This window comes from Ursus americanus, chromosome 16, assembly GCF_024610735.1.
Source record: "Ursus americanus isolate L20-20 chromosome 16, mUrsAme1.1.p, whole genome shotgun sequence".
Classification (NCBI taxonomy): domain Eukaryota; kingdom Metazoa; phylum Chordata; class Mammalia; order Carnivora; family Ursidae; genus Ursus; species Ursus americanus.
This window is the reverse complement of record NC_142142.1, coordinates 4,123,754-4,190,957: the sequence shown is the minus strand read 5'-3', so window position 1 is coordinate 4,190,957 and position 67,204 is coordinate 4,123,754. Positions and strand designations below refer to the sequence as shown.

Here is a 67,204-nt window from a genome sequence, read left to right as displayed (position 1 = left end):
ACATTTCTTGTCATTAACAGAGTATTTATTTATTTTTCCTTTTGCATAATTTTAAATCTTGATTGAATATTATCAGTTCTCTTTTACATATATATGAAGAGGGGGTTACTTGCAATGCTGTATGATTTTAGCAAATGTTTTAATTCTTATAAAAGAGGTACTGTCTATACATGGGCTTTTATAGCAGATTTGACAGTGTAGAGGGGAAAAAAGAACTTAACGGTATAGAAATATAAACTATTTAAACTTAAAAAAATGGAAGGAAACAATGCTGAAAACAATGTAGAGTGACCTGACAACTGATGAGATAATATTAGCCAGCCTAGTATTTGTGTACTTGGTAATTGAAGGCATAGATAGAAACAAAGTAGAGGAGCAAAGCAGTGACATTGTACTAGTAACACGTTTATGAAAGATGTAGAAATAAAATGTGTGATAAAAATAGAAGAATAATAAGAAGGGGTGAAATGGAAGTAAACTTTTATGAGCTCTTATTTACATGTGAAGTAGAATAATATTAATAGAAAGTTGACTGTAGCAATAGAAAGATGCATTTTTTAAACACTAGACTACTGACAGAAGAAATTTTCTTTAAAATACCCATATTTTTAAGGACATATAGTCTCTGTTACAACTGCCCTGACATATAGAGTAAAAGTAGCCAAGAGTGGGCATTAATCACATCAACATAGCAAATGTATATGGTTAAATCAGTGGCTCAGGAAGGGGTGGCAATTTTGGCCCCCAGGACACATTTGGCAATGTCTAGAGACATTTTTGCTCATTATAACTGTGGGGATAGAGGTGAGTTAGGGTGTATGGTGCTACTGACAACTAGTGAGGAATGCTATTAAATATCCCACAATAGGGAGGGATGGGGTGGCTGGGTGATGGACATTGGGGAGGATATGTGTTATGGTGAGCACTGTGTATTGTGTAAGACTGATGAATCACAGACCTGTACCCCTGAAACAAATAATATATTATATGTTAATAATAAGAAAAAATCCCACAATATACAGGGCAGACTCACACACACACACACACACACACACACACACACACACACACAGTCTGACCTAACTATCGTTGCAAGCTGAGAAACCCTGGTCTAAATAATCCAAATAAAAAGCACAAATAGACATATGGGATTTGGAAGGAGAGGAAAAAAGCAAGTCTCATCTATATGCTGTTAACATGAAATTCACCTCCAATATAAAAGCACAGGCAAGTCTTCAACAAACGGTGCTGGAATAACTGCACATCCATCCTCAAATAAATAAATAAATTGACACACCTTGCACCCTTCGCAAAAATTAACTCAAAATGGACTACAGTCCTCAACTTAGAATGTCAAACTATAAAAGTCTAGAAGGTAACATAGGAGAAAACCTGGATGACCTTGGATATGGTAATGCCTTTTTAGATACAACACCAAAGACACAATCTATAAGAAAGAATTGATAAGCTGGACTTCATTAAAATTAAAAACTTCTGCTCTGAGAAAATCAATGTCCAGAGAATGATAAGTCATAGGAAAAAAGATAACTCATAGACTAGAAGAAAATATTTGTAAAGAATACACATCTCACCAAAGAAGATACACAGGTGGCAAATAAACATATGAAACAATGTTCCACATCTTATGTCATGAGGGAAATGTAAATGAAACAACAATGAAGTACCATTATACACTTATTATAATGGCCAAAATTGAGAACACTGACAACGGCACACGGAGCAACAGGAACTCTCATTCATTACTAGTAGGACTGCAAAATGCTACAGCCACTTTAGAAGATGATTTGGTGGTTTTTTACAAAACAAAACATACTCTTAGCATTTGATCCAGCAAGGACACTCCTTAGTTTTTACACAAAGAAGTTGAAAATGGATTACACAAAAACCCACACAAGGATGTATACAGCAACTTTATTCATAATTGCCAAAATGTGCAAGCAACCAAGGTGTCCTTCAGTAGGGGAATTGATACATAAACTGAGGTACATCCAATGGAATATTATTCAGGCCTAAAAAGAAATGAGCTATCAAACCATGAAAAGACACGGAGGAAGCTTAAATGCATGTTACTGAGTGTAAGAAGCCAGTGTGAAAAGGCTACATACTATATGATTCCATCTATATGACCTTCTGGGGAAGGCAGCACTAGGGAGATAATAAAAACAGAGGTTGCTGGGTGAGGGAGGGGGAGTAGTGGAGAGTAGAGTAGGCAGAGAACAGAAGAGTTTTAGAACAATGAAAATACTATGTACAATATTATATTGATGGCTATATTGATGGATATCATCTCCAGATCCATAGAATATATAACAGCAAAAGTGGACCCTAAGGTAAACCAATGGTGATTATAATGTGTCATTGTAGGTTCATCCTTGGTAAAAATGTATGATGTTGATAATGGGGAAAGCTATGCATATGCACAGAGCAGGGCGTATATGGGAAATCTCTGTACCTCCCTCTTTATTTTGTTGTAAACCTAAAATTGGTCTAAAAAAATTAAGTTTAAAAAAGCACAGAGTAATAAAAACTAAAAAAAAAAATGGAGAAATATACACAAAGCAAATAGTCATAAGAAAGTTGGAATGATTATACTAATATCAGACACGGAGTGTCTGGGTGTCTCAGTGGTTAAGTGTCTGACTTCTGGGATGCCTGGGTGGCTCAGTCAGTTAAGCAGCTGCCTTCAGCTCAGGTCATGATCCCAGGGTCTTGGGATTGAGCCCCACATCTGGCTCCTTGCTCCCATGAGGAGCCTGCTTCTCCCTCTGCCTGCAGCTTCACCTGCTTGTACTCTCTTTCTCTCTCTCTCTGACAAATAAATAAAATCTTTAAAAAAAAAAAAAAAGCATCTGACCCTTCATTTTAGCTCAGGTCATGATCTCAGGGTTGTGAGATCGAGTCCCGCATCAGGCTCCACACTCGGGGTCGAGCCTGCTTATGATTCTCTCTCTCCCTCTCCTTCTCCTGATACCCCACCCCACTCACACATACACATGCACTCTCTCTAAAGATTAAAAAATACTAATATCACACAAATTTCCATCTCCGGTATGGTCAGGTAAACTCCTAGCAGGCCTGCTAACCTTACAGATAACCTCTATAAACCTCAGGAGAGGAGGGGGTGAAGGCACTGAAGGGAAGGAAAACATGAAGACACTGGATGGGAGCTGAAGCCGGAAGGAAGGAAATGGTGTGGGCAATTTATCATCTCAGTTGACTTTAGCCTGAACGAATAACAAAGTCAGTACAAAATACGGAGTAGTTAAAACCAGCAGTCTTCTTATCTGTCCTGAAAAACTAGAGGAAAGTTTTGGGCAACAGCCACTGGAATAGGAAACAAGATTCAAGGAAAGGGAGGGGTGCCTGGGTGGCTCAGTCAGTTAAGCATCTGCCTTCAGCTCAGGTCTTGATCTCGGGGTCTTGGGGGTCCTGCTATCAAGTCCCGCATCAGGCTCCTTGCTCAGCAGGGAGCCTGCATCTTCCTCTCCCCTGCTAGCTCACTCTCTCTCTCTCTGTGTCAAATAAATAAAATCTTAAAAAAAAAAATCAAGGAAAGAAGAGTGCCAGAGTGTGGAAAACCTCAATGCTACATATGAACTCTCCCAAGTCTCTGGCTAACTCCTGAAACAAGCATGCATACAGCAAATGCAAAGCAGTTCAGATAAACAGCTGAAGTAGTATTTGAGTTGTTTTCCCATAGAAGTTTCTATTTTGGGGTCAAACCATGTTAACTGTCTGCTTAAACAAAAGCTTCAACACTCTTTGAAAGACTGTAAGAGACTCCAGAGCCTCTTAAGATGATATCCACCATACTCAGCATAATAGAGATAAGACTGAAAATTAATGAGACAGTAAAAAGACAAAAAAAAATTGAGAAAAATCAATCAAACCAGAAACTAGTATTAATAGAAATAGAAATTAATATATGACTAAACAAGCTGATCAAGAAAAAAAAGGAAGGGTTCCAGTACAAGATGGTGACCCCAAACTCCTCCATGGACACCCCAAATCTACAGCTCTTTATAGAGCAAACCCTCCTGAAGAACTGAGGGCTAAGTGAACAGCTTCTACACAGCAAAAGACACAGAGGACTACAGGAGAGATGGAGACAGTAATGCAGAGAACCTCTATCCCATACTGAGAACTGCAGTGGGAGAGAGGGACTGGGGGCAGATTCATCTGCCCTGGGGCACAGGAAAATAACCTCAGGTCTAAAAACAGAACGAGTTTATGAAAGATCCAGCCCTAGAAAGCTGCCAAATGCTGTGAGAGCTGCTGGGACAAAGTCGCAGTGGAAGGGACTGGTGAGCGCCACAGTTTACACTCCCTCTTCACCTTGAAAGGGCAGACTGGGGCAGGGTCTGGAAGCCATAGCCAGCCTGCTACCACACCAGCCCCAGACACACCGGGGCACACAAAAAAAGCTGCACTTTAGAAGAGCAACTAGCATATAAAGAAGCCAGCCCTAAAACTCCACCAAATGGTGGGGGAGCTGCTGGAACTCTCTCCAGTTTGGAGGGGCTGGCAAGAGCCTCAGCTTACATTCCCCCTCCACCATGATATCCTGAATGGGAGCAGGGTCCAGACACCCTAACCAACCTGCCCAGTGAGCTCAGGGCCCTTAGCCCACAAAAGCCCCCGCCATTCCACCTAGGTAGCCCCAACGTGGTGCATACCAGGGCACAGCCCCAGCCTTCATGCCAAGGTTACATGTGCACAAAGTACCCTGGAACACTCTAGGCCTACGCTGCTTCAGCTCAGATGGTTTGCTAGGGCATCCCCTTGGCAGAGTGCTCCAGAACCTCCTGGCTGATGCCTGATTTGGCCCCAGTCACCTTGCCAGGGCATTCTCATGAGGGACACCTCTATTCACACCAGCCTCAGACCAGCCACCCCACCAGGGCACCACTGTGCTCAGCACCCTAGGAAATCCCAGCTTGCATCTACTTCAGCTTCAGCTGTCCTACCAGAGGGACGTCAGTGTTGAGAGCCCCAGGACACCTGTGCTTGTACCCACTGCACCTTCAGCTGTTCTGCCAGGGCGCCCTGCGCACAGAGAAACCAGACTACACCAGCCTATGTCCGCTTCAGCTACAACTGTCCTGCCGGGCCATCCAATGCATAGAACACCCAAGGACACCCCAGCCCACACCCCTCCTTGATGCCAGCCATCCTGCCCAGGGTACTCTCTGAGCAGAGAGTCCTGGAAAATTCCAGTTTACATCCATTTAGGCTTTAGCCATTCTGCCAAGGAGCCCTCTCTACATTCTGCCCAAGGACCACTCCCAGCTTTCACCCACTTTAGCTTCAGATATTCTGCCAGGGCATCCTCTGCACACAGTCTAGGGGACATCCCAGCCTCTACCCATGTCAGCTTCATCTATCCTGCCAGGGAACCTTCTGCACGGAAAGCCTTAGGACCACCCCAGTCCATGCCCACTTCATCTATATATCCAGAAAAGTGTTGCAACAACCAATGTCAGAGAGATTACTGCCTATGTTCTCTTCTAGGATTTTTATGGTTTCAGATCTCACATTTAGATCTTTAATCCATTTTGGGTTTGTTTGTTTATTTATTATTTATTTATTTATTTATTATGTTCAGTTAGCCACTGTATAGTACATCATTAGTTTTTGATGTAGTGTTCAATGATTCATTAGTTGCGTATAACAGTCAGTGCTCATTAATCCATTTTTAATTTATTTTTGTGTATGGTGAAAGACAGTGATCCAGTTTCATTCTTTTGGATGTAGTTGTCCACTTTTCCCAAAACTCTTTGTTGAAGAGACTGTTTCCCACTGGATATTCTTTCCTACTTTGTCAAAGAGTAATTGACCATATAGTTATGGATTTATTTCTGGGTTTTCTATTCTGTTCCATTGATCTGTGTGTCTGTTTTTGTGCCAGGACCATACTGTTTGGATGACTACGGCTTTGAAATATAACTTGAAGTCTGGAATTGTGATGCCTCCAGCTTTGCTTTCCTGATTTCACTCATATGTGGAATTTAAGAAACAAAGAAACAAAACAAAGAAAACACAAGCAAAGGAAAGAAAAAAAGACAGAGAGAGGAAAACCAGGAAATAGACTCTTGAGAACAAACTAATGGTTACCTGAGGGGATGCGGTTGGGGGGTGATTAAAATAGACAATGCAGATTAAGAAATGCATTTGTCATGATGCACATTGGGTGCCGTATGGAACTTCTGAGTTTGTACACCTGAGACTAGTATAACACTGTATGTTAACTATACTGGCATTTAAAATAAAAGTTTTAAAAAATAAAGTTTTTATTTTAATCGAAAAATAAATAAATAAATAAATAAATAAATAAATGTGAACTATATAGCAATAGAGGGCTACCTCAAGAAACAAGAAAAAGTTCAAATAAATAATCTAACCTTACACCTAAAGTAACTGGAAAAAGAACAAGAAATCCCAAGGTCAGTAGGGAAAAGGAAATAATAAAGAAAGGAAATAATAAAAATGACACTGAAACTAAAATAACAATAGGAAAACAAGAGCTCAGTCTTTGAAAAGATAAATAAAATTAATAAATCTTTAGCCAGATTCATCAAGAAAATAAAAAGAAAGGACCTAAATAAATAAAATCACAAATGAAAGAGAAGTGACAACTGACACCACAGAAATACAAAAGATTATAAGAAAATACTATAAAAAATGATATGCCAACAAATGGGACAACCTAGAAGAAATGGATAAGTTACCAGAAACATACAATCTTCTAAAACTGAATCAAGAAGATATAGAAAATCTTAACAGACAAGTTGCTAGGAACAAATTGACCAAATTGAATTGGTAATCAAAAGACTACCAAAAAAATGAAAATCAGGACCAGATGGACTCACAGGTGAATCCTACTAAACATTTAAAAAAGAGTTAATACATACTCTCCTCAAACTATTCCTAATTATAGAAGAGGAAGGGAAGTGTCTATGTATATCCTACAAGGCCAGGATTACCCTGATACCAAAACTAGACAACACCATAAACAAAGAAAATTATAGGCCAATATCCCTGATAAACACAGATGCAACAATTCTCTACAAAATATTAGCAAACTAAATCCAACAATATATTAAAAGGATCATTCACCACAGTAAAGTGGGATTTATTCTGAGGATGCAAAAACAGTTCAACATTCACGAATTAATTTGGTATACCACATTAACAAAATGAAAGATAAAAATCATATGACCATCTCAATCGATGCAGAAAAAGCATTTGACAAAATTCAACATTTGTTCTTTCAACAAAGTGGGTTTAGAGGGAACATACCTCAACATAATAAAGGCCATATGTGAAAAATCCGCAGCTAACATACTCAATGGGAAAAAGCTGAGAGATTTTCCTCTAAGATCAGGAATAAGAGGAGGGTGTTCATCTTGCCACTCTTATTCAACATAGTACTGGAAGTCTTGTCAGACAAGAAAAAAATTAAAAGCATCTATATTGGTAAGGAAGAAGTTAAACTGTCACTATTTGCAGATGACACAATACTATACACAGAAAATCCTAAAGACTCCACCATAAAGCTATTAGAAGTAACAAATGAATTCAATAAAGTCACAGAATACAAAATTAATACCCAGAAATTGGTAGCATTTCTATACAGTAATAACAAAGTAGGAGAAGGGGAATTTTTAAAACAACACCATTTATAATTGCACCAGAAAGAATTAAATACCTAGGAATAAACTTAACCAAGGAGGTGAAAGACATATATTCTAAAAACTGTGAAACACTGATGAAAGAAATTGAAGACAACACACACAAATGGGAAGATATTCCATACACAGGGACTGGAAGAATTAATATTGCTTAAATGTACATACAACCCAAAGCAGTCTACAGATTCAATGCAATCCCTATTAAAATACCCACAGTATTTTTCACAGAGCTAGAACAAATAATCCTAAAATTTGTATGGAACCACAAAAGATCCCAAATAGTCAAATCAATCGTAAGAAAGAAAAACAAACCCAGAGATATCATAATTCCAAATTTCAAGATATACTACAGAGCTGAGTAATCAAAATAGTATGGTGTTTGTACAAAAACAGACATATAAATCAATGTGACAAAATAGAGCCCAGAAATAAACCCATGCTTATATGGTCAATTAATCTACAACAAAGGAGGCAAGAACATACAATGAGGAAAAGACAGTTTCTTCAATAAATGGTGCTGAGAAAAGTGGACAGCTACATGCAAAAGAACGAAACCAGACAACTTTCTAACACCATACACAAAAATAAACTCAAAAGGGATTAAAGACCTAAATGTGAGACCTGAAACCATAAAAATTCTAGACATTGGTTGTAGCAATCTTTTTCTAGACATGTCACCTGGGCAAGGGAAACAAAGGCAAAAATAAACTATGGAGACTACATCAAAATAAAAAGTTTCTTCACAGTGAAAGAAAACATCACCAAACCAAAAAGTAACCAACTGAATGAGAAAAGACATTTGCAAATAATTCAATAAGGGGTTAATTTCCAAAATATATAAAGAACTTACACAACTCAATACCAAAAAAACGCAAATAATCTGATTAAAAATTAGCAGAGGACCTGAACAGACATTTTTCCAAAGAAGGCATACAGATGGCCAACAGACACGTGAAGATGCTCAATATCACTCATCATAAGGAAATGCATATCAAAACTAGTGAAAGATCACCTTGCACCCATCAGAATGGCTCTAATGAAAAAGAGAAAAAATAACAAGTGTTGGTAAGGATGTGGAGAAAAAGGAACCCTCATGCTCTGCTGGCGGGAATGTAATCTGGTAGAGCCACTAGTAAAAACAGGTGGACATTCCTCAAAAAATTAAAAATAGAAATATATGATCCAATAGATCCAATAATTCCACTACTGGGTATTTACTCAAAGAAAAATGAAACACTAATTGAAAATGATATATGCACCCCTATGTTTACTGCAGCAATATTTACAACAGCCAAGCTATGGAAGCAGCCCAAATGTCTATTGACAAATGAATGGATAAAGAAGATGTGATTAGATAGATAGATAGATAGATAGATAGATAGATAGATAGATAGATATAACCGAATATTGTTCATCCACGAAAAGAATGAGATCTTGCCATTTGTGGGAACATGAATGGACCCAGAAGGTATTATGCTAAATGAAATAAGTCAGACAGACATAGACAAACACCATATGATCTCAATTACATGTGAAATCTAAAATAACAAAACAAATGAATTATCAAATAAAAAGCAGAATCACACCTATAAATACAGGGAATAAACTGATGGTTGCCAGAAAGGCGAGGGGTGGGAGGGGTGAGCAAAATGAGTGAAGGGGAGTGGGAGATACAGGCTTCCAGTTATGGAATGAATAAATCATGGGAATAAAAGGTAGAGCCCAGGAAATATAGTCAATGATACTGTAATAGCATTGCATGGTAAAGATGGTAGCTACACTTGTGGTGAGCATAGTATAACATACAGAGGTGTTGAATCACTATGTTGTACACCTGAAATTAATATAACATTGTCTGTCAACCATACTCAAAAAAAAAAAAAAAGACAATCCACGGAATAAGAAAATATTTGCAAATTATATATCTGATAAGAGAATTGTATCTAGAAAATATAAAGATTTTTTCCAACTCAACACAAAAAGAGAACCCAATTAATAAATGGGTTTAAATAAATGGAAAAATAAATAAATAAATAAATAAATAAATAAATAAATAAATAATGGGAAAATACACATTTTTCCAAAGATGATATACAAATGGCCAATAAACATGAAAAGATGCTTAATATCATTAGACATCAGGAAAATGAAAATCAAAACCATAATGACATACCATTTTATTCTCTCTAGGATTGCTATAATCACAAAGACAGATTAATGAGGGTGTAAGGAAATAGTGAATCCTCATACACTGCTGGTGGGAGTATAAAATGGTGCAGTCACTGTGGAATACAGTCAGGCAATTTCTCGAAAGGTTTTACAGATTTACCATATGACCCAGCAATTCTATTCCTAGATAAACACCCCCAAATAAATAAATAGACATGTATATAGACATATATATTTACACAAAAATGCTACACAAATGCTCATAGCAACATTATGCATAACAGATAAAAATGGAGTCGACCCAAATGCCCATTAATTGATGAATGAATGGATCAATAAAATGTGGTATATCCATACAATAGGATATTATTCAGCAATAAAAGTAAATGAAGTACTGATATACAATACAACATGGAAGAACCTTGAAAATATTATGCTAAGTGAAAGAAGTCAGTGTCAGAAGACCACATATTTCATGATGCCATTTACATAATATGTCCATAATAAGAAAATCTTTAGAAACAGAGAGTAGATTAGTAGTCGCCTAGGAGCTGGGTAGGATGGGGGGCTTGGAAAAAATAGAGAATGACTGGTAATGGGTGTGGGGTTTCTTTGGGGGGTGATAAAATGTTCCAAAATTAATGATGATGATTGCACAACTCTGAGTATATTAAAAACCATTGACAACAGATCTTAGTAAGGATGCGGAGAAAGGGGAACCCTCTTACCATGTTGGTGGGAATGCAAACTGGTGCAGCCACTATGGAAAACAGTATGGAGTTCCTCAAAAATTTAAAAATAGAACTACCCTACAACCCAGCAATTGCACTACTAGTTATTTATCCAAAGGATACAAACAAAGTGATCCAAAGGGGCACCTGCACCCCAATGTTTACAGGAGCAATGTCCACAATTGCCAAACAATGGAAAGAGCCCAGATGTCCATTGACTGATGAATGGATAAAGAAGATGTGGTGCATATACACACACACACATGCACACACACACACACACACACACATACACACACACAAATTGGTCACATATGACTTCCATAGTGAATTCTAGTAAACATTTAAGGAAAAAATAGTACTCGTCTTTCAAAAATTCAGAAAAATAGAATAAAGTTTAAAAAAAATTCCTAAGTCGTTTTATGAGACCAGAATTACCCTGATATCAAAACCAGAAAAAAATATTATAATAACTTTTCAGACTAATTTCATTCATGAATAAATACACAAAATCTTAGCAAATCATATGTATATTTAAAGGGTAATACAGTATTCCAAGCAAAGTTTATCCCAGAAATGCAAGGTTGGTTTAACACTCAAAAATCATTTAGTCTAGGGGCACCTGGGTGGCTCAGTCCATTGAGCATCCAACTCGATTTCAGCACAGGTCATGATCTCAGGGTAGAGAGATCCCATGTCCTGCTCTGCAGTCAGCAGGGAGTCTGCCTCTCTCTCCCTCTCTTCCTCTCTCCCTCTGCCCCTCCCCCTGCTCTCTCTAATATAAATAAATAAATCTTTAAAAAATCATTTATTCTAATTCTTCACATTAACTAAAACAATTTAGGAAACAGAATAAAGCCCAATTCACCCTACCTGATATTATTCATTTCACAAAGCTATTGTAACAAAAACATTGTAGAACTGATTCAAAAATGGTCAAATACACCAACTTCAATAATGATATGAACAATAGATTCTTGTATATGAGAATGTAGCAAACGTCATAGTTGACCACACAAATCAGTGTTGTCAAATATCTATTACTAATCAGTACTAAATATCCATTATTTAGTAAATTGTGTTGATAAAATGGGTTCCCCATTTGCAAAAAGCAAAGTTGATTGCATACTTTAGAATATCCACAGAGGTAATATTCAAAATATTTAATAACTAGTATAACATGGACACTAACTGATCAGAGTGAATCAGATCACGACACATCATGAAAGGCCATCAGTTTGCCAAATATTTAACCCTGAATTGCTTGATCCTAAATAAATAACAGACACCAGGGCAGTGCTGGGAATAGATGCCCAGAGGTACCAGAACAGTAGCTTTTATCAACTAATTATTTTAATGACCAAAATAACTATACCAGAGCAACCAACTGAATATCAGCCTCAAGACAGGCAACATGAACCATAAATGAAGACATGAAAATAAAAGTTTGTGACCTTGAGATGGGGAAAGAGTTTCTAAACAAGAGCCTAACATTAGAAACTATCAGAAGAGATCTAGACAGGGTGGCCTATGTCAAAACTAAAAGATTTCTACTTAACAAAAGATATCATGTTCAAAAATAGGCAAATTTGTGAGGGACTAGGAGAGGATATTAGCAAAATCTAAAACTAGAATTAAATGTTCTAAAACTTAAATTTTTTAATAAAAAATTCTGTAAGTCATCAAGAAAAAAGAAGAGCAAGAATGAGTAAAAAGCATAAATAGCTAATTCAGAGAAAGGAAAATCAGAATAACGAAAAAGTTTATTTTAAAAAACACTAAGAAAAAATACTAAATTGAAAAATAAAAAATGCTAAACAATCAGAAAAATTAAATAAAAATAATTCAGACTACCTTCAACCATCATATCTGGAAAGAAGAAATTGGATAATATCTAATACTGCTATGGCTATAAGAAATCAAGACACTTAATCTAATTCTGGTTGGATTGCATAAGTATCCTAGAGGGAAATCTGGTATAGTTAGAGAAAAGCATGTTTGAACGCCCTTAGTAATCCTATTCTTAGGTATACACCATAGGGAAACTTTCACACGTCCATTAAGAAAATGGTAAATGACAATATTCTTCCTAATGTATTAATAGCAAGGTCTCAGCCTAAATGTTGCCTATAACAGGGCACCTGGGTGGCTCAGTCAGTTAAGCGTCTGCCTTTGGCTCAGGTCATGATCCAGGGTCCTGGGATCAAGCCCCACATCAGGCTCCCTGCTTAGTGGGGAGTCTGCTTCTCCCTCTCACACTCCCCTTTCTTGTGTTCCCTCTCTTGCTGTCTCTCTCTGTCAAGTAAATAAATAAATAATCTTTAAAAATAAGTAATTAAATAAATAAAATGTTGCCTGTATTAAGAAAAAGCTATATACAGACAATAGAATACTACTCAAAGTTAAAAGAAATGAACTATAGTTGCAATGTTGTACCTTGGATCGGTTTTTTTTTAGAGACTACTGAGTGAAAAATTAAGAACCAGGGGCGCCTGGGTGGCACAGCGGTTAAGCATCTGCCTTCGGCTCAGGGCGTGATCCCGGCGTTATGGGATCGAGCCCCACATCAGGCTCCTCCGCTATGAGCCTGCTTCTTCCTCTCCCACTCCCCCTGCTTGTGTTCCCTCTCTCGCTGGCTGTCTCTATCTCTGTCAAATAAATAAATAAAATCTTTAAAAAAAAAAAAAAAGAAAAATTAAGAACCAAGATGAGATTTATAATACAATACAATATATAAAAATTAAACACTCATCAACACTGAGAAAAACACTTTCTTATGGGTAACCCATCAATAAATAAACATATTAAAAGTGAATTAGAAAGGATATATATTAAATAAATAAGGTTTGTGCCTTTTGGAGGGGGCAGAGATTCAGATGGAGGTTGTGATGAAGTAAAATTAAATAAGATTTTATTATTACTATTAATAAAAACATTAGCATAAAGCTAAATTAAGGTCATAATACCAGTATAGAGTAATGTGAAGAGTGTGGGCACCTCAGTTTGGGGCACCAGAGGTCCCAAAGGAAAATAATGGAAGACTTCATGTTCCGTAACAATTATTAAGTTAAAATCAAATTACATTTTCATTGTAACAAAAATACTTTTATGTGGGTATCCTCTCTGGTATCCTTTCTCAACAGGTAAAATTTTTGTTTCATTTCCCTTTCATCATTATAATATAGTCATGGTTAAAGTCACCATAAGTGATTATTCTTTCAACATGGACAGACAATACCGGTCCTTCACTGACCATGTGCCTAAACTCCACAAGAACGTGTAGCTGAACTTAGCACATCCTTGGAGGGAGGTGACAGCATACACGTACACAAATGAATGCACAGGTGTAAATGTAAGTCTTTGACATCCAGATAAATGATCTGCTGCAGGTCATATAGACAACATAGCACCCTGAGGGCTGGGCTCCAAAAGGCTCTTTTTCTCAAGTAGAGACAACCGTGTTCTTCCTTAACTACATGCCTATCCATCCTAGTAGGGCCTTGTGAGATTGCTATTCTTGATTTCCATATCCCTCTAAAGGAAATAGGGATGGACAGGTTCCCCCAGGGCAGGGTCCCAAAGGCCACTGAGGTCATTAGAGTCTCAGCTTTACTGGTCAGAGCTCCAGCATCAGCGGAGCCAGAACCCATGCTGTAGCATCCTCTGAAAGTAAGTCTGTGAAGGAAAGCCTGGAGGGGCACCTGCACTGCACGGAAACCAAGATTTGCTAGAGGACAGGGCCCTATCTCTTCAATCCGGATGCATATCCCTGTCCTTTCCTGAGTCAACGGTGCCTGAGTAGTCTCAACAGAGGTAATAGAGATTGTGTCCTGAGTGACAAAAGGACCCTTCTTAACTGCCTTGACCACATCTGGGGCTTCATGTCCCGGGGATATACTTAAGCTGGAGCTTGTCCATGGAATATTAACCAACGTCTTGGGATAGCGGAAACGTAGGACCCAGTAAAACGAACTGGTGGCTTTAGTCTGAAGTCTGTAAATCTAGAAGCCATACAAGAGGAAACTGCGTATATATACTCGTTTCATGAGGGGGAGGAATAAACTTACTCATGTCATGACAAAGGTCAGAAAACAAAGATGTGTATAAGAGCGAGGAGAGAAAGAATAATTTATCTTAGTTCAAGATAAGGAATTTCTAAAAGCTAGAATCCTAATACTAGAAAAAGCTGCCAGGAAAAAAATAATCATTTTCTTTCTGTCTCTGGATCCAGTCCATGATTTGAAGGATAGACTGGTAGGAATATTTCACAAGTTTATCCAAATACCTTGAGGCTAGGAGAGCTTTTCATCCCCTCCAAATTTCAAAGTCTGTGTTTCCAGGGTGCCGTAACACAGTTCCATCCTGGAGCCTTGGGAAAGGGCTTAAGTTAATTTCCTGCGTTGGTCTCCAACTTCAGGTGGCTTCCTCAGCCTGTTCCTCATGGGGGGCAAGAAATAATTAGCTTTGGGGCCGCAGTCCTACTCACCATAGATGGTCTCTGATTCCAGAGGAAGATTGAAAAAGAAAACAAAAAATATATATGTATATCCAAGTACTCTAGCCTAGAGTCGAGTTGATACTCATTGCTTGTTGAATCATTGGTTACAGAAAAAGAGACAGGAGAGGGGAAAAACATACAAAAAAGAATAGAAAATAAGATGGAAAATTCTTCCTTTAAGTTCTCCAGAAATTCTATCCTAGTGCTGGAAATAATCTTTCCAAGACTACTCAGAAAATAAAAAAAAAAAAATCTGCTTCTTCTAGGTTTCCTTATGGATCCGCTTTTCCTGCAGCAGGGGTGCTTCCATGTGGCTGGATCCTCTAGAAATCAGGCAGGGATCCTCCATCCAGCATAACTAAGGTGAGATCTGAGGCTGTGCTAAGAATGAAAGTGCTTTAATGTTACTGTATAAGGTGTGAGCAGAGGAGAAGCTGGAATAAAAAATGAAGTGCAAAAGACAATCCTGATAGCAGGAAGTCGTGTCAGAATTTAACACTGAAATTGTCACATGTGCTGTGATAAAATTAGCTGGTGTAACAGCAAATCTGCCTGTGTGCTGTGTGTCATTGGCAGAAATGAGACCACTTTAAAACCACTCTGAAATTTACAGAGGCATCCCTAACATATGCTGTCCTTAATAACAGGAAAAGAAGTGGGAGGTAAGGTAAACTCTCCATGTGTCTTGAAATTCCTTTTGCCTCCAGAGAGAGACACACGGTTCCTGGCAGACACTAATGGGACAGCACTCCCTTGATTTAAAGCAGAACATCAGAAGGAATGAAAAGAGGAGGTGGGGAAGAGGAGGGTAATTCCCACTATCTTTCCCTGACCCAGCAGTTGCCGGGGCCATTGGTAAGAAGGTCCAGGTCTAAGAAAAAACAAAGTGATCACGACTGGAAGTGTAGGAGCAAGGACATACACAGATGGAAATAAGTGTGTCATTTTAACAGCTACATCAAATAGATTATGATGACTGAAAACTATTTTCAGCACTCCGTTCATATTTCTTTTTTTGGTGAGTAACATAATATAATAAAAAAATAATAATTTTTTATTATGTTAGTCACCATACAGTACATCCCAAGGTTTTGATGTAAAGTTCCATGATTCATTACTTGCGTATAAGACCCAGTGCACCATGCAATACGTGCCCTCCTTACTACCCATCCATTCATATTTCTGTTAAAAATCCTTTCATAACTTCTCAGCCCCCATTCCAAAACTACCTCTCTATTGACTACTATTGTAATCAATTTTCAAAAATCAAAATTGTTGCTACCCTAGGGGTATATATATCTTACTTTTATAGCTAGAGATTGAGAACCAAACACAATATCATGGCATTATAAGGCTTAGAAACATTATTTTTAAAGATTTTATTTATTTATTTGAGAGAGAGAGAGAGCACATGAGAGCACAAGCAGGGGGAGCAGCAGGCAGAGGGAGATGCAGGCTCCCTGCCAAGCAAGGAGCCCAATACAGGATTCAATCCCAGGACCGTGGGATTATGACCTGGGCCAAAGGCAGATGCTTAACCAACTGAGCCATGCAGGCGTCCCAGGGTTCAGAGCAATTCTGAGAATCTACGCAGCCAGTGTTCCTTTGCTGATTAGATGAAGTACAGTTTAGGTGACTAAAAATTGGGTTTAAAATGAAATAGAATTTTGCATCTAGATGGAAAGTTTTACTGTGATCTTGGAATTTTCTCAACCTTTCTTCACCTCATTTTCGTCATTTGTAAAATCATATTAAGACATCCCTCACGTAGTTGTTTTAATAGTAAAGTGAGATCATGTTCTTAATGTATAACACAGTGCCTGGTAAGTATTGAAAATCCATTCAATACACTGCAGACATTTTTATTTTCCTGCTAGCTAAACAAATGCAGAACGGTGAAGTTTAAATACTGATGAAGCAGGATAATTTCCTGTCGTGGGATGACACCGGAGCAGAACATCAGTACAGATGGACAAATCTAGGGACTCCACACAGCGTGATTTTAAACACTCCAGACATACTGATGTCAAACATTTTGCAGGCATCTCACTGCAACAGGTAGCTTTTTATCAGAGTCTTCTTTGGACTTGCCTTTAAAATTCAGCAGGAGGGGAGTCCTGAGAACACTTTACTTCCATGTGAATGAAGTTAATCTTCACCTATACTCTCAAAATATTCTGCACACTGCTCTGTCATTATTATTATTATTATTGTCTTTATATTTATCTATCCTTATCACCCCCGGTGGATTGTCACTTCCTTGAGAACTAGATAATCCTTAATCTCTGTGTCTCCTGTATATAAAGGGTCAATAAAAGGCACATAGGAAGAAAGCAGTGACAACACTGAACAGTACTTGCTGTGGAAGCTGGGGACGTTATCTGAGCAACTGGGTAAACGGGTTCAGAGGGAATTACTGAAGACCAATCTCACCACCTTCACACTACTGAAATCAGAGAGCCTATTTTTTCAAAAATAAGGACACTGCCTCACAGCTAACTGAAATTACTAATTCTATTTCTTAAGATTGCTTCATTAAGAAATTAGAAATATTCCAGAAATGAGAAGAAACAATTTGCTGAAGACTGAAATTAATTTCTCTTTCTGTATGTAACATGCAAAATCTCCACTTAAAGCAAATAACCTGCTAGAGCCCTAAGTTGATTCCAATGAAGCTGAATTTTTCCTCCATTTTAACCACAGTTCAGAGGCTAATGCTAATCCTAATTTTTTAGGTCATCAAAGAAAATCTGTAGAAACAAAATCCACAGGATGACACCTCTCAGAAATGGCTCCACTGGGGTTTCAGAGTTCCTCCTGAATTGTTTTGTTAGGTCCCCCAGCTGGCAGCACTGGCTGTCCCTGCCCCTCAGCCTCCTCTTCGTCTTGGCCATGGGGGCCAACGCTATTCTCCTGATCACCATCCGGCTGGAGGTCTCTCTACACCAGCCCATGTACTACCTGCTCAGCCTGCTCTCTCTACTGGATATGGTGCTCTGTCTCACTGTCATTCCCAAGGTCCTGGCCATCTTTTGGTTTGACCTCAAGTCCATCGGCTTCTATGCCTGCTTCCTCCAGATGTACATCATGAACTGCTTCCTTGCCATGGAGTCCTGCACATTCATGGTCATGGCCTATGACCGCTATGTGGCCATTTGCCACCCACTGAGGTACCCATCCATCATCACTGACCAATTTGTAGCCAAGGCCGCCATTTTTATTTTGGCCAGGAATGCACTTATTACTGTGTCCGTTCCCATCCTCTCTGCCCGGCTCCAATACTGTGGGAGAAATGTCATTGAGAACTGCATCTGTGCCAATATGTCTGTCTCTAGGCTCTCCTGTGATGATGTTACCATCAATCGCCTCCTCCAATTTGCTGGAGGCTGGACACTGCTAGGATCTGATCTCATCCTCATCTTCCTCTCCTACAGCCTCATCCTTCGGGCTGTGCTGAGACTCAAGGCAGAGGGTGCCATGGCCAAGGCCCTGAGCACATGTGGCTCCCACTTCATCCTTATCCTCTTCTTCAGCACCATCCTTCTCGTCTTTGTGCTCACCCATGTGGCTAAGAAGAAGGTTTCCCCTGATGTGCCAATCTTGCTCAATGTCCTCCACCATGTCATCCCTGCAGCCCTCAACCCCATTGTCTATGGAGTGCGAACCCAGGAGATCAAGCAAGGAATCCAGAGATTACTGAACAAAGGGTGGTAATAAGAACAATTGCCCTCAGCAGGGGTCTGTTTGAGATTCTCTCTCTCCCTCTCCCTCTGCCCCTCTCCCCTGCACTTGTGCTCTCTCTCTCTCCAAAATAAATAAATAAATCTTTAAAAAATAAATATATAACTGTGGACATTAATGTACTGGCTTATAACATAATTATTAATTTATTATTGTTTTTAACCTAGTTGCATAATGCAGTTGAAAAAGACCACAGTATTTAACTGACAGGTCTGGAGTGCTGGGTGGCTCAGATGGTTAAAAATCTGCCTTCGGCTCAGGTCATGATCCCAGGGTCCTGGGATCAAGCCCCACATTGGGTACCCTGCTCATCAGGGAGCCTGCTTCTCCCACTTCCTCTACTGCTCCCTCTGCTTGTGCTCTCCTGCTCTCTTTGCCAAATAAATAAATAAAATCTTAAAGAAAAAAAATATCAGCTCTGAATGATGAAAAACAGCTAGAGTTCATATGTAAATCTCTTTCAGTTACCTCCAAACAAGCCAATAACTTTCTTCTTTTCCTATCCCTGTTCAAGCAAAAATTGTATCTTTCTGGTGCAACCCTCAAAAGGGTAGAGCTCTTGCAAGAATTGCTCACATGTGGAGAAATGGGATTTACCGGGTTTCAGAGAAGTTATCACACAAAGCCTCTTCTTCGGCATCTTCTTGTCTGTGCTTGAAGCTTCATCTTCAGGATTCAAAGATTCACTTTGCGATATGTATATGGTACTCTGCTTTGGTGTACTATTATGTCACAGCATCAGAAGATGTTCCAGTAATAAAACTTGAAAAAACTAAGACAACTATTAATTGAACAAAGATTTTCTAGGCAACTGCTCTGGTATAGGAACTTTGTTAGTGTTCGAGGGCACAAAGATGCACAGAACAAATGTATAGTCATTGAGGAACACATACGCTGTTTAGAATATAAAGCAATCTAGACCCTATAAAATTGAAGGAATATTTTCTTCTACATAGAAGGGGGTGGAAAGAAATGAGGTATAATTCATTGATCTCTGCTCTAATTTTGATCAACTGCTTTCTCGTGCATGGGTTAGGCCTGTTCTTCTGTTCCAGCTCCAGCTTCTTGAGGTGAGAATATAAAACTACATTTTAGATTTTTCTATTTTTTTGAATGAGGCTTGGATGGCTACGTATTTTCCCCTTAGGACCGCCTTTGTAGTGTCCCATAGGTTTTGGACCATTGTGTTTTCATTCTCCTTGGTCTCCATAAATTGTTTAAATTGATTTTTAATTTCCTGGTTTACCCAATCGTTCTTGAGCAGGATGGTTCTTAGTTTCCAAGTGTTTGAGTTTCTTCCAAATTTTTCCTTCTGATTGAGTTCCAATTTCAAAGCATTGTGGTCTGAGAATATGCAGGGAATAATTTCAGTCTTTTGGTATCGGTTGAGAACTGTTTTGTGACCCAGTATATGGTCTATTCTGGAGAAAGTTCCACGTGCGTTCAAAAAGAATGAGCATTCTGGGGCGCCTGGGTGGCACAGCGGTTAAAGCGTCTGCCTTCGGCTCAGGGCGTGATCCTGGCGTTCCGGGATCGAGCCCCACATCAGGCTCCTCCGCTGTGAGCCTGCTTCTTCCTCTCCCACTCCCCCTGCTTGTGTTCCCTCTCTCGCTGGCTGTCTCTCTCTCTGTCAAATAAATAAATAAAATCTTTAAAAAAAAAAAAAAGAATGAGCATTCTCTTGTTCTGGGGTGGAGTGTTCTGTATATATCTATGAGGTCCATCTGATCTAGTGTATCATTCAAAGCTCTTGTTTCTTTGTTGAATTTCTGCTTAGGTGATCTGTCTATTGCTGATGGTGGAGTGTTGAGGTCCCCTACTAATAATGTGTTTTTATCTATATGTCTCTTTATTCTGGTTAAGAGTTGGCTTGTGTATCTAGCTGCTCCCCTGTTAGGGGCATAGATATTTATAATTGTCATATCCACTTGTTGGATACATCCTTTAAGAAGAATATAGTGTCCTTCTGTATCTCTAACTACAGTCTTTAGTTTAAAATCCAATCTGTCTGATATGAGAATTGCTACCTCAGCTTTCTTTTGAGGTCCATTGGCATGAAAAATGGTTTTCCATCCCTTCACTTTCAGTCTGGATGTATCTTTAGGTTCAAGATGAGTCTCTTGTAGAAAGCATACAGCAAATTTGTGTGGAACCAGAAAAGGCCCCAAATCGCCAAGGAATTGTTGAAAAGGAAAAACAAAGCTAGGGGCATCACGTTGCCGGGTTTCAAGCTATACTACAAAGCTGTGATCACCAAGACAGCATGGTACTGGCACAAAAACAGACACATAGACCAATGGAACAGAATAGAGAACCCAAAAATGGACCCTCGGCTCTTTGGGCAACTAATCTTTGACAAAACAGGAAAAAACATCCACTGGAAAAAAGACAGTCTCTTCAATAAATGGTGCTGGGAATATTGGCCAGCTTCATGCAAAAGAATGAAAATTGACCACTCTCTCACACCATACACAAAGATAAACTCAAATGGATGAAAGACCTCAATGTGTGATAGGAATCCATCAAAATCCTAGAGAAGAACATAGGCTTCAACCTCTTTGACATTGGCCACAGCAACTTTTTTCATGACACATCTCCAAAGGCAAGAGAAACAAAAGAAAAAGTTTAAAAAAAAAGAGTAAAAAAAAACACAAAACAAACAAACAAAAAAAAACAAATACCATATGATTTCAATATGTGGAATTTAAGAAATAAAACAAAAAGCATAAGGGAAAAAAAGAGAAAGAGAAATCAAGAAACACTCTTAATTATGGAGAACAATCTGATGGTTACCAGAGGGGAGGGGTGAGGGGATGGGTTAGATTGGTGATGGGGATTAAGGAGTGCACTTGTCTTGATGAGTGCTGCATGCTGTATGAAATTATTGAATCACTGTACCGTACATCTGAAATTGATACAACACTGTATGTTAACTATACTAGAATAAAATTTTTTAATTTTTTTAATTAAAAAAAAAGAAAAGAAAAAATGAACTTGTGGTACTTCATCAAGATAAAAAGCTTCTGCACAGCCAAGGAAACCGTCAAAAAAACTAAGACACAGCCCACGGAATGGGAGAAGATATTTGCAAATGACACTACAGATAAAAGATTAGTATCCAAGATCTACAAAGAACTTCTCAAACTCAATACATGTGAAAGAAATAATCAAATCAAAAAATGGGCAGAAGATATGAACAGACACTTTTCCAATGAAGACATACAAATGGCTAACAGACACATGAAAAAATGTTCAAAATCATTAGCCATCAGGGAAATTCAAATCAAAACCACACTAAGATACCACCTTACGCCAGTTAGAATGGCAAAATTTGACAAGGCAGGAAACAACAAATGTTGGAGAGGATGTGGAAAAAGGGGATCCCTCTTACATTGTTGGTGGGAATGCAAGTTGATACAGCCACTTTGGAAAACAGTGTGGAGGTCCCTTAAAAAGTTTAAAATTGAGCTACCCTATGATCCAGCAATTGCACTACTGGGTATTTACCCCAAAGATACAGACATAGTGAAGAGAAGGGCCATATGCACCCCAGTGTTCATAGCAGCATTGTCCACAATAGCCAAATTGTGGAAGGAGCCGAGATGCCCTTCAACAGATGACTGGATTAAGAAGATGTGGTCGATATATACAATGGAATATTACTCAGCCATCAAAAAGAACAATTTCACAACATTTGCAGCAACATGGATGGGACTGGAGGAGATAATGCTAAGCGAAATAAGTCAAGCAGAGAAAGACAATTATCATATGGTTTCACTCATTTCTGGAATATAAGAAGTGGGAAAATCGGTAGGAGAAGAAAGGGAAGAAGAAAGGGGGGGTAAACAGAAGGGGGAATGAACCACAAGAGACTATGGACTCTGGGAAACAAATTGAGGGCTTTAGAGGGGAGGAGGGTGGGGGATCGGGATAGACTGGTGATGGGTAGTAAGGAGGGCACATATTGCACAGTGCATTGGGTGTTGTACGCAAGTAATGAATCATGGAACTTTACATCAAAAACCTGGGATGTACTGTATGGTGACTAACATAATATAATAAAAAAAATATAAAAAAAATAAAGTATGCTGAATAACCAGTAAAAAAAAAAAAAAAAGAAGAAGAAAGAAATGAGGTATAAATAAGTACAGTAAGCAACTTGAAAAAGAGAAAAATCCTGAGATGGTGAGTTAGAAGTTCTGCACTACAATACTTGCACAACCACATAAAAGATTTGACTGGGAACAAATTAGTAGCCTCACTGAGATTCAGCATCTTCATCTATGACATGAAAACAATGAACTAGGTTTTTTTTTTTAATTTCTCATTCTAAAAGTCTATGAAACCATGTTCTGCCTTAAGATAGGCATCACTCATGCTGTTGAGTCTTGTTTCCATACTTCTTGCCTTTAAGAATGGGCATGAACACTTCTCCCATTCCCTCATGACAGTCAAAACTAACTGGATAATTTAAACACTGTATCAAGGATAACTTCCAAATAGTACAATTTATGATATTATTCACAGGTGCAATTCAAGCCTTCCTGAAAGATCATTTATATGTGCATATCATTTACAGGTCCCAGCCTGCATTCCCCTGCCCAAAGGAAGTCTATGGTCATTCCTAATGGGAGGGCTCCATGTATGTTTACTTCTTGGTCCAATAGCCATTAGGCCCCCAAAGACAAAGCATACTGAAAAAGTTGTCATACTATTTGAGTCTTCATCTTGTCTTTCGGATTCACATGTTCCCAGAATTACTGATGGGGGAAATATAAACTCAGGGAAGTCCTACTATATGCAAAATTATGGGTTCCTGCCTTCTGACCCAAAGATGAAAATGTCTCAAAGTCCACTATCAGTTCCTACAGACTAAGTCCTTTGTCTTGAAATAAACTATTTGACAAATCACTGACCTACTTAAGGTTTGGTCTTCCACCCATTGTCTGTTTCTTTAATCTTCCATTCAGTAATGAAAATAATCTTTCTTCTAATGGTCTCTGGTTTCACTATTGTTGGACTCCTATTAGCATCTGCTTGAAAATGAAAATACGTGTACATCATTCTAATAATAAACAGTAATTGCAGGGAATATTAGATCTAAATTCCATTCACACGATACATCTTTATTATATAGACCAGAAATTCAACTAAAATTTCAATGTTGAAATATTACTGTTTCAGAGGAAGACCGTAATTAAACATATTTACAACTAAATACCAATGAGGATTCTCAAAATAAAAATAGGATTTACTTCTAAAAGCAAATTTAATCAACTACTATTATGAAATAGATAATGCTTACAATCTGTATATATTTTCCAACATCTGTCCATCAATCATCTGAAAGTCATTTCTTTTCTTCTTTTTCTTGTTTTTAATTTGACAGAGAGAGACAGCGAGAGAGGGAACACAAGCAGGGGGAGTGGGAGAGGGAGAAGCAGGCTTCCTGCAGAGCAGGGAGCCTGATGCAGGGCTCACCCCCAGGACCCTGAGATCATGACCTGAGCCGAAGGCAGACACTTAACGACTGAGCCACCCAGGCGCCCCTGAAAGTCATTTCTAATTGTGACTCAACATCAACTTACTTCAAAGTAAACCCAGATTTTTCTTTTAAAAAAAAAGATTTTATTTATTTATTTGAGAGAGAGAGCGCACGAGCTGTGGGCAGGGGAGGGGCAGAGAGAGAGGGAGAAGCAGACTCCTTGATGAGTAGGCAGCCTGACATGGGGCTCGATCCCAGGACCCTGGAATTATGACCTGATCTAAAGGCAGACGCTTAACTGACTGAGCCACACAGGAGCCCCAGAAACCCAGAATTTTCAATACACTGTCAGAATAAAACTGATTAAATGGTTCCCCAGAACTGAGGAACTTATCATAAGCTATTGTTACTTGAAACATATCTTTGAAATTTCTTGTATTATTAAAAACACTATTTTTGTCTACTTAATAATTTTTTAAATGTGGAAAGAGAAATTCTGGCTTTCTTAAAAAAAAAATTTGCCCAAGTTGTATGTGAAAAACAGATGTAGAGAACAACAGTGGCTGTATCCTCTTCAAGGTATGTGATATGAACCAGGTTTTTCTCTAGCCACTGATGTAAAATTCAGGCAAATTGATAGGAAAAGCCCTAATCGGACAAAAAAAATTACTCTAAAAAATGGCCATAGTATTAAATGAAATGTCTCTCATTCATTTATGCTTTACCAAAGAGAAAAGGAGGCCAGGGAATTAGGGTAAATGATGACTTCTTTGGGTAAAATAATGAGAGAGCACATAAAATATCAGAATGCAGGGTAAAAGATTAAAATGGTGGAAGGCTTATTTATTAGCTGTATGCATGTCAAACAGCCCCAAAATCCTGCAACGACAGGACTAAGGCTGAAAATGAGCCATAAACAAATCCAGGAAAATGTTATTCCTAACTAGTTTAATTAGTGAATAATAAGGAATATTAGGCTTAGAATAAGCAATGTTGCTCATGATAAGAGTTCATTAGAAAGGAAATAATTACATCATATTTCTTTATCTAAGCTTAACTCTTGCCTTGAACAGATTTTCACAATTTTATACAATCAGTATTTAAAATTGACTAGTTTTGGAGCGCCTGGGTGGCTCAGTCGGTTAAGCATTGACTGTGGCTCAGGTCATGATCCCAGGGTACTCAGATCGAGCCCCGCATCAGGCTCCCTGCTCAGAGGGGAGACTGCTCCACCTTCTGCCTCTGCCCCCGACTTGTTCTTGCTCTCTGGTGCTCTCTCTCTGTCAAATAAAAAAAATAAAACCTTAAAAAAATTAAATAAAATTGACAAGTTTTAATTTTTTTAAGATTTTTAGAGGAGACATTAGATACAGAAAGCTTTATAATCTAACATTCAAAATGAAACACAAACAGGAAATCTAGCCATCTGAACCATGGAGCAACTATCTAGATAATGATAAATGAAGGATTTGTTGATAACTTTAACATTACTAGGAATCACAGGCTCTTCCCCCATCACTGGTAGGTACATCAGACAAATATCTCAGAGGACATTCTAGCTGATGCTGGAGATTGATCTAAGAATATATTTCAGAATGTTCATAGGCTATGACAGTGGCCCTGCATGACAAATTTGGGGAGGAGTTATTCCTTTACCTAATAGGTATTCAACACCTGATATATGCCAGACATACCAGGATCTAGGATTCTAAACAAATAAATCATTCCAGAAAGCAATAAGTGCTATAAAGAAAAAAAGATATGGTATGATGTTTTAGAGTGACCTGAAATAGGATAAGGAGGCCACTTTGGATGTAATTATTAAGGAGGTACTCTCTGTGTAGGTCATTTTTTTTTACGAGTTTTATTTTTTTTTTAAGATTTTATTATTTATTTGAGAGAGAGAGAGAGAGACAGCCAATGAGAGAGGGAACACAAGCAGGGGGAGTGGGAGAGGAAGAAGCAGGCTCCCAGCAGAGGAGCCCGATGCGGGGCTCGATCCCAGGACTCCAGGATCACGCCCTGAGCTGAAGGCAGACACTTAACGACTGAGCCACCCAGGCGCCCCTCTGTGTAGGTCATTTTTGAACTGAAATTATGAATGTTGATAAATTAATCATCTGAACCTATAAGACTGTTCCAATCAGATGGAACAGTAAGCAAAGAGGCTGAAGCTGAGAACAAGTAGAAGTGCATGAGGTAGTGGATATCCTAGCAGGTAGGTGGGATGCAGCCATACGGAGGCTAAGGCAGAAGCCCAAGGCAGTGGCCGATGGGGAGATCTGCAAGTAGCGGGACCTGTGACAAAGAACAAATGGCTATTAAAAGGTGACTATCTGTTAATACCTGGCAAAGGACTAGAGGTCGGTGGGAACTCATATCAGAACCAAAGCAGGGACCCTATCCTACAAACCAGAGACATATAAGAGAAAAGGCTAGAGTTCAAAGACTAGACCCTATTATTACAATAGTACTACAGATGGGATGCTACAACAGAGAACATTATATCTTGGGCAAGTTTACTTGGAACGGTGCTCAACATTAGTATCTTCTTCAAATACTGATTGATTGCATAATTGCATCCTCATTACTCCTAGACTGCATGCCACTGGAGGCAGATCTGAGCTGAAGAGTAGATTATTAAATCTTACTGGGGTAAATAAAGGAGACCTAAAACAATCACCTTTCCCCATACACTTTACCAGGAATCCGGGATCTCAGTTGGAGTGGCAGGGGACAGGAGCACATTCAGCCTGCCCAGTGAGAGGTTTCAAGTTTTCTCTCTACTGACTACATGTTCAATAACATCCTGCTGTATGAATGTATTAATTTAATTTATATTTTTATTGAGGTATAATTGACATAACATTATATTAATTTCAGGTGTACAACATAATGATTTGGTATTTGTATATATTGTGAAATGATTACTACAGCAAGGCTACTTAACATCTGTCACCATACGTAGAAGACGTTTTTACTATGAGAATTTTTAAGATCTACACTCTTAGCAGCTTTCAAGTGTGCAAAGTACAGTTTTATTAACTATAGATTCCCATGACTTATTTGTTATAAAACTGAAAGTTTATACCTTAGTAAGATCATACAGTATTTGTCTTTCTCTATCTGATTTATTTCACTTAGCATAATGCTCTCAAAGTCCATCCATGTTGTCACAGATGGCAAGATTTCATTCCCTTTTTTTGGCTGACTAATACCCCATTGTGTGTATGTGTATCACATATTCTTTATCTATTCATCCGTCAGTGGACATTTAGATTGTTTCCATATCTTGGCTATTATAAACAATGCTGCAGGGGTGCTTGGCTGGCTCAATAAATAGAGCATGCAACTCTTGATCTCAGGGTCGTGAGTTCAAGCGCCATGTTGGGTGTGGAGCCCAACCTATTTATCTGAATAATAAATAAATAAGTAAATAAATAGATAAAGTGCAATGAACATGGTAGTGCATGTATCTTCTCAAGTTAGTGTTTTCATTTTCCTCCAGTAAATGCCCAGACGTGGAACTGCTGGGTCATTGGGTAGTTCTATTTTTAATTTGTTGAGATACCTCCATATTGTTTTCCACAGGAACTGCACCAATGTACATTTCCACCAACAATGCACAAGTGTTCCTTTTTTTCCACATCCTTGCTAAGACTTGTTATTTCTTTTTTTTTATTTTTTTATTATAGTCACCATACAGTACACCCCTGATTTCTGATGTAAAGTTCGATGATTCATTAGTTGCGTATAACACCAGTGCACCATGCAATACGTGCCCCCCTTACTACCCATCACAAGACTTGTTATTTCTTATCTTTTTGATAATATCCATTCTAATAGGTGTGATGTAATATCTCATTGTGGTTTGATTTGCATTTCCCTGATGATGAGTGATGTTGAGCACCTTTTCATGCACCTGTTGGCCATCTGTACGTCTTCTTTGGAAAAATGTCTATTAGATCTTCTGTCCATTATTTAATCAGATGATCTCCTCCTCCTCCTCCTCTTCCTCCTCCTCCTCCTCCTCCTCCTCCTCCTTCTTCTCCTTCGTTTTGCTTTTGAGTTGTATGAGTTCATTATATATTTTGAATATTAGCCCCTTATCAGATACATGATTTGCAAATATTTTGTCCCATTTAATAATTTGCCTTTTCATTTTGTTGATGATTTCCTTTGTCATGCAGAAGCTTTTTAGTTTGATGTATTCTCAAAAGTTTATTTTTGCTTTTGTTACCTTTGCTTTTGGTATCATCCAAAAAATCACTGCCAAGACTTATGTCAAGGAGCTTACTGTTTATGTTTTTGCAGCTCTTTAAATATTACTTTAAAATTCTAGCCTCTATTTTGAATATAAGAAGCCCATTACCCTGCTAAATTATGTTAATGAATGCCTTTCTTCCTATAAAAATGGTATAACTTTTAATGTTTGCTAAAACCAGCATATGAAATTTCATCAAGCCTCCATAATCCAGATCCACATAGTGAGACCAAAAGTTTTGAGAGTCAAAATTATTTATTAATTGAAAAAGTGCCTACGATGTGCTAGATACAAAGATAGAAATAAGTGGATAATTCATTGATATAATTCATATTAGACATCTAAGTGGGATTAAATACTACCTATATACTCTGATGACTCAGATTTCTGTCTCTAGCTTAGATCTGGTCCCTGAACAGTGTCATGTGTCCAGTTGCTTACTTTTACTTCTCCATTTGGATATTTAACAGTAATTTTAAAAGTATAGTCATCTGTAGGAGTTTGATATGGAAATAGAGTTAGGTGTCCAAAGCCAAACTTCTAATATCATATATAAAACTGGCTCCTCGGTTAATGGCAATTCTGACTTTTCAACTACTCTTGCAAAAAGCATTGAAGAAATAGACTCTTAACTATAGAGAACAAACTGATGGTTACCAGAATGGAGGTGGGTGGGAGGATGGGTTAAATAGGTAATGGAGATTAAGGAGTATATTTGTTGTCATGAGCACCAGGTGTTATGTGAAAGTGCTGAATCAGTATATTGTACACCTGAAACTAATATTACACTGCATGTTAACTAACTGGAATTTAAATTAAAACTTTTAAGAAATATGGAAAGAACCCAGATGTCCATCAGCAGATGAATGGATAAAGAAGATGTGGTATAGGGGTTCCTAGGTGGCTCAGTTGGTTAAGCATCTACCTTAGGTTCAGGTCATGATCCCAGGGTCCTGGGATCGAGCCTCATGTCAGGCTCTCTGCTCAGTGGGAAGTCTGCTTCTCCCCCTCTGCCTCTGTCCCCCCCCCCAATTCTCTCTCTCTCTTTGTGTCTCTCAAATAAATAAAAATCTTTTTTGAAAACAAGATGTGGTATAGATATACAATGGAATATTACTCAACCATCAAAAAGAATGAAATCTTGCCATTTGCAGTGATGTGGATGGAACTAGAGGGTATTATGCTAAGTGACATAAGTCAATCAGAGAAAGACAATTATCATATGATTTCACTCATATGTGGAATTTAAGAAACAAAACAGATGAACATAGGGGAAGGGTATGAAAAATAAAATAGGATAAAAACAGAGAGGGAGGCAAACCATAAGAGACTCAACTATAGGAAACAAACTGAGGGTTGCTGGAGGGGAGGTGGGTGGGCGGATGGGGTAATTGGGTGATGGGCACTAAGGAGGCACTTCATGTAATGAGCATGGGTGTTATATGCAATTGATGAATCAATAAATTCTACCTCTAAAACTAACAGACTCTAAGTTACCTAAATTGAATTTAAATTTAAAAAAACTTTTTTAACTTTTTGAAAAAAGCCCTGGCGTCATCCTTTACTCTTTTCCATCTTTTGTACCCTACGTATGGACTCTTAGCAAATCTTGTGACCCATAACTTTAATTTTTACTCACCACCTTAAACCAAGCTATTACTACTTTTCACCTAGATTATTTAAATTACATCCTCACTGGTTCCCCTGATCCTACCCATATCTCCTATGTTCTATTTAAAGTGTTGTCTCATCCTTGCCCTATGAATTAAATGTGACAGGCACTCAGAATGTAAAGACTGAAAAGTATGTGGGAGGCATTAAATAATCATTTAATGAGTGAGTAATTGAAGGATCATGATGACAAGGGGTTAGAATAAAAAGGCAATGGATGCCCAAACGTGTGTTCAATGAGGATTTGAGGAGTTAGTGAGGGTAAATATTGTGATAGTGGCTGGAGAAGGTTTAAGTTCAAGATGAGTTTAGCATCATGGATGTCAAATGTGTTCCTTGTGACATTCAGATGAACCAACCCTAAAACTTCCATAACCCCTGGTCTTTGACTCATCTCTCTCAGAACTGGTACTTGAGTATTTTGATAATCCCTTGCTTGATTTCCTGTGTTCGTACTCCATAAACAATGGGGTTCAGGGCTGGTGGAATGAGGTGGTGTAAGACATTGAGAAGAATGGGTACCTCTGAGGGCACCTTCTTTCTTGCCTTGTTTGTGAAGATGAAAACTAGCAGCAATGTATAGAAGAAAAGTATAAGAATGAGATGGGAACCACAAGTACTCAAGGCTTTGGTGGCCGCACCTCCTGACTGCAGACGCATAACAGCTCTCAAGATGAAGCAGTAGGATAGCAAGATGAGCACCAAGTCAGAACCCAATAGACACCAAACACTCACAAACTGGTAGAGCTTATTTAGGTGAATATCACCACAGGAGAGCTTTGCTACAGAAATGTTGGCACAGATACAGTTCTCCACCACATTGCTGGCACAGTAGTTGAGCCTGGCAGCCAGAACTGGTGTAGGCAGTGTGGCCAACAAATTGCGGAAGACAATGAAAATGGCTGCATAAATGACAAATTTTTCAGTGATGATAGATGGGTAGCGTAGAGGATAGCAAATGGCCACATAGCGGTCATACGCCATAACCAGGAAGGTGGAAGACTCCATGGGAAGGAATGTATTCATGATGAACATCTGCAGAAAGCAGCCTGCAAAGCTGATGGTCTTCATGTTGAACCAGAAGATGAGCAGGACCTGCCAGAATCATTATTCTCAAAAACTGCGTCCATTCCCACCCTCGGTTACCTAACCTTGGGGAAACCCCCAATGGGTTCAACCACCTGTATCTCCAAACCACAGCCCCATAATCCCAGCTGGTACAGTATTCTAATTTCAAGTACCATCTATGTGCATCCCAATTAGAGAACCAGATTTATACCCTTTTCTCTCCATCTATAGACCATGCCTTGTGTTTAAACCTGTTCAGCCTGTCTTCTCTTGGTCAACCTCAGAGCTCCTACCCAAATTCCATCTGAACACATCTGCCCACCTAAATGCATCACAAGAACATCAGAACTCAGTAAGTCTAATACTTATATTTGGGTACCCTCCAATCTCTCTAAAGACATAAGGAAGCTCTTCCAATTATGATTCCTATGTCATCATATGATGTAAACATACATCCAGTTACATTTTGGAAAGTAAATTCTAGAATTCTTGGATGTAAAGGTGGGGTCACTCTGAGTCAAGAAGAATCTCTCCCTAGAAGTAAAAGGAAGGTCAAAACTTGGCATATCACCGACTCAGACATTGAGAGAGGGCCTGTCAGTTGGGAAAGGATGAAACCTTAAAAAAAAAAAAAAAAGAGACACTGGGAATGAGAGGGGACATGTGTGGGAGCTGTGATAACCCAGTGTGATGGCGTGGACAACTAGCTGAGGATTTTCCTTCAGGGATAGGAGGATTTACAGCAGCAAAACAGTACTATTCAGAGAACGAGGACAGTGCCTAGAAGTGAATCTGGGGGTGGGGTCTGACCTTAGGGATGACAGTGAGGCAGAGGATGATATCCAGCATGGAGAGGATGGCAAGCAGGTAGTACATGGGTTCATGCAGAGATGTCTCCTGCTGGATGGTGAGTAACAACACAAAGTTAGCCCCAAGGGCCAAAATCAGGAGGGGCGCCAGGACGACAGATAGCCAGTGCTGTGTGTCCTGCATTCCTGGGAAGCAGATCATCAGGAATTCAGTCACCTGGGTGGCTGTGTTGTTGAGAAGTAGTACCATGACTGGCAGGTGGGCCTGAAACTGGCTGAAAGAAAAGACATGAATCCAGGTTTTGACTGTTTCATTAGTAACCTCGTAACTGATGTACCGGCCTCTGGTATAGGCTGTCAAGTTTCTCCACGGTTCTGGTGACATAAAATACATCTACAATTTAAATTGTACAAGTTATTTTTTGTTAAAACAATGTCCTTAGCATTCATAACTTTATGAATAAAGAATAACTCCCTTCACAAGTCTATTCCAACTCCACACATAGACCCAGCCACTGACAGAACATGCTTTACACTTCATCTCACCGCCATGTTTTTACATGTCGTATCCTCTTAGAATCAACTCTCTTGCCCTCAAATAACTAACTTCTGCTTGTCCCATTCTATCTGGACCAAGAATTATAGCTCTTAGGAATTTTTTTTTCTTGTTACTCTTTCTGCATCCATAGTTAGACACCTCCCCTTTCCATTGTTTCTCTATGATCCTTAAATATCCTGAGCATGCTGCTATTAAAACATTAATAAACTTCTCCTATACAAATGATATTTCCTATTTGTCTACCAAAAAGTCAGTGCTCCATCTGTCAGCAATGGAATCTTGTCTTTTTATCATAGCACAGAGAACAGCACCTCATGCATCTGCTGACATCACAGGCACTCAGTAAGTACAAGTCAGATATATGAAATGACAGATTGTTGAAAGCATCATAATACCCTTGACTCTTTTAACCTAGCATCTCCATATCTTGCTGTACTGTGAACCACCAGCAGCCTTGCTTAGCACTCAGTAAAAAGCTGAACAAAGCAGGATGGGAAAAACATTAGTGGTAAAACCTAGGGGTGAAAATAATAAACACAAAAGATACCTGTGCAGTATCTAACTTGCATCTATATTTGGTAAGTAACTTAAAATAATAAAATAAAACCTCTACATTTCCTGGGCAGAGAAAAAAATAATGAAATGAGGCATCTAGAAGAAGAGAAAAACTAAAAGAATACTGAAATATGCCCCCAGGACAGAATACTGCACAGACTGGAGCTTCAGTTCTCTTCAAGTATCTTCCTAACCATCGCGGATCCTGATAGGAAGAAGTGGCCAGGTTCTGCTTATTCTCCTCTGAGGCAGGAGAAAAACCATCTCTCACAGATGGATTTTGGGGCATGTTGTTGGGGTTTACACACACACACACACACACACACACACACACACACACACACAATCTCCCAATCAAGGTTTAGACCTGTTTTTTTTTTTTTTCTTGAATATACAGTGTGGGCTTCTCATCAGGATTTCCCTTTATCTAGACCAGTGGATCTCAAATGAAAATCACCTGGAGAGCTGGTTGAAACACAGATTTCTGATACCAAGCTCCAGAATTACCAATTTAATAGTTTTTTGGGGAGAAAGCCAAGAATTTACCTTTCTAACAAGTTCCCAGGTAATGCCAATACTGCTTTTCCAGGGACGATACTTGGAAAATTACAAAGCTACACCCACCTGTCCTAACTGACCTAACCACTGATTTAGACAGACTGCCACCTCAGTTCAGCCAGCCCTGGTGTCAGCTCTGCTCAGCTTCAACATCACATTGGCTGCTTTTCCCATTATCTTTACTTATTTGAGCACAATTCCGGCTAATCTCGTCTCCTAACTTGAAAGTTATCTTCCTCCCACAGACGCTCTGGGAATTCTATAGGTTCCTTTTTCATGGTTTTATCTCTCTGACTGGATGTATAGTTCTTAGCCACCCTTCCTAGGAGGACCAAAGCGCATTAAGGTCAAAAACAAGGTATACATCATTTTTCTTTGTGGCAGTTGGCACAAATCCAGACGCTTAAAATATGTCTCTACTAATCAGAGACAGAGCTGAACTGACCCACACCCTGCTGTGCTCATGCTCTTCTGACACGGCTGATCTTAGGGTCTTCACATACTAACATCTGAGGGCACAAGGAACAGTGAATTAAGTTGAAGACCAAACTTAAATTATCACTTATGCTTGGCTTTCCACTGTACTGTTCTCAAAAATACTTACAGAGAAAGTCTGCTCCAAATGGCAGTTGGACCATCCAGCCGCTGTCAGGTAATGTGTGACCTCTCCAACTCTGACTAGCCCTCTCCTTATGGCTTTGGTGGAATGGGAAAGAGAAACCAGATCTGAAGAGAAACCAGAGTATTGTGACTTTGGCCCCTGGACAACTTTATGAAGATGTTGTCCCTATAACAGCCACCACTCTCCTGTGGCTGGAAATATGAAGAGTTGGTTGGGGCATCCTGCTCTCATGGGTTCCTGCCTCCCTGTAGACGTGCACACATTTCTAATGTGAAGAAAGAAAAAAGAAAGAAAGAAAGAAAGAAAGAAAGAAAGAAAGAAAGAAAGAAAGAAAGAAAGAAAGAAAGAAAGAAAGAAAAAATTCTGCATTTATACTCAGAGGAAGCGAAAGAGCAGTGATTAGCTCCTAGTTTCTTTTGAGGTGTCTGAGTTACATAGCTGAGATGTATTACTTGTAATGGAAAGGAATATCACTCAGGGACTTGGAAGATATAACTAAAAGATCCTTTAGGAAGATAAATGTTAACAGACTTATGAAATGACTTCATCTTATATATTAGCTGTATTCTAGAAAAACTTTTTAAAATGAGTACTTCATGATGACTTATTTCATCATTAATTTATATTAAGTTTTATAAATACCTTCACACAGGGAAAATATGTCACTTGAAGGAAAGCAACTAGATGGAATCCTGAACACTCCAAACAGTGTATTTAAATAGACTGTAGTAAGTCAAGAATATCAGTTTTTATTCTGGGATTACCACTAAAATAACACTAAAAAAGACTGCATAAAAATTTCATTAATCCAAAATAAGACAAGAAAGTAGGAGAAGGAAATTAAAATGTGTGAGGTAATATACGAACAATAATATGGTAGCTATAAAGCAACCAGCAATTCCGTTTATGTAAATAGACCAAGTATTCCAAGTAAAAGACTAAGACTATCAGATTGAATATATTCATGTTGCTTACAAAAGACACATTTTAAATATAAACACCCAGAATGATTAAAAACAAAAGAATGGAAAAACTATATCATGAACATACTAACCAGGAGAATGTCAGTAGCTACACTAATCTGATTAATGCAAACATAAAGGCTGGAAGCATTACCAGAGATAATAAAGGATATCTTACAATGATGAAGTTTTTATGATGATGAATTAGAAAATATAACAATATCGTAACTCCGATTAAAATAATGCAAAAAAATCAGCACAAAAGGAGAAATAAATCCACAAAGTGAGATTTCAACATGCCCCTCCTAAAACATGATAGAACAGCTGATAAAAAGGAGACCCATACAGATAGGAAACATTAGAACAATGTAATTAACCAACCTTGCCCAAATGACATGTACATAACATTGTACCCAATCACAACAGTATGAATATTCCTTTCATATATAAAACATTATCAAAACCAACTAAATGCTGAAACATAAAAAAAAAGTCTCAACGAATTTCAAACTATTGAAATTATTCAGAATATGTTCTCTGACCACAGTGTAATTAAGCCATGAAGCAATAATAATAATGTATCTGAAAATCCCACACCTCACACAAATTAAATAATATATATCTAAATAAATATAAGTAACAGAAAAAATCAAAATGTAAATTGGAAAATATTTTGAACTGATGATAATATAAAGCATAAGCAACTCTACAGAATAGTAAAAGTACATAAAAAGAAATCTATAGTCAAATATATATACATATATGTATATTATATATTAAATTTATCATATTTTAATGTAGTACATGTAATAAAAATAGAATATGTTTTATATGAATGAAAAGAAGAAAGAATAAAAGTCAATGTTTAAGTATGACATCTGAAAAAAAGAACTAATCAAAAAAGTAGAAGCAATAATTAAGATAAGATTAGAAGGATTGCCCAAACACAAGAAACCTGAAGAAAACTATATGAAGGCATATCATGATCAAATTGCTCAGAATCAATGATAAAAAGAAAATCTTAAAAGCAGACATAGGAAAAAGACAAATCATACACAAAAGAAAAAATTTAAGAATAACAGCAGATTTTTTTGTCAGAAGCCATTGAGTGAGAATACAGTGAAGCAACATCTTTAAACTACCAAAAAAATTTTGTTACCTTAGAATTCTATTTTTTGGGAGAATATCTCTCCAAAATAAAGGGAAAAAAATCCTTCTTCGGACATACGAAAGCTGAAATTATTCATCACCAGGAGCCCTGAACTGCAAAAAGTATTAGAGGAATTCTTTTTTCAGCACAAAGAAAATGATACCAGATTAAAATCTGGATCCAGACTAAGAAATAAACAGTTCCAGAAATGATAATTACGTAGGTAAATAAATAAGCAAACTATTATAAGACTGTTCTACTATGTATGAATGGTATATCACTTTAAGGCACTCTGTCATAACTTAATGATGTATATTGTAAACCTTAAAGCAACAACTAAAATAAAAAAACAAAAAGTTATAACTACTAACCAAAAGAGGAGAAGAAACAGTGAAAAGAAATAATCGAATATGAAGCATAAAAACAGGAAAACATGGAACAAAGAACAGGTAAATTGTATAGAAAACAAATAGCAAGATGGTAGATTTAAACCAACCATATCAGTGATAAAATTAAATGCAAATAAATTAAACAACCCAATTAGAAGGCAAAAATTATGAGTGTGAATAAAAAAGCAAGGTCAATTATATGTTACCGATGAAAGCCCCACTTCAAATACACAGGCACAAATAGATTAAAAATAAAAGAAGGAGGGAAGAAATACCATTACAAGAAAAGAAAAGAAAAAAGAAAAGAAATCAATCCCTCTCAGGAACATGGATATAAAAGTTCTTCAGAGGGCACGTGGGTGGCTTAGTCCGTTAAGCAGCCAACTCTTGATTTTGGCTCATGTCATGATTGCAGGGTCCTGTGATTGAGCCCCTCACTGGGCTCCTTTCTCAGTGGGGAGTCTGCTTGAGGATTCTCTCTCTCCCTCTCCCTCTTTTCCTCCCCCCTCACTTTCTGTCTCTCTAAAGTAAATAAATCTTTTTTAAAAAAGTTCTTAACAAATCATCAGCAAATCAAATGCAATGATATGAAAATATTAAGTGATCACAAACAAGGGTAATATAATATTTGAAAACTAATGTGACTTGCTGCATTTGCAGAATAACAAATGGAACGATGTGATCATCTCAAAATAAGCAGATAAAGCATTTGACCAAAGTAAATACCCATTTTAAGATCTTAGCAAACTAAAAACAGAGGGAATTTCCTTGATCTGATAAAACATATTTCCAAAAGACCTACAGCAGACATGGTAATCAATGGTTAAATAATAAAGACTCTTCCTTTAATAAAAGACAAAATAAAAGGCAAAAATTTCTACTACCACCACTTCTTTTCAACATGGCACAGGAGGCTCGATTCAATAACAGTAAATCTGGAAGAAACTAATAGCAAGCAGAACAATTGCAAAGGAAGAAATAAGACTGTCATTTTGCAAAGCATAATGAGTATTTAGAAAAGCCAAAAGTGAAAAGCTAGAATTAATACATGAATTTAGCATTATCACCCAAAACATAGTCAATACACAAATTAGCTATGTATGACAACAAACAGAAAACAAAATAAAAAGAACACATCCACAATAGCATCAGAAAAGAATAATATCTAGGAATAAGTCTAAATAAAGATTACATATCTTTACACTGAAAGATACAAAATTGGAAACTAAATAAAATACAGAAATGTAGTTATTGATTGTAAAATATAACACTGTAAGGATGTCAACACCCCCCAAAGTTAATCTCTAGATTCAAAGCAATCCCAGTCAAATTCCCAGCAGTTTCTTCCTCTCTTTTTTTTACGAAGTCGTTTGTAAAGCTTCGTATGGGAACTGAATAAAGCAGTCCTAAAGATGAACTGGATGACTTATATTGACTGTCAGGTTTCAAACATATTACAGAGCTGTTGGAATTAAGACAGTATGCTATTGGCACAAAGATAGACAAACCAACTAATTGAACAGTTAGAGAGCCCAGAAATAGACCCAGATATATATGGCCACCTATATATATCAAAGGTGGGACAATAATTTTCCTCTCTCAGCTTCTCCATTCAGCATCCCTTCTAGATCCAGACCTGAGCTACACTTTACATGTTTTGTGCTAACTCACAGACGTTTCATCAAAACTATGTCTAGAATAATGTATCTGGCGGAATAATGTATGTCTGGTGGGTAATAATCTCTGTATCTCTGGATCCTCAAACACCAATATGTAAGGGGTACAATTCTTATTCTCTTACATACAGGGTGGAATGAAAACCCTAACACAAAGTATTTCTTCTCCTAAGACTTTTTTTTAATTGAATAAATTTGACACATAACATTGCATAAATTTAAGGTATACAAAAGGTATTACTTTGCTACATTTATATATTGCAATATAATTGCTGTTGGAGCAGTATTTATCATGTCACATAATTATAGTACAGTATTATTATCTATAGTCATTATACTGTGCCCTAGACCTCTAGTTATTTACTACTCATTACAAGTTTATACCCTTAAAAGCTATCAATCTTATCCCCCCACCCTTCATTTCCTGGTAGCTACCATTCTACTTTTTGTTTTTTACAGGTTTGATTTTTTTTTCTTTTAGATTCCACATATAAGTGATACATACAGTGCTTGTCTTTCTCTGACTGACCTACCTTGTTCTAAGCCTTTAAACGGATAGGTACTGTGTAAAGTTAAGTGGATATCTTATTCAGTTAGTAGTCTGCTGCCAGTATGTAACTCTTCAACTTCTTGTTGCCTTATGCTCTTGGCTGGGCTCCATAAAATTGATAAAGTCATAATGTTGCCTCTCTTGTAGGTCAAAATATAATAGAGATGCTTTGCGTTTCCTGTCCTCGTGGTCACCATTCCCTGAAGTATTACATCCTACACAAACATACCTACCTACCTAAGCCTACAGACACACTTACACAGACCTACATACTTCCAGAGATGGAGGAAAGATGTATGCATTTAAATACAAAAAGAAGGAGAAAATAGAGGTTTATAGCACTTCACTCAGAGCACCTTAAAGTCCCATGCATTGGACTATTGTCTGTAAGAGATACCAGACATTTAGGACCACATTCCTAAATATAAAATTTATCTGCCACATTCTATTTTATTGTACGTTTCATTCCACATATCATTTCATTCTCCCATTTTACTGCATTCCACGTTTTATTAATCTATCACATATGCATTTGCTAAACATCCCTCTGACACCCTCAGTTTGTTTCCAAGGGGACTCTAGATTCGATGACTTTAAAATCCCTGTAGATACAAAATTCTAAGTATCCAGAGATTTAAGAGAAAAAAAAAAAAAAAAAGATGGCCAATGTGGACAATCCACCAAATACTTTTGTGTGCCTCAAGAGGTAAATTATAGAAAATTTAATTTTTTCTATTAATGTATATGTCATTTTTGAATGAAATTTAAAATTTTTAAATGAAATAGTAACATGGAATTAAAATTAAATTTTATTTAATTCAATAAAATTTTTAAATGAATAACATGAAAAATTGTAGAAATACAATTTATAAATTAAAGAAATGAAATAGTAACATGAAAAATTATAGGAATACATGTAGTGAATCTGTGAGCACATGTTCCTCACTGGCTCATTTGCGATCCCTCCAGTCTTTCATTGTGAAGAGAGGTGGTTTTAGTCTGGATGCATTCCAACCAGACCCTTAGGCAACTGCCAACATCTGAAATGAGGCAACAGGACCAAGATTTTAAAAGATAACTTAGAACAAGGAATGACAGAGGGTACCATGGTGCAACATCATGAGCTTTGAATAAGGAAAGGATTTTATAAGTTAGTGATGCACAATAATCAAGAAATTGCACTGGGGAATAGAAATGACACACAGGGCAGAGCAGAGCATCGCTGAAATACATCTTGTGTATAAGATAATGAAGAGCATCTTCTTTTGAAGACATGAGAGAAATCAATGTTTATAGGAAAATAATGAAATGGGTTCCCATCTATAAGTTATTAGCATGTTTTAGTCTCTGGTTGAAAACTTCCCATAGAGTAGGACACCCAAAAATCAGATAAATTACATAATAAAAGGCTCATTATCACCCTTCTTAAATGAGAAAATGAGAGCTCAGATCAGTGAGTCAAAAATTACACATCTAGTCAGTGGCCAATTGGTATACCTGGGATTCAAATAAATAAAGATTCGTTCTTATCTCATCCAAGAGAAGCAGTCTTAGGTGCTATGTTATATAAAATCACCTTGAACTGTAAGTTATGTAAGGTTTTTTGTAAAGTGCTTTGGAGAATACATTATATTAACAACTTGATCCTTCCCTTAATTTTCAGAGGAAATAAGAAACAAGATTTGCATGTATGAATTATTCACTTTAGTTCAACAAAAATAACTAAAATATGTAAATAATTGTGCTACCAGTCCTAAGTATATAAAGCTAAGAAGATGACTAAAACTCTCAACAGACTCAGGAATTCATAAACTAGTGCCAGAGGGAGATATACATGTTGCTTCAGATAGATTACCTTCACTGGGGTGAAAAAAGGGAAGGACTGTAAAATAGATGGAGTTTAAATTGAGACTTGCAGTTTGTCAAATGAAGACACTGTACTGGTTTCCTATGTGCAAGAAGATTCTTGAGAATAGATTTTAAGAAAAAATATCAATGGGTATAATCTGAAAATAATGACCTAGGAGCAACTGGAATGATGGGTAAATAGGACAATGTTCAGTTAGGATCAGTCTTTGGAGCTGCGGAAGGGAGAAGAGAGAGTGGATCAAAGCTATTATTTTGGTGAGAGACGATACTGTAGGAATGATAAATTAGTTTATAAATCCCCCAAGAATGACCACCTTCATCATAGTTCAGCTATGTTAGAAGACATTCTCAAGTGGCTCTTATATGTGAGGCTCTCAGTATCCAAAAGGGGATTCTGTCGCCAATGTAAATTAACCCCAGGAAATATTGTCCAATACCTGAGTCTCCACCATTTTCAGGGCATGATCAGGAAGGGAACTGCAAAGAATTAAACACACCAGGCCTTGTTCAAGTAACCCACTAATATGGATGCCTGGACCCCATAGGATGCTATGCTGGCACCAGCACAGGATATGAGGGTTGACACAACAGAGCTGAAAGTAGAATGAATAAGTCAATTTAACTGTACATCAGTGATAGGCAGGAAAAAATGGGGTTGTAGAGAGCACCTGAAATCTGATGGAAAAGGTGAGATAGGAGAGGATGAAGACACAAGTTAGTAAAGCCCATCTGAAAACAGGACACACACTTTCACTTAAAACGAAGTGTACACACACACAAATGAGTCATCTTAATATTTTTTAATTTGTTAAAAATAAGTAAAGAACTCCAGGAAATTCATACTCCAGAGAAGTGGCTTTAGATAAATATATTAACAATATCTGGCAGGGCTTAGAGGAGGCAGTGTCATTCCCTCACTGTAAGAATCAATGTTCTAGAGCCAACTGCTGGATCTCCACAGGAGCCCCATTCATGACACAAAACCAGTATGAACTGTGTCAGGTAGAACCAAGTGCTCTAATGTATATCTAAGTATGAAACAACTGAGGAAACTGAGAGGCACTGAAAGTGACCAGAATACCATTTCTTCTTTATTTGAAAAACAGTTTCACTCTAATTAAGTTCCTGTAATTATGACTTGACAAGTCTCTCTCACACAGATGAGGCCAAAGGAAACTTCCAGATAACTCCAGAATGCAAAAAACTAAGGTCCTAGTCAATGCAGAGAAAACAGGAGTCAGGATATGAATATCCCCATAATCAACTGAAAATTTGGAGAGTGCAAAATCCAAACTTATCCCTGCAATAACTATTTAAAGTTCCTATGCACCATGAAAAATATTCCCTATTATCAATTTCAATTCCCCAGGTTAGTTCTCACCCATTTTACCTCTTACAACGTTCTCAGCAGCTTCTGGATTCCCTGCTTGATCTCCTTGGTTCTCACACCATAAACAATGGGGTTCAGAGCTGGGGGGATGAGGTGGTGCAGGATGTTGAGCAGGATGGGGACATCTGGGGGAATCTTCTTCCTGGCCAGGTTAGTGATGACCAGAACCAGCAGGACCGTGCTGAAGAAGAGGATGAGGATGAAGTGGGAACCACACGTGCCTAGAGCTTTGGCCATAGCGCCCTCAGCCTTGATCCTTAGCACAGCTTTCAGGATGAAGGCGTAGGAGAGAACAATTAGGATGAGATCAGAGCCCAGTAGAGTCCAGCCTGCCACAAACTGGTAGAGCTGATTGAAGGTGATGTCATCACAGGAGAGTTTGGACACAGACAGGTTAGTGCAGATACAGTTCTTGATGATGTTCTCTGCACAGTATCTGAGCCGGGAAGAAAGTATGGGGATAGGCATAGTAAGAAGGCCATTCCGGGCCACAACAAATATGGCAGCCCTAACCACAAATTGGTGAGTGATGATGGATGGGTATCGTAGTGGGTGGCAGATGGCCACATAGCGGTCATAGGCCATGACCATGAATGTGCAGGACTCCATGGGGAGGAAACTGTTCATGATGAACATCTGGAGGAAGCAGGCTGAGAAGCTGATGGACCTGAGGTCAAACCAGAAGATGGCCAGGACCTTGGGGATGACGGTCAGGCAGAGCACCATGTCCAGCAGGGAGAGGAGGCTGAGCAGGTAGTACATGGGCTCGTGAAGAGAGGCCTCCAGCCTGATGGTGATCAGCAGGGTGGCGTTGGCCCCCATGGCCAGGAGGAAGAGCAGGCTGAGGGGCAGGGACAGCCAGTGCTGCCAACTCTGGTAGTTAAGGAAGCAGATGAGGAGGAATTCGGAGACTGGAGCAGTGGAGTAGTTGCTGGGTGCTGCCATGTAAAGTGTCCTAATCACTACTGACACTTTGGAAAACCTTGAAGGGTAAGACAAGAATATAATGCTAAGTGAAATAAGTCAAGCAGAGAAAGACAAATATCATATGATTTCTCTCATCTGTGGAACATAAGAAATAGGATGATCGGTAGGGGAAGAAAGGGATAAAGAAAGGGGGGATAATCAGAAGGGGGAATGAAACATGAGAGACTATGGACTCTGAGAAACAAACTGAGGGCTTCAGAGGGGAGGGGGGTGGGGGAATGGGATAGGCTGGTGATGGGTAGTAAGGAGGGCACGTATTTCATGGTGCACTGGGTGTTATAATAAAAAATATAATAAATATAAATATATAATATAAATATATATAATTTATTATATATAATAAATATATAATAAAAAATCATTAAAAAAAAGAATAAATCCATCCAAACAATATGAACACCCATGGAGAAGTAACTTATTTTTCATAGAACTACTTAAAAATAATAGTAGTTAAGTGTCTGGTACTATATTTTCTTTTTATGTTCCGTTAGCCAGCATATAGTACATCGTTAGTTTTTGATGTGTAGTGTTCAATGATTCATTAGTTTCGTAGAATACCCAGTGCTCATCACAATACACATCCTCCTTAATACCCATCACCCAGTTACCCCATCCCCCACGCCCCTCCCTTCTGTAACCCTCAGTTTGTTTCCTGGGGTCCAGAGTCTCTCATGGTTTGTCTCCCTCTCTGATTTCTTCCCATTCAGTTTTCCCTCCCTTCCCCTATGGTCCACCATACTATTCCTTATGTTCCGCATATGAGTGAAACCATATGATAATTGTCTTTCTCTGCTTGTCTTATCTCACTTAGCATAATCTCCTCCTAGGTACTTTATAAATATAAACTCTTCCATCCTGTTAAAAATCCTGTAAGTAGGATGATAATAGAATGACAATATTTCCTGTTTGCCTGGGATAATTCCCATTTAAGCCCTTACACACTCTTAATAGTTTCCCAACTTGGTTGACAAATTACATGATCATCCTCCTTATAATAAAACACCATTGTTAGTCCACTTTTACAGATGAGGAAACAAAGGCAAAAGTAAGTAGTTAGGTCATTTTATTAAAATCACAGAGGTGAAGCCATGCCTTGAAATTGTGAAGTCTGAATCTACAGCTAGCTACTATACTACTACTACCTACGACACCGAGACACCCACGCAGGCTCTGCTGCTAGAGCAGATCAACCATAGGCCCTACACAAATGCGTGCCCCTGTCCTTCCTCCAAGAGATGACATCATAGGCAAAGGAGAAATCAGGACTACATGCATCACCATAAAATACCTAAAGACTTCAATAGAGTCATTACTACCATTTATATAGGAAATAGCATCTTAGAGAAGTTTAAAAAAGAATACACTTTGAGACAAAAAGGTATGAAAAAGTCTCCTAATGTCTTGGGCAGGCAGTTGGGATAAGAACAAGAAATTGTAGGAGCCGGCAATTTTGGTCCAACACTACTACCCAACAGTGAGGGACAGTAGTAATTGCTGTCTTCATCTGATTCCATGTGGATTCTCTGTCAGTCACAAACCCAGACTGAGCAGATTCACATGGACCCCTGGTCTGGTACACCCGAATCAGTTATGAGCTTTTAAGACACTTCTGAAATAACTTTTATATGGCTGCCATGCTAAAGTTTATCTCAGAACATTGAGTGACATGTTCAGTGGCACTTCGCTTTCCACTCTCTGAGGATGCCCAAAATAAGCCAATTTTTTAATAATAATTTTTATTATGTTTTATTTTTTATTTATTACATATTTTATTAGGTTTCCTTAGTTTTTGATGCATTGGAGGGCAAAATAAACCAATTTTTATCAACAATGGCAGTGGTCCTAATGAGTGTTTGACCCTCCTAGAGTCAGCTTCCCCGTCTTTCCTAAGATGTAAGAAGATAAGGTAAGTGTAAATATTTGAAGGCATATTTTGAAATTGGAATAAATAAATTTTTTCCTCTATTTTGCCTAATACGTTATCAGTTTCCGTATTTGCTATATAATCTATAGCAGCAATTCCAAGAGAAATACATTGTGAGTTATACATAATTTTGCATTTCTAGTAGCTACCTTTAAATAACTCAAAGGAAACACGTGAAATTAACTTTAATAATGTTATTTTTCTCAATATATCCCGTGTTATCACTTCAACATGTATCAATATGAAAAACTATTAAAGAGCTATTTTACATTCTTTGTTTTTGTTTTCGCATGAAGTCTTCAAAATCAGGTACATTTTATATGTGAAGCACATCCTAATTCTGACTAGCCACATTTCAAGCACCCATAGCCACACGTGGCCTGGATGTGTAGTGTATTAGACAGCTCAGGTCTAGAGTTCTGGAAAACTAAACACTCCTCTTTCTATTTTGCTTAAAATGAGTTCACTTTTTGCATTGGCAAATGGCATCTATAACCTGAGTTATTTGTGGAAATTCCATTCATTTGGCTCTGGGTCAGCTCAAATTTACAGTTTTTATTTTCTTTTTCAATACTCCCCATCAAATTTCCTTTAGAGATTCTTAAGTAAATTGATCTTTCAAACTTCAGGATGGGAATGGTTAAGAACAGAAATAATCAACACGTCCAGAGAGCCCAGATTAGTTAACACAGATGCTTCTATCAGAGACAAGGACTTTCCAGCAACCCCTACCTCCCTGACTCAGGTTAGACTATGACTCTTGCCCTGACCTGTAACTTAAACCAATGCGGTGATTTAATTTTTTGGAGTCAGTTGTCACAAGTCGGCAAAGAACCCCAGAATATCTAGATATCTCCAAATGTGGTTTATAGGAACACCATTCTTCCACATAAGATATATTTGGGGCCTGGAACTAGGTTTTGTTAACAAAGGGTGATAAAAGAGTAGAAGTTCAGAGGGTAGAATCAGAGTTAGGTAACAGCTACAGCTTCAAACATAAATCCAGACCAAACCAATTTATCCTGTTAGTCAGACCATACAAACTTACCTATGGCCAGATTCCAGTTAACTTAAAGAAATAAATCTATTCCTATAAACTCATCCACTTCATTTCCAACTGGTCATTATGTTCTTTTTCCTGGATCAACAAACCAAAAATAAGGAATTGACTCTACATCCAGTCTTCTGGAGAGCATGGAAACATGAAGAGTAGGAAAACTATTCTGTCCCAGAGAGAGAAGCAGGAAAGAGCACTGGGAGACAAGCCAGGATGCGAAGGTATGGCCAAGGGGGAGTAATCAAGGCAACTGGGATTACTGGTCCTATCCCATCTGGTGCTTCTACAGCAATCTTCTGTAGGGGGTCAGAATTGCAGTTGAGGAAATCAATTTTGGGTTTCTAGCTGCCATAAGCAATAATGAAGATATAGATTTAATTCCAAGAACACTCACCCTGATCTCAGCTTTTTTAAATGGAAAAGGTATAGCTTATACTAGAAAAACTTTGCTCCTACATGAAAGCAGTAATACAGGGCACCTGGGTGGCTCAGTCGGTTAAGGGTCCAACTCTTGATCTCAGCTCAGGTCTTGATCTCAGGGTCATGAGTTCAAGCCCCATGGTTCAAAGCAGTGATATACCAGATTTGGAGAAATTGATAGATTTCTTGTAGCACCAGGCCTGCTACAGTCCTACCAGGAGAATTCCTTCTCCCTGTTTATATTGAATATGGAATACATGCTTCATCCTTCCCATCTTCATGATTCTCCTGCCTCCAAACCAGGCCTACCAGCTTGTGGAGGCTGTACTCTACTACTGCTATTTATGACTATTTGCTGCACCACCTATCCAAGCCCTTCAGAGGCTCCAGAGGCTATTTTTAAGGCCCTATGGTCCATGCTGTCTCTTCCCTCCCCACAGCCCACAGAGGCTAAGACTGTTTTAGCCATCTGAACCTAGAGCCTAAGGCATGTATTCTCAGGAGGGGAGGTGGAGAAGAAAGCAAAGAAAACAGAAGACAAAATCTAATACGGGAGTAGCAGTAACAAGGAGAGAGTTGAGGAAAATCTTTGGGAGAAGGGTGCTTCTAAATAAGGAACATATATGTTTGAAAAACAAATATTTCTAGACTTAGAAGAGAGAGAAATCTATTTCAGGTCTTAAGTGTACTCTTAGAAAAATTATTAAATGAGAGTTTAATATTACCATTAAACTAGGGTCATCTCATTACGGTCATTGTACAAAAATGGGCCAAGCAGTTAGCATGTTATGGACATATCATTTCCTCTATTACCCACAGTGCAGTGGCTTAATTGGAAATAGGAATGGACACTTCAGACATTTATTATTAATGACAGGGCATGATAAGAACATGAAAATCTAACTTACTCACTGGATGAGTATAGGCTTCATCTGAGTATATGCAGCAGTAAAGAGGAAATGCTGTGGAAAGCTTCTAGGAACCAGAAATAGGAGTGAGGGAGCTGGAGAAGATTCTGGACACAGTTCTCTCTTTCTCACCTCACAAGGTCTGAGTCCCAGCACTGGGGTTGCCATCATGTTTCAGATGTTGGGAAATAGCTGGGCAAGACACTACCTCTTTTGCTTTGGACTTAGCTCTATGTCTTCCAAAGGGAACCTTGGGTTACATAACAGCCTCACCTCACTGGCCATGCTAGCAATGCCCCTTAGTATTGCCTAGGACTGAGATAATCCTTCTCTACTTTATTCTTCTAACGCTGCCACCTCTTCCTGAACAGAAGGGAATATCCCAGGGAGGCTCCTGCTACCATCTGGTTCATGTAGCATCCATGTGCCAGAACCAGAAGCCCTCACTCAGGAAGAGTCTAAATTAGGAAATACAATACATAAAGATGAAATTGTGATAGAAAAGAGAAAGGCAGACAAAGGTGATGACACCAAAGAATGATATCATCGCTCTTTTCTACTGAGAACAATTCTAAAGCAGAGATTCATAGCTTCGCAGCTTTTCTCAGATGAAGTGTCAAGTCACAGCTGGTTCTGAGAGAAACTGCAGGAGCCTTGTACCCTAAAAAAGGAAAATTGGACTAAAGTAAGGACTCCATGGGATCTGTAGAAAATAGGTGGTACAGCATTCTAGGCTCTGTTTATTTCCTTGGTTATTTTACAGGTAAACTGGGAGTGATATTCCTTTCTAAAGCCCTGGGGAGGGGCTGCAAAACAATCGATCATCTGCATACCATGTGGCCACAAGTCAGTAAGATAAATTACTACAACAGCTGTCGGGGTGTGGTGAAAGCAGACTGTGTTTCATGACTGCAGTGTCAGAGCCTGTCTTTCTCCCTTCACTATCCCAGAGGGAAATGTGGAGTCAACTTTGGGGGACAGGTGACATTGGAAGCCAGAGAACCTCAAAGGAGGTGAGCACTGGATGGTATCATAGCCACATATCACCCATGGCTGTCCTTTGCCTTTCCAGAAGGTATGCCTGTAGGTAGCCTCATGGCATACCCAGATTGAAATAGATACCAATAGAATGCCCAACTGACAGATTTATGGAGGACCAAATAGTTTGGAGTTTAAAAAGTAACCCTCACATAGGTAAAAGATTTCTCAAGGAAATGTAATAGTAATAAAATGACTATAGGGCTAGAGGAGGACAACATGACGTGGATACCTTCTCCTCAAGGTAAATGAGGTGTGAGACAATAATCTGCCTCATATCCAGAGGGCAGCAGGGAAAGCAGTGTGCTTAGGAAAATAATAATAATAATAATTCATTTAATATCTATGTAATTAAGGTGTGCACATTCAAGGTACTGAACAAAAATTTTCATACTTAGTGTATTTACTCTTCCAAACAATGGTAAGAGATAAGGATCATTATCACCATTTTCAAGGTAAGGAAAAAGTTTAGCCAAAGTTCATAAAACCTGAGTTAGCAAATTTGGCCAAATTGGTCTATCTGAGAATCAAATCCCAATTGCTCTGATTATTCCAACCTTAGGGGGATATAAATTTCATTTAAATAAATTCATATAAATTTCATTTAGTGTTGGCTAAAAATAGTCTCTGTATTAGGTACTATAAAAACACATATTACTATAAGACCTGATCATTGTTCCCAAGTAGTTTTCAAAGGACGGGAGGGACAAGATATGCACTGATAAAATGTTTGACCTGATTCGACATATCTTTATTCTAAATTCCTCTACGTAAGGAAGAGCAAAAGTAACCATGTAGAATAAAAAGATGAATAAAATACTCTCTTAACCTAAAAGAAACTCATGACACCATCAGAGAAAGACATACAGATATTCAAGATGCTAGAGTAGCGATTCCAGGTAAGAGTCATGAAAAGAAGTCTCCCTGTGCAAAGTGCTGTTTGACTTCAGTCTGGTGGGAAATATGGGGTTCAGCAATGATGATACTAGTAAATGAAGGTTGGTGTAGAAAGGGTCAACTGATCAAGACAGACAACAAACACAAGGAGGGAATGTTCAGGGAAAAGTGAGCAGTTTGCTTTAGCTACAGTAGGGGAAACAAAGAAAGCTTGAAATAAGTCTGAAAGTCTGTTAGAGCCAAACCACAGAGGTCTCTAAGAGAAGAAAAGAGGATCACTGCTGCAAAATATATAACTTTTTTAAATAGTACAGAAACATTAAATTTAAATATAATTCATTCATCAGAGAAAAGGTTTTTGTTTTGTTTTTTAAGATTTTATTTATTTATTTGACAGAGAGAGAAAAAAAGAGAGCACAAGCAGGGGGAGTGGCAGGCATAGGAAGAGGGAGAAGCAGGCTCCCCTCTGAGCAGGGAGCCCGACGTGGGGCTTGAGCTCGATCCCGGGACCCTGGGATCATGACCTGAGCCAAAGGCAGATGCTTAACCAACTGAGCCACCCAGGCGCCCCAAGAAAAGTTTTGATACAGAAGAAAGTAGGACAGTCCAACGGGAATGTTCTTTAAATGATGCTTGGAAAACTAATGGACTGCAAACTCTTAATTTTCATCCACAAAAGAGACAGGTGGCTACTATAAAATATTCCTTGGAAACATTGGACTAACATGTGGCATCATTAAGGGAGGGATTGCAAAATAATGGAACACACTTATTTGTGAAAATCAAACCCTAGAGCTTCTACATCATGGAAAAGCTCAACAGCTATATCAGCCCAGGCTGAAGGCTGAAGCAAACAGGGCAATAGAAGGAATGAACTGGACAGCTGAGTTGTGCCTAGGATGTGCAGGTCAGAGTCAGGGAGGGATGGTGCCTGAGATGTGATGTAACGTTCTAAGTTCCTTATAGGAGGTTATAAGGGATGAAGTGAGGATTATAGAGTCATGAACATAATGAGGTAAAAAACATATAACACTTCAAACGATATCAGTCTGCCCCCCCCATAAAAAAACCCTAAAAGATTTTCTATCTCCTTTACAAATAAAAATCTTAGAAGAAAGAAAGAAAGAAAGAAAGAAAGAAAGAAAGAAAGAAAGAAAGAGGAAGGAAGAAAGAAAAGAAAGAGGAAGGAAGGAAGGAAGGAAGGAAGGAAGGAAGGAAGGAAGGAAGGAAGGAAGGAGGAAGGAAGGAAGGAAGGGGAGGGAAGAAAGGAGGGAAGGAGAAAGAAGGGAAAGGAGGAAAGAAGGCAGGGAGGGAGGGAGGGAGGGAGGGAAGGAGTGTAGGAGAAGATGCTCCCAGAGCAGTTTCACAAACAGAAAATCTTAATAGCATCTGGCAGGATCTGAGGAGCCAGGAGATGACACATCTGCCACAGGTGCCAAAAAAGAGAGCGGTGTTCACAGTAAAGCACTAGACCCCAAAAACCAAAATTCTGGGTGAATGTCCTTACTTCAGCCCAGTCAATCCCTCACAACACAAAAGCCATGTCTGAAACAGGAGGCAGGAGAGTCATCTATGTTCTTTGCAAATCAGGAAACAGGAAGATTTCTCTAAGTATCAAGTTTGTTTCTTTAGGTCCAAACACTCCCACTCTAACCCAGCTCCACTTGGCTAAGGTTTGGCAAGGCCCGCAGATAAGGAGTCAGTCAGGCAAATTCCCAAGTGACCACAGAATCCAGGAAATGGAGGTTTCCTTTGAAGCAGGAGGAAATAAGGATTCACAGAAGAATGTTTTCATTGTTGTCTGAGATAAAAAGAATCAGAGCTCATTCTGGGATTAAAAAGTAAAATTTCCTTTCCAACATAAAAATAATCCCTGACTTTTACTAACAATTCCAAGGTGTCTCTGATCTGTTTTACCTCTTACAACCTTCTCAGCAGCTTCTGGATTCCCTGCTTGATCTCCTTGGTTCTCACACCATAAACAATGGGGTTCAGAGCTGGGGGGATGAGGTGGTGCAGGATGTTGAGCAGGATGGGGACATCTGGGGGAATCTTCTTCCTGGCCAGGTTAGTGATGACCAGAACCAGCAGGACCGTGCTGAAGAAGAGGATGAGGATGAAGTGGGAACCACACGTGCTCAGGGCCTTGGCTGCAGCGCCCTCAGCCTTGATCCTGAGCACAGCTTTCAGGATGAAGGCGTAGGAGAGAACAATTAGGATGAGATCAGAGCCCAGTAGGGTCCAGCCTGCCACAAACTGGTAGAGCCGGTTGAAGGTGATGTCATCACAGGAGAGTTTGGACACAGACAGGTTAGTGCAGATACAGTTCTTGATGATGTTCTCTGCACAGTATCTGAGCCGGGAAGAAAGTACTGGAACAGGAAGAAAAAAGAGGCCATTCCGGGCCACAACAAATATGGCAGCCCTAACCACAAATTGGTCAGTGATTATGGATGGGTATCGTAGTGGGTGGCAGATGGCCACATAGCGGTCATAGGCCATGACCATGAATGTGCAGGACTCCATGGCAAGGAAGCAGTTCATGATGAACATCTGGAGGAAGCAGGCTGAGAAGCTGATGGACCTGAGGTCAAACCAGAAGATGGCCAGGACCTTGGGGATGACGGTCAGGCAGAGCACCATGTCCAGCAGGGAGAGGAGGCTGAGCAGGTAGTACATGGGCTCATGCAGAGAGGCCTCCAGCCTGATGGTGATCAGCAGGGTGGCGTTGGCCCCCATGGCCAGGAGGAAGAGCAGGCTGAGGGGCAGGGACAGCCAGTGCTGCCAACTCTGGTAGTTAGGGAAGCAGATGAGGAGGAATTCGGAGACTGGAGCAGTGGAGTAGTTGCTGGGTGAAGCCATATAAAGTATCTTGAACAAGGTAAAAATCCAGAGTCCCTTAAAAAGCAGAACAAAATACGTCGACATAGAAAGTATGTGTTCTATTTTTTTTCTCTTTTTTTTCTCATTATGTTCAGTTAGCCAACATATAGTACACCATTAGTTTTCGAGGTAGTGTTCAACAATTCATTAGTTGCGTGTAACACCCAGTGCTCATCACGTATGTGTTCTGGATGTAGTAAAACTCAGGTTTTCATTAGGGCTTTTAACCTGTTTCAAGTTTTCACATCATCATCATCATCCCATCTCAATCATCGCTGACCTTTAACTGAGCAGCTATCATGTGCTACACATTATGCTGAATGTTTATATTACCACGTTTCCTTTAGAAAGAAAAACACTTAAGAGTAAATAATATTATTATCCTAATTTTCCAGGTAGTTAAAAGGAACAGGCAAAGAGAGGAAAGTAGTTTGATCAAAATTAGACAGCCAGTAAGTGGTGAAGCCAGGACTATGACAAAAGAGTCTGACTAAAGTCTCTGCTTTCAACCACTATACATTATTTAGCCTTGACAAGCACAATTACTTAACTAAGCCCCACCTTCCTTTGGAATTTAGAAGGAATAGCTTATGGAGAGTTCTGTTTAGCAGAATACATGAAGGTCCCAGAAAAGCCAGCCCCCTACTCAGTATTGACTCAGACAGGGCCTGACTTCAGGATTTCTAATTTTCATTTCTTAAGAATATTGGATTAAAGGCAGAGCATCCCTTGACCCCACCCAAGAGCAGTAATATCTTCTAGTCCCAAACAGGGTTTCACTTTTTAAAGCATAGTGTTTATCACTCTTACTGGGTTATTTGTTATGTTTTCTCTGTGTGACTTTCTAGAGTGTTTCTTTGGTTTGGATTCTTTAGAAGAGCTTATAAATTTCATATTCTGGTGACAGAAACAGTCAGTACTGAGGGGTACACCAAGGATAGATTAGGAGGTAGCTAATAAGTATGTTTCCGGTATATAAACCTATATAGGATCCATTTATCTGGTAAGCAACATTATCTGTGATTCCTTGTGGTCAAAATCCAATTATTCTATTCATGTGAAATCTATGCTGTATGAATCCATCTGCTTTATTTAGTTATTTCTTTTGTTGGGTCCCATCTTATTTCCCTCACTACTAAACAAAGAACAGAGTGGCCAAGTATGAAGAAGAGTGACAGTAAGGGCTGTCCCAGCCAAAGAACCAGAAAAGAGCTAGGGAGTCAGGGCAGACTAAGAGAGGGAGCCCTGGCAGCAACTAATCGGTATAGGTGGGCTTACTGATCCTGCTCACCTGTCCTATCTGACAAATCTCTTCAAAAAGAGTAAATTGTATAAAAGAAGGTATCAGACTAGCTGCCAGAGAAGATAAGATCCAATAGATTGGGTAAGATTTTCATTTTGAATATCTGAATATCCCAGACTTCCCAAATATAGATTATACAACACACACACACACACACACACACACACACACACACACACTTCACACACTTTCTACTCATTATAGGGCTTCAAAACAAACCAAAGATTCAAGGGCTAAAGTAAAGTAGAGACAAATATGTATCAGCTCTGTCTTGTATTTTCATATTGGATTAGGAAATGACCTCAATGTGAATCAGAAACATAAAAAGGATAAAAAACATAACCACCTTTTCAGAAAAGTCTTGTCCTTTCCATAAACCTCAAGTTCTGTATCCTCGGCATGACCTGATCTGTTTGAATAAGCAAGAATATAGTCAGGCCTTCCCTGCAGTTGGTCTTAATGTTGGGCATACAAACATATGGTGTGCATTAAGTAAAACGTTGTATCTTCATTGATACAGGAAAGTTGACTCACAAACACTTATAAGACAGCATAGTTGTGGTAATAAAGATGATCTTATGAACAGTGGGAAAAAGAAAATACACAGATGAATGGAGCAATGTGATATGGTTGAAAAGTTGGCTTCAGACAGAAAAGAAGCCTGACTCTTACGCCCATTAGATAACCCTGAGAGCTATTTAAACTCTATGATACATATGTTCCTCATTTATGAAATCAATAAGTGATATTTAACTTCAGATATTGTTTTGGGGAGAAAAAGGGCTACGATTTCCTGAGGTCCTGTTAGGCCAAGAGACACCATGAGCTGAGAGCATCAGAGAAGGATACAAAAATGAGGCCACATTTAACTGGGAGAGGAGGACTCTCTTTGCAGACAGTGGTAAGAGAAGAAACATCTGTGTGGATGTTCAGCATGATTGGTAAACAGGTGCGCGGGGCTGGTAGATCCTAAGTTCTTCGGGGGAGCAGGCAGGAGAGCGTGTCAGGAGACACGGGTACGGTGTGCGCGAGCAGCCGGCGAGGTCCGCCTGAGAGCAGGCGTGAGCGTGTACGCTGTGAGTGAGCACAGAGGATCTGAGACAGGGAAGTGACGTGCTGTAGGTGGGACACAGGGAATCACACAGAAGGGCTGGAGGCTTCTGGAGGCTCCTGAGGAGTCCAAGGGAAAAGTGACGAAGACCTGAAGGAAGGCCACGCAGGCAGAGAAGCAGGCTGTAGCAGAGGGGTGAGGAGACCCAAAGGATTTAGTGTGAGAGAGGATGAGCGGGCAGAGAGACTGGAGTCCAGACTGTCACCAAGGACCTGTTAACTGATACAGACCTCCTAGAACACTCATATTTTCTCCCAGGTGGTAAGAGACCGTCCTCCCTGTTTTAGTAAATTCCTAAGAGCTGGGACCATTCTTACTCTCTGTATTCTCTTCAGTGAAACTGAGGCCTTCTATTGTGAGAAATGAGGACTCGTTGGCCATCTGGGGCATGGCTCTGATATTCAATATCCAGTTCCATTCGTTTGTACTGGCAGACTGACATTTACAGAGGGGTGACCCTTGTTCTAAGTGCTATTGAACAAACCTGGTCTCTGGCAATGATATATTGACAGTCTGGAAAGATCAGACAAGCCTTGAATAAACAAAATTACAACAGAAGACCCAAGCCCAGATCAGAAAATGGATGGATTACCTTGGCTCATAGGTGAATTTAGACTAGCACAGAAAGGAAGATTCTGACACAGCCAGGCACAGGGCCTTGGTCTCCCAGCCATGATGTGGGTGGGGTCTTTGAGTCTATGGAAGTTTGCAAACCCTGGACAGATGCAAAATGACTCAGCCTCATCTCTGATGAAATCACAGCATTAGGTCAGTTCCTGACACTTAGCCTTCTACCAGGTCTAAGCATCTTGGCAGGGTCAGCACGTACACCAGGCCCTACTGAAAGAGCTCCTTTTCCTTTACATACTAGGCTCCTGGACTCCCCTCCTCTCCTCATTATCTCCTTCCTCACAGTCGTCCTGCTTGGTCCAGCTTGAGACTCACCAGCTTCAGAAGGCTGCCCTCCTGCTCTTTCTGGCTGCTGGAGAAAGCACTAAACTGGTCCCTCCAAGGGCTCTGGAGGCTGGTTTTATGAACTCTGCCTCCACTACGGCCCCTCTCCCCATTGTTCACAGGAGTTGGTGCCCTTGTTAAGCCCTAGGGCCCTGAGGCCCCATGGTCTATCTCCCAAGAGAATATACTGCAAAAGGCTTGATTTGGCATTGTCAATAAAGTAAGGGCAGGAGGGGTTAAAGGCTCTTGGAGGTCTAAATAAGGAAACCCTGGGAAAAGAAGGGTAAGGCAACTGTGATGAGAATCTTCTCCAGGAAAATTTATGCGGATGCACCTGTGGGGAAGAACTGACTAAACGCTCCTCAGCCCTGTAACTCTGTGGAGGAGGTGACAGAGGGACACCACCAGCCATCAAAGGAGCATGGACCTTTGGCAACCAAAAGACCAGGAAGCACTTTCCCTGTGAGCCCCTCTCCTGCAGTGGGAGCATCAGTGGTCTGGACCCAAGCAAATCCCTGGAAGGGGCCCTATTTACACACATGTGGTTCATGTCCAAGATTTTACCTTCACAGCTGTTCTTGGTCTAAACTCTGTCACCTAAGTGTGGTTGCAGAAAGTTCAGCTGTTAACAATCTTCACCTTCCACACAGCAACACTTGGCATTGTTTCCTTGGGAACCAGTGGGACTGCCACCAGTGCAGCCACCACTCTGAATGATGCACAGTAGGACTTAGAAGATCGCTGCCCCTGTAGACCTTCTCAGATGTGTCTTACGATAGGGATTCTCAGGCTAAATGTAGGATCTTTTGGGCTTTGTGCACAGGAATTTGGAAAGAGGAGAGCAAGTGGAGTCTGGTTCTGGCTCTTACACTTTCCTACCCACAAGTGCTGGAGGAGATATCAGGGCAGGAATGTAGATAGAATATTATCTTGTTCCCTGCATGCACTAACTGCTGTCCTGCCCCCACCTCTGCCTTGCTACCTGGAGGTCCTGGGCAAAGTGCCAAGGTCCCTGTCAGCATCAAACAGAGTTGATAGATATGCCAAATGAAGAAAAGTATTTCATGAGTGAATCATCATTCAATGAAAGAATGCTGCTAGAGCATACAGTTTACTCTGAGCAAAAAACCCTTGTCCCCATGTTTCTTGTAAATGAGTAATCCCTCTTCACTGTCAGATCATAGGGCTATTGGGAAGAGATAATTGGAGGCTTATATTTGAACCCTTGTTCTACTACTTTCTCATTGCTTTTCCTTGAAAAACATTCATCAGTTCTCAGAACCACAATTTTCTCATCTGAAATATGGGCATAACAAACTTTCCAACACAGATCTGTTGCAAGGATAAAATTATATTTACTTTTTCATTGAACAAATACTTTTATCCTACTTTGACAAAGCACTACATATTTGAAATATGTACATCAAAGAATGGTCTCTGCCACCTTAAAGAGGGAGACCAAAACTTTATATAAAGTCACACCGAGGATAACACAAGTAATAATAATAATAAATCTTCAGAGATTATATATATATATATATATATATATATATATGTCATAATATTCTGAATATTACCTGCTATTCCATTTAATCCTCATAACAATCTAATGAGATACATATTATTAAAGGCAACAACTATAGTTACCAATTCCTGATGAGAAATCCAAAAATACATATTTGGGATGTAAATGTGTCCCCTAAAGTGATATATTGAAGTCCTAACCCTCAGGTGCATGTGAGTTTGACCTCTTGTAGAAATAGGGTCTTTGTAGATGTTAAGATTAAGATCTTACCATTTAACACAAAGACTGATGAACTTCAGTCCAACCACCCCTAAGAGCACATCCAAAGATTCAGGTTAGAATGTGGAGTGGGTAGGGAGGATAGTTACCAGACCCTGTTCTTAATCCTAGGCTTTCAGTTTTGTTTCCTCAAACCAGAAAATTGCCAAATTTTGCTCCATTTCACACTGATTTCTTCAGGTTTGGCAGAAGTCCTCAGAGCAGAAGTAGCTTTAAATCTTGGCTTTATCTCTCATTTTTTTATCTTCTCCTAGATTTTGACCTTTCCTTAACTTTCTAGTACTTTCAAAAATATGTTTCTATTTTATTATTTAAGCAGGGTCTTTTAATTGACAATTTATCTGGGTAAAATTTGAATATTAACAAGTATTTTATATAAATATACACACACACAAACTGAATAATGTTATATATATATTATATATTTATATATATTTATATAACATGTATATAACATGCTATATGTTATATGTCACATTATATATGTTATATGTATATGTACATTATATATTATAAATATATATACACATTTCCACAGCTTTCTGATCTCTGTTGTTGCTGTTAATAAGTACACTACCAGTCAATTGCTGTTCCTTTGTAGGTAATGAATCATTTCTCTTGCTCTATTCAGAACACCTCATCTTTAGGGTTCTGGAATGTTAGCATACGTGTAGATTTAAAAACAAATAGATTTGAGAGCCCAGAAATAAACCCATGTTTATATGTCCAATTAATCTACAATAAAAGAAGCAAAAATATACAATGGGAAAAGACAGTCTCTTCAATAAATGATGTAAGGACAACTAGCAAAAAATGAAAGTGGACCACTTTCTTACGTTACACACAAAAATATAGTCAAAATAGATTAAAGACCTAAATGTGAGACCTAAAAGCATACAGCCACTGTGAGAGAACACAGGCAGTCATCACTTGTACCTCAACCTTAGCAATATTTCTCATGGATGTGTCTCCCCACACCAGGGAAACAAATGCAAAAATGGACAACTGGGACTACATCAAACTAAACTCTCTTGCACAATGAAGGAAACCATCAACAAAACAAAAAGGCAACCTACTGAATGGGAGAAGGTATTTGTAAATGATATGTCAGGTAGGGGTTAATACCCACATAAATAACTCATACAACTGAACATCAATAAAACAATCTGATTTAAAAATGGGCAGAGGGTCTGCATAGACACTTTTCCAAAGAAGACATACAGATAAACAACAGACACATAAAAAGACGCTCGACATCACTAATTACCAAGAAAAAACAAATCAGAATCACAGAGAGGTATCACCTCACACCTGCCACAATGGGTAGTATCAAAAAGACAAGAAATAACAAGTGTCAGCAAGAAAATGGAGAAAAAGGAACCCTCATGCACTGTGGGTGGGAATGTAAATTGGCACGGCCACTGTACAAGAGTATGGAAGGTCCTCAAAGAACTTAAAACAGGAATACCATATAATCCAATAATTCTACTTCTGGGTATTTACTCAAGGAAAACAAAAACACTAATTCAAAAAGATATATGCATGCCTATATTTATTGCAGCATTACTTACAATGGGCAAGATAGGAAGCAACCTAAATGTCCACTGATAGACAAATGGATACAGAAGATGTGGTATATCTATATACAATGGAATATTACTTGGCCATAAAAAAGAATGAAATCTTGCCATTTGGGACAACATGGATGGACTTAGAGAGTATTACACTGAGTGAAATGAGTCAGACAGGAAAAGATAAATACCATATGATTTCATTTACATGTGGAATCTAAAAGAACAGAACAAATGAATGAACAAAGAAGCAACAACAAAAGAGAAACAGACTCATAAATATGGAGAAAAAACTAGTGGTTGAAGGAGGAGGAGGGGGATAGGTGAACTATGTGATTCATCTGGCTGAGAAAAAAGATGATGGTGCAAAAGGAAAGGGAAGGTGTTGATACTAACCAAAGCAGTATTTGCCCCACAACAGGAAGAAAAGACATGCAGAGAAGTGTGATCTTACAGTCTCAGAAATATGTTCTAGCGGATAGTAGTTGGCAGGATAAACACAGTGTACAGTCGTCCTCAGACTCCTCCAAAGGCAGCAGCATACCTGGGAAGTCAAGGAAACTGCTCTCACCCTGCTCTGAGGAAGCACAGCACATGGACCCATAAACAGACCTCTTTTGGTTCCATCTACAGACAAATCAATATTTACTTTTTCAGGAGCAAGCATAGGTCTAAGGAAACTCAGCCTCTTTCTCAAACAGGACACAGTTCTTAATTCTATTATAAACACCCAAGTGAAGGCAATAAATTCAGCGGCTTTGTGGAGCGAATCCAGCAAGGTCTGTGCTTCCCTGGAATATTAACTGATCAGGTCCCCCACCCGCTGTGTCCTAACAGCAATGTCTCTTGACAGACCACAAGAACTCTGCACAAACTCAAGGACTAAGCAGAAAATGCATTACTCATTTGATTCCCATGTCAGGCTTCTGATGTCATCCTAGCATATCTTAAGGTAGCTTTCAGGAATGTGTTTGGACAGTTCTGTGCTACAGACTGGGTCTGGAGGGGAGGGCATTCAAATCCCGGTACCCATTCACTAAGATGCAGCATACCAATGTCCCTCTCTTCATCCTTACAACTGATATGGGGATAACTGGAAAACATGGAAGGGACTCAGAAAGTCTCCTTTGCTTCTCTCTTGCAAGTCTAAAATAAAACCTGATGATCTACTTAATAAGCCCTCTGAAAGAGGCAAACAGCAAACCAGGCTCTAGGTCTGACAGTGTCTCAGAGAGACCAGGAGAGCCACAAAATCTCCAGAGGTCTCCTACCACTTCTCACCCTTCCCACTGCCCAACTTGAAGTTCACCTGACAATTAGTGTGTATCAATGACAGAGACAAGGCTAGGTTTACTAAGCTGAGTTCTTCCTCCTCCTAGACACACAGATAAATTTACATTTTTCAGGCTCACCTATAGTTAGCTGGGGCTATAAGACTGAGTCTGGCCAAGGAGATGTCACACACCTCTTCTAGACACAACCTTTATAGCCTCCTTAATGTCCTCTACACTCTCTTCCCCACCTCTGGCCAGTTGCCTCAGTCCACTGAAGACATGAAGCCCTAGAAATGATGGAACCACACAATGGAGGAAGCTAAGTTTTTAAAAGAAAGCATGGAGGAAAGCCTCCTCTTCCACATGCATCGGATGGATGTCCTCAAAAAATTAAATTGTACGTGTTAAACCACTGATACATGGAACTGTTTGTTTCATCAACCAGCAAGTTATCCTGACTAACACTGCAGACATTGAGAAAATCGACAACCAATGTTAGAAAGATCACTCAACAATGAAAGCTGACATGTCTACTAAACAGTAAGTCCAGGGGAAATGATTCGTTACAACTGAAAATAATTGTGTGTGTTTGCAATTGCTGATTCCATTGGCAAGTTATTATGATAAGTAGATGAGCTTAACAGATACTTGGCTGGTCTTCAAGCAGAAATTAATGATAATAGAGAAAGTCCATAAATATGGAGTCTTGAAAAACTGTCCTACTCACTTGGGAGGTCAAAGGTTAAGAGAAAGTTTTAGATTGTCTTTGAAAAACACAGACTCATAGAAACCAGCACTGAGAAGAGTAGATTATGTGTATAGTGGTCTTACTCAAGTCTGATGGCCTTAGACACCATTACCTAAAAAGGAATGGCATGGTGAGCTGGAAAAGACAATAAAGAAACAAAAGAAAAAACTTAAATTATGCTTAAGAAAATATGTGTGTGTGATTATTAGTGCATGGAACTGCCCTGATACAAATACAACAGATGAGAAACCTGTTTGGTTTTTGAGGGTGTTTATTGACAAAGACATCTGAGCTTGGCTTTTTTTTTTTTTTTTAAGATTTTATTTATTTATTTAACAGAGATAGAGACAGCCAGTGAGAGAGGGAACACAAGCAGGGGGAGTGGGAGAGGAAGAAGCAGGCTCATAGCGGAGGAGCCTGATGCGGGGCTCGATCCCATAACGCCGGGATCACGCCCTGAGCCGAAGGCAGGCGCTTAACCGCTGTGCCACCCAGGCGCCCCTGAGCTTGGCTTTTAAAGAAAGTTTTTGATTAAGAATTAAAACAATTATTGATCTTAATATTTTATGAGCTGGAAGCAGGCTCCACATGCAGTAATGCAAAAGAAGTCACATGTTCCAGTGCCTGTGTGACATAATGCCATGGGGGACAATGAGGAAGACACACCCCGCCCCCGAAGTCAGAACAAGGGGTCATAGAAACAATGGCAAGTTCTTCCCAGAGAACATAGCCAGTGTGCAGTCAGGGAACTGCCACCACTTCAGTGGTAAAAATGTGGCAGTGCCCGCCCCCAAAGTGTTCCAGCATTACCAAGGACAAGTTCCCGCTGAACGAATTCCATGCCTCACCTCCAAACGGGAATCTTAATGACGGATACCAGTGTCTGCTCCACCATTACCTATGCGGTGAGAGGTGGAAAACGACTGGTCCATGAGGAATCACATCAGGACCTGATGGAGAAGACACTGACTGCTCAGGATCTTGGACTTTGTGAGAGCCCGGGTGGTCTCCCTGGGGAAGAGGATAAATTTGTTTTACATGCGAGTGTCTCTCTTGTATCATTTCTCTTAAGAAATGAACATTCAGTGACCCAGCCTCGCCTGTAGGCAGCTGGGTCTGTGTGAGCAGTGTGGCCCATGGAATGACAGAAAAAGTGATGTAAATCTCTCCCAGATTTGAGGCCCTAAAATCTCCCACAAGAGTTGAAACAATGGGACGCCCAGGTGGCTCCGACAGTTAAGCGTCTGCCTTTGGCTCAGGTCATGATCCCAGGGTCCTGTGATTGAGTTTTGCAGTGGGCTCCTTGCTCAGTGGGGAGTAGGCTTCTCCCTCTGCCTGCAGCAACCCTTGCTTGTGTGCTCTCTCTCTCTCTCTCTGACAAATAAATAAATAAAATCTTTAAATTAAAAAAAAAGAGAGAGATCCAGAACATTATCTCCTTTTGGTTGTACATCAGCCAGATTCAGAATATCTGTGGAGATCCCAAAGGGCTGAATACATAGAGGATCCACATATGGGAGCAGCTTGGGTCCCTAAGTGTTGACAGGAAGCAAAGCCCCCATGACTGGATTGGGTCTGGATCAGAAGTAAACCAGTTTCTGTTAAGTTACTGTGCTATCTTTGTTGTAGTAACTAACTTTACGTGCACTGACTAATTCAATATATTTTGGGTTTTGATGTGCACTGCCTCTCTATCTATAATCCGGAGCACGAAAACTTCAGAAAACCACAAAGCTGTCCAGGCAAAATCTAAAAATGCAGCTCAATCCCTAGACCACATGATAGGAAAACGGATTTAGTTAGCAAAGATGCCTGATTTCTCTCTTGATTCTGGTCTGTTAGCTGAATGACCATCCGTATTTTACCTTTTTGTTCAATTGCCTAATATGCAAAATTGGGAATGATGATAATTCATGGGCTATTTTGAGCATAATTTCTCTAAAAGTAGTTTATCTCTTGGTAACATATACTAATCACTCCTGTGTTAACCGCACATAAAGCGCTCAACCTTTTTTTGGTTGCGGAGGTGAAGAAATGAATATATGTTACTATATAGAGTCCTTAGCCAATACTGCTAATGTAACATCTTATTAAATACCAAGATACATTCTACTCATGAATTCCAGACTCACATCATTGATTTGTTATTGATTTTGGATGTCACTGAAGAAAAGAAAATCAGAGTATAATTGTTATATCATTTTATTTTTTAATTAATCATTCAATTCCCATGTGCCTTATAAGCAGGAAGTATGATATCTTCCTGAAGCCATCACTGCCTCTTCCCTAAGTGTTGGAGATCCCGGGAGTTTTCAGAACACAGAGTTGCCAGTCCCCTTTCAAACAAACACCGCGCAGAGGTTGAGAACTGAATTCACCCCAGTATTGCTATTTCCAACAGCAGCCACAAGAGAGCAGTGTTGACTTGCAGGCTATGATGCCTTTATTTACTCTTGGCATTGACTCCAGGCTTCATAGACTCCCTGGCTGCACAGTTTGATGGCCCACACGGGGCCTCTGAGGTCACAGCTCTCGTTGCTAACACCCGTAGGCTTAGAATATATCTGAAGAACAAGAGTGCATCAGGATGACTATGTACTAAAAGGCTCCCAAACTCTACTTGATGAACGTGGAAAATGTAGTTTTGTTCCTTCGACAATATTTAGGTCTTTGAGCATTGGTCACCAGCATTAATTCCCTTTTTCCTCCAGATAATTTAATTCCAGGAGATTTGTTGCGCTTTCTTGCTACTGGTTTTTTTATTTAAATCTGCTCTGGTCCTGAATAGGAGTATTCAATGGTTTCAGATATTCTTTTCCAAAAGTCTCTGTGTTCCTCTTGCAAACGTGACTAACATGCAAACTAGGGAGAGGTGAGTGGCTACTGGCTGGCCTCTCCCCTCCCCCTTCTCATATTTTTAATACACCCCCTTCCAGTACAATTGGACCAGTCATTTTGTGTTAGCAAAGTGACTCCACAGGTTTTCACTTAAACTGACAAAACATCTTATTTTTTTCTTCTAGTTTATTGAGATGTAACTGACATAGATCAGCATGGAAGTCCAAGGTGCACAGCATAATGGCCTGACTTATATCTACTGTGAAATGATTACCACAAGTTTAGTTAATATCTAGTATCTCATATACATACGAAAAAGAAGAAAAAAATTTTTTCCATGTGATAAGAACTCTTAGGATCTAGTCCCTGAGCAACTTTCGAATTTACCGTACAGCAGTATTAACTACAGTCATCATGTCCTACATTACATCCCCAGTACTTCTCTCTTAAAACTGGAAGCCTGTACCTTTAAAATGTCCATTTAAAATGCCTTTAGTTTCTGCTACTTCATTCTAGCCATTCAAGACATGTTAAAAGACTGTACTAAGAGGACATTTTTTTGCAATGGGAGCTTCAAGGCAAAGGTGTGTCTACCCTTCAAGATCTGGCTCTTTGGGTAATCCTGTCCCTCCATTCCCTTTATCTGTATGAAGACTCACCCCAAATCTGTCTTAGAACCACTGTGTCCAGTTCCTTGAGCCACCTTCACTGGCTTGACAATTCTGTGAGAAACTGCCATCCTCTTAACCTGTCTCCCAAGGACCAAAGTGGAGAGCCAACCTCACGTTCATGCCACGTCTGTTCTTATACGTAGGGCTCTCCTACTTAGAACGAAAGATGCATTGTAGACACCGTTGGTTAACTCTCTCGTAGTCACTTCAATATCATAAGCAAGTGGATGTTTGCTGAGCCCCCTAACGTGCCAGAAGCTGTGCTCATCACTCTGAGGGATGACAACAGGTGTGCTGGCCCTACATCCCTAACAAATCCCTAACACAAGCTGTAGTTTCTATAACCATGCACTCCCAGTTTGAGTCAAGCTTCTCATAATTATGGTGGCTGTTTGCCCTGATCTAGAGAAGCCTAGTGCAGGAATTAAGATCTGAATATGACCAACTAACAGGGATTCCTCTTTGGGCCCCTCTGGATTTGCACCTGGGAGCAGCATAGCAGAGGTGGAGAAAGCACTCCTAGAGAGACCGACAGAGTGGACCAAATGCCGGACAGTATCTCCCGACAATATGTATCCTGTTCCTATGAATTGCATCCTTTCTGTTAGATGTTTTTAAAACTGATTTTTATAATCGTCCACACAAGGGTCTTATGAAAATTGATATGCGCAGATACTGGTATATTGCAAGTGCTCAAAACATTTGAGCTTTCGTTGTCATTGTTATTACTATCACTGTTATCAGTATGTAAGGACGTTGAGATTATTAGTATCATTTTAGGTCGTCAGTGTTGAAGTTGGCCCTTCCGTCCTCTGAGGGACAGGAGGAAGGTGGTGGTGGATAAACTCTTCCAACAGCCGTGAGATGGAGGCGAGCCCTGTGAGAGAATTCTCTTGTGGAAAATGACAAGTGCTGAGTCGCACCTGTGGCTCTGGCTTAAGGAAATGAGAGCCAAGCCTGAGGGTAATAAGAGCCCCTTCTTGTAGGCAAAGGGATGTCATTTTCCTTTCCTGCTGTTACTGAGTGTGGCTTTGGAAGAGTCCGCCCTGGAGCCCACACCAGCCCTGAGCTGCAGTTACTCTGGGGAATCCCTGCAGTGCGATGTGGTCACTCTCTATCCTGCTCAGAGCTAACTCCAGACTCTTCCACAGCTATGAAAGCTGCCCCTGTGACATCATGTTATGATGCCATGTCTCTTTGCATACCCGCACGGGAGGACTTGAGTCTGTGTCCACTCCCTGGAAGCACTGCAGGGTGCTGCCTCAGTTGTCCCTCATGTGGTCACAGCCCTCAGACTCAGAACTGACAGGAGCCTCACAGTCATGAACTCTTGTCTCTCAGCCCCAGACCCACCATCCAGATCTGCTTGGGATGCTGGGACTTGGACTCTAGGACTCTTCTTTGTCAGCTGGCTGCCTTTTAGTTTCTACCCACAAAGAACAGCAGGAAAAGACTGGGAGGCTAAAGCAGGGCAGGGGATACTTGCTTCTTCCTGTCCCTGTCTTGTCAGTACCCTGAGCAATGACTCTTCACCTGGCAGTGGAGTTGATTCTAGTCTCCAGGATTTGTTGGTTGGGTGGGTGGGTGTTGGGTTTGAGTTTGATTTGGGTTTGGAACTCCCACAATCCAATCAGCCTCACTGAACTTCCACGGGATACCAGCAGCAGCAGGACAGAGTCCCACCCTCAGAGATCTTAGTCCCAGCTCTGAAGGCACGTCCTCTGAGTTTCTGTGACAGCAATACCAGCTGAAGGCAGCACCCTCCTCAGAGCTGTGAGACCCAGTCCCATGGGCCTATCTCCAAACTTCTATGGTCCAATGACCAAATTCTTCTCAAGTGTAAGATTCTTCCCACAGGTGCTACCTCTGCAATTACTTCAGCATCCCCTGTTTTCGTTTCAAGTTTCCAACATCCATCAAACCATTTGCTTACATTAAATTTCTGAAAATAACCAGTGCAATTTTTTTTCTCGTCTCCTGACTAGACTCATTATTATCCAGAAACCTGACCCTTTGCTGCATCTTCTCACCTTCAGCTAGAGCTCTTGAGCAGAGTCAACAGACCAAATAAGACCTGATTTTCAGTTCACTGGATGTGTAGCTTAAACATTTAGGGGAAGTGGCCAACCCATTGTACTGCTCAGTTTCCCCATTTTCTGAGAAATGGCTTCTTTTCTCCCCACCTCTCTCTCTCAACCTACCCTCATTTCTAAGACTCGCTGAAGGTAGTGAGACTGTGTAGGTTAGAATAGGAAGCTGGCATTGCTGTATATTATTATAAACACCCTTCTTCCATAGGCCTGCAGATGCTTTGTCAGGCAGGTCTCTGCCTTCTCTGAGAATCTGCTGGTTCTCAAGGAAGTAGGTATAGGTGGGAAATAGATATCC

At 39.4% G+C, this 67,204-nt stretch overlaps 4 protein-coding genes across 4 annotated transcripts; 1 reads left to right on the top strand and 3 right to left on the bottom strand.

Annotated features, from left to right (window-relative positions):
* Positions 1-17,882: 17,882 nt before the first annotated feature.
* Positions 17,883-18,824, top strand: LOC123782773 (olfactory receptor 56A3). Its single transcript, XM_045783082.2, has one exon. The coding sequence runs from the start codon at positions 17,883-17,885 to the stop codon at positions 18,822-18,824; it is 942 nt and encodes a 313-aa protein (XP_045639038.2).
* Positions 18,825-30,670: 11,846 nt separating this feature from the next.
* On the bottom strand, positions 30,671-32,398 carry LOC123782758 (olfactory receptor 56A4-like). The gene is made up of 2 exons (XM_045783066.2): positions 32,150-32,398; positions 30,671-31,366 (listed from the first exon to the last, which is right to left on the bottom strand). The coding sequence occupies exons 1-2, from the start codon at positions 32,396-32,398 to the stop codon at positions 30,671-30,673; spliced, it is 945 nt and encodes a 314-aa protein (XP_045639022.2).
* Positions 32,399-42,101: 9,703 nt separating this feature from the next.
* LOC123782770 (olfactory receptor 56A4-like) lies at positions 42,102-43,394 on the bottom strand. The gene has a single exon (XM_045783079.2). It carries the CDS (start codon positions 43,371-43,373, stop codon positions 42,432-42,434), a length of 942 nt encoding a protein of 313 aa, XP_045639035.2. The 5' UTR covers positions 43,374-43,394; the 3' UTR covers positions 42,102-42,431.
* An 8,077-nt stretch (positions 43,395-51,471) lies between these two features.
* Positions 51,472-52,587, bottom strand: LOC123782761 (olfactory receptor 56A4-like). Its single transcript, XM_045783069.2, has one exon. The coding sequence runs from the start codon at positions 52,585-52,587 to the stop codon at positions 51,580-51,582; it is 1,008 nt and encodes a 335-aa protein (XP_045639025.2). The 3' UTR covers positions 51,472-51,579.
* Between the last annotated feature and the right edge of the window lie 14,617 nt (positions 52,588-67,204).

Excerpts from the sequence above, each read along its gene's own strand:
- LOC123782773 (XM_045783082.2), top strand. The coding sequence starts at position 17,883 with ATGACACCTCTCAGAAATGGCTCCACTGGGGTTTCAGAGTTCCTCCTG.
- LOC123782758 (XM_045783066.2), bottom strand. The coding sequence starts at position 32,398 with ATGGTACTACTTCTCAACAACACAGCCACCCAGGTGACTGAATTCCTG. Across the intron at positions 31,367-32,149 it reads GCCTCACTGTCATCCCTAAG|GTCCTGCTCATCTTCTGGTT; the intron begins GTCAGACCCCAC and ends TGATTCTGGCAG.
- LOC123782770 (XM_045783079.2), bottom strand. The coding sequence starts at position 43,373 with ATGGCAGCACCCAGCAACTACTCCACTGCTCCAGTCTCCGAATTCCTC.
- LOC123782761 (XM_045783069.2), bottom strand. The coding sequence starts at position 52,587 with ATGTCGACGTATTTTGTTCTGCTTTTTAAGGGACTCTGGATTTTTACC.